This window comes from Phoxinus phoxinus (assembly GCF_949152265.1).
Source record: "Phoxinus phoxinus genome assembly, chromosome: 1".
Lineage (NCBI taxonomy): Eukaryota > Metazoa > Chordata > Actinopteri > Cypriniformes > Leuciscidae > Phoxinus > Phoxinus phoxinus.
This window is the reverse complement of record NC_136876.1, coordinates 43816532-43883196: the sequence shown is the minus strand read 5'-3', so window position 1 is coordinate 43883196 and position 66665 is coordinate 43816532. Positions and strand designations below refer to the sequence as shown.

At 45.3% G+C, this 66665-nt stretch overlaps 10 protein-coding genes across 36 annotated transcripts; all 10 read left to right on the top strand.

Moving 5' to 3' along the window:
- Positions 1 to 6949: 6949 nt before the first annotated feature.
- LOC307004447 (uncharacterized protein) lies at positions 6950 to 10974 on the top strand. 8 transcript variants are annotated; one of them, XM_079623716.1, is made up of 7 exons: positions 6950 to 7005; positions 7093 to 7322; positions 8085 to 8216; positions 8492 to 8629; positions 8888 to 9175; positions 9539 to 9992; positions 10257 to 10867. In XM_079623716.1, the coding sequence occupies exons 2-7, from the start codon at positions 7232 to 7234 to the stop codon at positions 10768 to 10770; spliced, it is 1617 nt and encodes a 538-aa protein (XP_079479842.1). In that variant the 5' UTR covers positions 6950 to 7005; positions 7093 to 7231; the 3' UTR covers positions 10771 to 10867. The 8 variants fall into 8 exon arrangements, with proteins under 8 accessions (XP_079479842.1, XP_079479843.1, XP_079479841.1 ...); XM_079623717.1 differs by having other exon boundaries at positions 6968 to 7005; positions 7194 to 7322; XM_079623715.1 differs by having other exon boundaries at positions 6994 to 7322; positions 10257 to 10974.
- A 1749-nt stretch (positions 10975 to 12723) lies between these two features.
- Positions 12724 to 16088, top strand: LOC307004438 (uncharacterized protein). 2 transcript variants are annotated; one of them, XM_079623681.1, is made up of 5 exons: positions 12724 to 12781; positions 12972 to 13100; positions 13868 to 13999; positions 14275 to 14412; positions 14641 to 16088. In XM_079623681.1, exons 2-5 carry the CDS (start codon positions 13010 to 13012, stop codon positions 15990 to 15992), a joined length of 1713 nt encoding a protein of 570 aa, XP_079479807.1. In that variant the 5' UTR covers positions 12724 to 12781; positions 12972 to 13009; the 3' UTR covers positions 15993 to 16088. The 2 variants fall into 2 exon arrangements, with proteins under 2 accessions (XP_079479807.1, XP_079479806.1); XM_079623680.1 differs by having other exon boundaries at positions 12726 to 12781; positions 12871 to 13100.
- A 4864-nt stretch (positions 16089 to 20952) lies between these two features.
- LOC306999398 (uncharacterized protein) lies at positions 20953 to 24527 on the top strand. 5 transcript variants are annotated; one of them, XM_079614046.1, is made up of 6 exons: positions 20953 to 21010; positions 21099 to 21328; positions 22098 to 22229; positions 22505 to 22642; positions 22871 to 23906; positions 24039 to 24447. In XM_079614046.1, exons 2-6 carry the CDS (start codon positions 21238 to 21240, stop codon positions 24187 to 24189), a joined length of 1548 nt encoding a protein of 515 aa, XP_079470172.1. In that variant the 5' UTR covers positions 20953 to 21010; positions 21099 to 21237; the 3' UTR covers positions 24190 to 24447. The 5 variants fall into 5 exon arrangements, with proteins under 5 accessions (XP_079470172.1, XP_079470169.1, XP_079470171.1 ...); XM_079614043.1 differs by having other exon boundaries at positions 20955 to 21010; positions 22871 to 24286; XM_079614045.1 differs by having other exon boundaries at positions 21006 to 21328.
- A 1658-nt stretch (positions 24528 to 26185) lies between these two features.
- LOC307001445 (uncharacterized protein) lies at positions 26186 to 29915 on the top strand. Its single transcript, XM_079617941.1, has 4 exons — positions 26186 to 26515; positions 27286 to 27417; positions 27693 to 27830; positions 28059 to 29915. The coding sequence occupies exons 1-4, from the start codon at positions 26425 to 26427 to the stop codon at positions 29711 to 29713; spliced, it is 2016 nt and encodes a 671-aa protein (XP_079474067.1). The 5' UTR covers positions 26186 to 26424; the 3' UTR covers positions 29714 to 29915.
- A 1776-nt stretch (positions 29916 to 31691) lies between these two features.
- LOC307010214 (uncharacterized protein) lies at positions 31692 to 36163 on the top strand (the record flags this gene model as incomplete). Its single annotated transcript, XM_079634710.1, has 5 exons — positions 31692 to 32020; positions 32791 to 32922; positions 33198 to 33335; positions 33564 to 33921; positions 35336 to 36163. Exon 5 carries the CDS (start codon positions 35348 to 35350, stop codon positions 36161 to 36163), a length of 816 nt encoding a protein of 271 aa, XP_079490836.1. The 5' UTR covers positions 31692 to 32020; positions 32791 to 32922; positions 33198 to 33335; positions 33564 to 33921; positions 35336 to 35347.
- Positions 36164 to 38142: 1979 nt separating this feature from the next.
- LOC307006466 (uncharacterized protein) lies at positions 38143 to 41795 on the top strand. The gene is made up of 4 exons (XM_079627493.1): positions 38143 to 38489; positions 39259 to 39390; positions 39666 to 39803; positions 40032 to 41795. The coding sequence occupies exons 1-4, from the start codon at positions 38399 to 38401 to the stop codon at positions 41453 to 41455; spliced, it is 1785 nt and encodes a 594-aa protein (XP_079483619.1). The 5' UTR covers positions 38143 to 38398; the 3' UTR covers positions 41456 to 41795.
- Positions 41796 to 43392: 1597 nt separating this feature from the next.
- Positions 43393 to 46820, top strand: LOC307006460 (uncharacterized protein). Of its 2 annotated transcripts, none has more exons than XM_079627470.1 (5): positions 43393 to 43446; positions 43536 to 43765; positions 44533 to 44664; positions 44940 to 45077; positions 45306 to 46820. In XM_079627470.1, exons 2-5 carry the CDS (start codon positions 43675 to 43677, stop codon positions 46721 to 46723), a joined length of 1779 nt encoding a protein of 592 aa, XP_079483596.1. In that variant the 5' UTR covers positions 43393 to 43446; positions 43536 to 43674; the 3' UTR covers positions 46724 to 46820. The 2 variants fall into 2 exon arrangements, with proteins under 2 accessions (XP_079483596.1, XP_079483597.1); XM_079627471.1 differs by having other exon boundaries at positions 43445 to 43765; positions 45306 to 46440; positions 46507 to 46820.
- A 4864-nt stretch (positions 46821 to 51684) lies between these two features.
- LOC307010994 (uncharacterized protein) lies at positions 51685 to 55424 on the top strand. 13 transcript variants are annotated; one of them, XM_079636207.1, is made up of 6 exons: positions 51685 to 51742; positions 51830 to 52059; positions 52829 to 52960; positions 53236 to 53373; positions 53602 to 54637; positions 54935 to 55343. In XM_079636207.1, exons 2-6 carry the CDS (start codon positions 51969 to 51971, stop codon positions 55083 to 55085), a joined length of 1548 nt encoding a protein of 515 aa, XP_079492333.1. In that variant the 5' UTR covers positions 51685 to 51742; positions 51830 to 51968; the 3' UTR covers positions 55086 to 55343. The 13 variants fall into 13 exon arrangements, with proteins under 13 accessions (XP_079492333.1, XP_079492328.1, XP_079492326.1 ...); XM_079636202.1 differs by having other exon boundaries at positions 53602 to 54505; positions 54935 to 55187; XM_079636200.1 differs by having other exon boundaries at positions 51687 to 51742; positions 53602 to 54538; positions 54935 to 55182.
- Positions 55425 to 57086: 1662 nt separating this feature from the next.
- On the top strand, positions 57087 to 61000 carry LOC307004933 (uncharacterized protein). Its single transcript, XM_079624561.1, has 4 exons — positions 57087 to 57411; positions 58182 to 58313; positions 58589 to 58726; positions 58955 to 61000. The coding sequence occupies exons 1-4, from the start codon at positions 57321 to 57323 to the stop codon at positions 60607 to 60609; spliced, it is 2016 nt and encodes a 671-aa protein (XP_079480687.1). The 5' UTR covers positions 57087 to 57320; the 3' UTR covers positions 60610 to 61000.
- A 1561-nt stretch (positions 61001 to 62561) lies between these two features.
- Positions 62562 to 65779, top strand: LOC307004937 (uncharacterized protein). 2 transcript variants are annotated; one of them, XM_079624571.1, is made up of 5 exons: positions 62562 to 62600; positions 62688 to 62917; positions 63687 to 63808; positions 64084 to 64221; positions 64450 to 65702. In XM_079624571.1, the coding sequence occupies exons 4-5, from the start codon at positions 64125 to 64127 to the stop codon at positions 65601 to 65603; spliced, it is 1251 nt and encodes a 416-aa protein (XP_079480697.1). In that variant the 5' UTR covers positions 62562 to 62600; positions 62688 to 62917; positions 63687 to 63808; positions 64084 to 64124; the 3' UTR covers positions 65604 to 65702. The 2 variants fall into 2 exon arrangements, with proteins under 2 accessions (XP_079480697.1, XP_079480696.1); XM_079624570.1 differs by having other exon boundaries at positions 62596 to 62917; positions 64450 to 65779.
- The last annotated feature ends 886 nt before the right edge of the window (positions 65780 to 66665 follow it).

Here is a 66665-nt window from a genome sequence, read left to right as displayed (position 1 = left end):
ACCAAGGTCAGATAAATCCCATCACATAGAGCCTCTTTCACCTAGATATCTTCATATAGAGACTGTGTCTGTTCCCCGAACTTGGAAATCCAAAATACGTTCAAACCCATCTAAGGTTAAAAATTTAATTGATCTTCAACAAATGAAAAACAGATATAATACAAATGAGCAAATGATAAAGCTTGGGTTGCTGAATATTCGATCTCTTACTTCAAAAGCGCTAATAGTTAATGATATGATTACAGATTATAACCTAGATGTGCTGTGTTTAACAGAAACCTGGCTAAAACCAAACGATTACATTGCTTTAAATGAGTCAACCCCACAAGATTACGGTTATAAACATGAACCTCGTCTGAAACGCAAAGGAGGAGGTGTTGCTGTAATTTATAGTAATATTTTCAAAACCACTAAGAAATCTAGCTGTAAATATAATTATTTTGAAGTGTTGGTGCTTAATGTAAAAATATATAGTGTAAACGATAAATCACGTTCGAAAATTCTGCTGGCTACTGTATACAGGCCACCAGGGCACCATACAGACTTTATAAAAGAATTTGCGGACTTTCTATCAGAATTAGTATTGGCTGCAGATAAAGTACTAATTGTTGGTGACTTTAATATACACATAGATAATGAAAAAGATGCATTGGGATTGGCATTTAAAGACATTATAAACTCAATTGGAGTTAGACAACACGTGTCAGGACCGACTCATTGTCGTAATCATACTCTAGATCTAATACTATCACATGGAATAGATGTTGATGCCGTTGAAATACTGCAACAGAGCAATGACATCTCAGATCACTATCTAGTCTCGTGTAAATTACATTTAGCCAAGGCTGCAAAGCCGACTCCGTGTTATAAATATGTTAGACCGATCACTTCTGCCACTAAAGATTGCTTTATCAATAATCTTCCTAATCAGTTTCATCATCTCAGCATCCCGGATAGCTTAGAAGAACTTGATATTGCAACAGAAACTTTTAACTCTCTCTTTTCCAGCACTTTAGACACAGTTGCTCCGCTGCGCTTAAAGAAGATTAAAGAACATAGTCCAACGCCGTGGCACAACGAGCACACTCAGGCCCTTAAGAGAGCAGACAGAAAAATGGAGCGCAACTGGAAGAAAACAAAACTAGAGGTGTTTCGGATTTCATGGAAGGAGAGCTCGATTGCTTACAGAGAGGCTTTAAAAGCTGCTAGATCTGCTTATTTTTCAACCCTATTAGAAGAAAATAAACATAATCCTAGGTATTTATTTGAAACAGTGGCTAAACTAACGAATAAGAAAGCTTCAAGCCCAGAAGTTTCCAAGCAACACAGCAGTAATGACTTTATGAACTTCTTCACTTGTAAGATCGATAATATCAGGGACAAAATTATAACTATGCAACCGTCTAATACAGTATCGCATCAGGAAGTGCAGTGTAGTCTCCCTGAGGGAAAATTTGATTCATTCATTGCTATAGGAGAGGAAGAATTTTGCAAACTCGTCAAATCATCTAAATCGACAACGTGCATGTTAGACCCTATACCGACTAGGCTACTGAAAGAGATGCTTCCAGATGTCATAGATCCTCTTCTTAATATCATTAATTCATCTTTGTCTCTAGGATACGTACCAAAAACCTTTAAGCTAGCTATGATTAAGCCGCTTGTTAAAAAACAGCAACTTGATCCTACAAAACTAGTCAATTACAGGCCGATCTCTAATCTGCCATTTCTGTCAAAGATATTAGAAAAAGCAGTATCCTCACAACTGTGTTCTTTTCTTGAAAGAAATGATATCTGCGAGGATTTTCAGTCCGGATTTAGACCGTACCATAGTACCGAGACAGCTCTCGTTAGAGTCACAAATGATTTGCTCTTATCATCCGATCGTGGTTGTATCTCTCTATTAGTATTACTTGATCTTAGTGCTGCATTTGACACCATTGACCACAACATCCTTTTAAATAGACTCGAACATTATGTTGGCATTAGTGGAATTGCACTAGCATGGTTTAAATCATACTTATCTGACCGTTATCAGTTTGTAGCAGTAAATGAAGAGATGTCTTATCGATCACAAGTTCAGTATGGCGTACCACAAGGCTCAGTACTAGGACCGCTGCTGTTCACTCTGTATATGCTACCATTAGGAGATATCATTAGGAAACATGGAATTAGCTTTCACTGTTATGCCGACGATACTCAGCTGTATATTTCTTCAAAACCTAACGAAACCTACCAATTCACAAAATTAACGGACTGCATAGCTGATATAAAAAATTGGATGACTAGTAATTTCCTACTACTAAATTCAGAAAAAACAGAGATTCTAATTATTGGACAAAAAACTTCCACACGTAATAACCTAGAGTACTGTCTAACACTTGATGGCTGCTCTGTTAAGTCTTCGTCGTCGGTTAGGAACCTGGGTGTGCTCTTTGATACCAATCTTTCATTTGAAAGTCATGTGTCTAGTATCTGTAAAACCGCTTTCTTCCATCTTAAAAATATATCTAAATTACGTCATATGCTCTCAATGAATAATGCAGAACAATTAGTTCATGCGTTTATGACCTCAAGGCTAGATTATTGTAATGCTCTACTGGGTGGTTGCCCTGCACGCTTAATAAACAAACTACAGCTAGTTCAAAACGCAGCAGCTCGAGTTCTTACCAGAACCAGGAAGTATGACCATATTAGCCCTGTTCTGTCAACACTGCATTGGCTGCCTATTAAACATCGTATAAATTTTAAAATATTGCTGATCACTTACAAAGCACTAAATGGTTTAGCTCCGCAGTACTTGAGCGAGCTCTTAACTTATTATAGTCCTTCACGTCTACTGCGATCTCAAAATTCCGGCCAGTTAATAATACCTAGAATATCAAAATCGACTGCTGGCGGTAGATCCTTTTCCTACTTAGCACCAAAACTTTGGAACAGTCTTCCTACCATTGTCCGGGAAGCAGACACACTCTGTCAGTTCAAATCTAGACTAAAAACACATCTCTTCGGCCTAGCATACACATAACACATTATAGACTTATATAATTAGGCTGCATAGTTTAGAACAGCCGGGACCGGGAACACTTCCCGTAATCCTGATGTACCTGGTACATCATAAGAAGGATGGCGTCTACGCTAATATTAGTCTCTCTGTCTATCCCGAGGTTTACCGCTGTCCACCGGAACCAGGCCGTATCCAGATCTGATGAAGGACCAGCGCCAGGACACGACGACGACGCCGCTGACCTGAAGTGTCAACCAGTCTCTCCTCCTCTCCACCCCAACTTCAACCAACCGGAACTGGACAAATACTCTGATTCATTCTGAACTTCATACACTGTTCACTCATTGGCCAGAGGAGAACTGGCCCCCGACTGAGCCTGGGTTCTCCCAAGGTTTTTTTCTCCTTTCTGTCACCTGATGGAGTTTTGGTTCCTTGCCGCTGTTGCCTTACCTTCTGGCTTGCTTAGTTGGGGACATTTAATATTCAACAATATTATAGATCTGCCTTAAAGGTGGATGATGATGAAATTATTTTTTGTATTATTTTCATGTTATCACTGTGAAGCTGCTTTGATACAATCTGTATTGTAAAAAGCGCTATATAAATAAAGATGACTTGACTTGACTTGACTTAATGTCTTTGAATGTAATGCCATTGAATGTAAATAAAGCATTGTCAATATACTGAAGTTGTAAGTTATTTATTTACATGGCAATAATAGTATAATAATAAAATAATAATACTAGGTTGGTTAAAGCATAATTTTGGCCAAATAACCCAACAAATTAGTTTTTTGTAACCCAATTTATTGGGTAAAACTAGTTACCTAATTTATTGGGTTAAAATAACCCAACATTAGGTCGGTGCTATATCAACCCACCATTGGGTTAGTTGTTGGGTCGTTTTTAACCCAACTTTTTTAAGTGAGTAGGCATGACACAAAGCGGAGTTACCACACGATGCAAAAATGAAAGCTAAAAAAAATATATCAATGCAACTTTCACGAAGTAAAATCACAAAGGCTTCTAGGTTTCCACTGTGAAGCCCATGCTTGACGCTTTGTTCACCCTCTTCATCTCAATCCACATCAATAAATCCATATCAATACTCTTGATAGAAACAAAAACATCAGCACAGGAATATTACAGAAAATAAAAATGATTAATTAACGACAAAAAAGGGAAGAAAGAAAGGTCAAAAAACTTTGAGGCTCCACTCTCTGCTTGCCTGACTGTTCACTCAGAAAACTTAACAATTCTCGCGAGAGTATACCCCCCAAATAAAGGTGAATGCGATAACAGTCCTCTAATCCCCAAATATCACCAATGTAATATAAATGCACTCTAAATTATTCACACACATTTTAGATAATTACACAATTAACTACTTGCATTACTGTAAATATGAACTGCATTAACCTGTAAATACTATATAATAATACTCCCTTCAATTTCCCCCACATAAATGAATCATGTAAATTACTAAACGCATAAATTAAAATTATTTATCAATTAACTGCATTTAGGCTCCTACAGCTTCCTTCAGCTGGAAAGAATAGTCCCTGACCGTGAACACCAACAGAAGTTACATTATTTCGCCATGAGATGGTGGCAAAGATTGTCTTTATGAGTGAGTCAGTCAGTAGAGAATACATTTATATTGAAAGGACTGAAACTTGTGAACACGGAGAAGCAATATGCAACCAGAGCCCGTCTACGGAGAGCCTGGCCACTTCCTATTAAGTCCTATTGTACCGAATTTTGGTTGTAGACCACCAGAGTGCAAAATTAATGGGAGTCTATGGAGCTAGATGGCTAAATTTGTCTCTTTCACCCGATTGCCGTTGAGAAATCTCAGATTTGATTGTAGGTTTTGCAAGTTCAACATGGGTTATAGTTCGAAAGTTGAATGAACGAGTACTTATGTCCTTTCGATTTCTTACAGGTTGAGTTGTTGTTGCCCATAACACGCTAGCATTCTGCTTATGAACGCTGATTGGTCAGTGAAGGACTGATTACGACCAGAGATACCGCTTGATGTTATCGTGGCATCCGAAGCGGGACCAGAATGTCTTCTAGCAAAAACTCTTCTAGCACGTGTATTTACCTGTGTCAGCTGTGTTGTCGATGCCTTGAGAGAAAAGAAATTGCAGAGCGCGAAAGCACCACAGTGACTGAAAGATTGCCGTAAAGCAGTATCTCTGGTCGTACGAGGTGTATGACGTCATTGACATTTTAAAATACTTTTTAAAGCAAATAAGTGACTCTAAAAAATCCAACACCCAGCAATGTGTAATTTCTTTGCATCTCCTTTCGAAAAAAACATTCAAATTACTAGACAAAAAATGATATCCTGAGAAAAGTGGATTTTGAGGGGTATAGCTCCATAGGCCTAGCCTGGGAAAACCCAGACCACTTCCGGCAAATTTAGATTTGCTCTGCAAGTGGGTCTGGCAAAGAGCCCATTGAAACCCATTTCCAATCCGCCGAAATCGCGGCACCAATCAGAAACGTTTTACACGATGACGACAGAGCAGAGACGGTGACGCAGATTTTGTACATTACAGAGATGGATGCCGCCGTGGAACATCACAACATCACTCGTTCGAATCAGCTATCGCGTCTGTTTCAAGCGATTTAAAATGGTCATTTTCGTTAACACAAACAGAGAATTGCTGAGAGTCTCGAGATGTTTCTCCGTCGCTCTGCATACGTCATGTCATTCATCGCTCTGATTGGTTTTAGATCTTTCCGACGTCCGTTGGTGACGCCCCTGTGGAAATGAATTGTCTATGGAGCTTTGCCAGACCCTTACTCAGTTACAACTGAGAGGGTCTGGGTTTTCCCAGGCTACCATAGGCCTCCATTCATTCTGCACTTGTCCTGTGAGCGCCCTCATATGGAACCAGAGTGGAACTGTAACCAGTTCAGAAGCCGGAAGTTTACTGAGAGTGGCAGTTCTCCCCATATTAGACATTCCCCATATTAGACATTCTCTGATGCAACTGAAAAATGACTAGTGCGTCAGGGCACTGGAGGATATCGCAGTGGACATTCAAACTGATTTTTTATTACGGTTAAATCTTTTGGTACTACTCCGACTTGTACCACTTGACCGCTGTAGCACCTGACCACTACAGATTCTTTTGGCAAACGCTCAATCATCTCCTAATTACTGTAATTATTACGACATCGGCCCTGTCCCAAATGGCACACTCCGGACTTGTGGACTTCCTCAGAGTCCACACTTTGGTGACGTCATGTAGTGCAGACCTATAGGGCCCTTGGCACGAGTCCACGAGGGCGCATTGAGAGGTATTTTTGGGACAGACTCGATCGTCACGCCGGAAATAGGAAGACGGTCCGGTTGTTGTTTAAATATTATATTTCTACATTTATATATGACTCAGTAAAGCCCTGACATTCGGTTATATTTATTTAATGAATCATAATGCGATCGTAGCCTATTATTCGGCAAGCTATTTATGTTTATAAAATATAAATATATATTTATATTTATGTTTGAGATATCAACCACTGGTTGATGACCATAATGTTTGTATAAACTGTAGGTAATAACTGGTCAAATGTACACATAGGTCATAAAAACCATAATGATATTTACACTTAAATATTTTCTTCTCATCCATGTTAACGTGAGCGAAAGCTCCTCCCATTCGTTGTCTGATTGGCCTTTCGCAAATTCGCAAGGATTCCTGGGTAGTTAAAGTGCGTGAAGCCTGCATCTATGCGGGCTTCGCGGAAGACCGCTTTAAGGGTACAAAGGGGGCGCTGCTGAGCACACTTCAGAGCGTTAAAGTGATGAATGGGACGGCCTACGGACTCGTAGACTCAGCGAGCACGCGCAATTTAAGTCCACGAGACCGAAAGTCCACATCAAGTGCGCCATTTGGGACAGGGCCATCCAACCCCAATCAAACACACCTGAACAAGCTAATCAAGGTCTTCAAGATTAGGCTACTAGAAAGCTACAGGCAGGTGAGATTCATCAGGGTTGGAGTTACCTAGACCTCCTTGGATCTTTAAAAACTTGTTTTCAAGAAGCTCTTTAAACCTTTTTTACAGTGTTTGTTGTGGGATTCAGCGGATGTTTTGAAGCAGCGACACAGTTTTTCATTGTAGTTTTGTGTTCCTTCCTGTTCGCCCGTCCTGACTCACTAATTCAGCACATCTTATAGCAGAGTTGATTGTGAGATCGCAGGTCATGAGGATGACAGCTCGAGTGTACTGCTTGTTTAGTGCTGTTTTATTGTGTCTGTCTGCATGTTTGAGCACAACAGACGCTGGAGTCGCAGGTGAGAAGATCTTTTAGCTTCATTACACAGCCCGAAGAAAGTGCCTTACAAAATATGACTTGGACCCATCTCAGCACATTGGTTTACAAAAGTACAGACGTCCAGCGGAAGTTTAACTTTGGATGGTGGTTTAGTTTCAATAATAAGCAAGCTATAAATATGCAAAACTGTCATAAGTTTATGCATTTATTTCATTGTTCAAGTAAAACCCATACAATCACTAATTTTAGTTTACTGTAAATCAAGAACACTAATGCTATATGGTTACACAATTGTTACCACATAGACATCAATCCTGAGTTTAAACTTCTGCTTCATGTTTTGTTTTCCCTATTTGAACAACTATTTAGGCCTTCAATAGCCTCTAACATGGGGAGCTATAACTTTTCTTGTGTTGTGTAGCCTAATAAAATGCTTGAAATGAGGGAGGTCTTGGGGATGGCATAACAATTTTTGAAGACCTACACTTAGTTACACACCAGTAGATTTATAAACAACATATTTACTGGTGTGCATGTTTTCTATCAGCATTGCACTATTACTCGCCCAACTATAGGTTGTCTCTCAGTCTTCGAAACTAATTGACACAGTTTAGTGATAAATGGTAGATGTCTAAGCTACTTTGATTTGAAGCTGATAAATGTGAATATTATATTAAAGTTTGTGGCACGTATTGCAAAACCCCTGACTTGCAAATGCTGAAACAAGCTATACAGCACTTCCTGGTCTCCCCTAACTATCCTCTTGAATCCTCTTCTGTAGTGTCCGGTCAGTGTCCGGCGATGCTGACCGTTGTGCCGTCCCGTCGAGGATGTCTTCGTGATAGAGACTGCTCTGGAGGACACAAATGCTGTCAATTTCCCTGTGGGACTGCGTGTGTGCCGCCCGTTTTCAGTGAGTTTAATTATTGATGGATGCTATAGATACTCCAAAAGAAACACTGAAAAAATGGTGTATAAACAAGTGTTCACTCAGAAATTACTAGTAAATTTCACAATTGCAAAGAAACCGCAAGTAACACTTTGAACTAAACGTCAAACTACGAAGTAGAAAGACTGAATATTCCTGTCAAAACTAATCTGATCATCTTTGACAACTTAAATTTAAGCGGTGAATGAGACATTCAGTATTCAGTGATGTGGTTTCTCTGTCATGTGTCTGTATAATAGCAAAGCCAGGAGTGTGTCCAAGCACAAAGTCTGGAGCAGGAATGTGTGCCGAGTTGTGTTTCTATGACAGTGACTGTCCGAACAATGAGAAATGCTGCAGCAATGGATGTGGACATCAGTGTATGGCTCCATATACAGGTATTTGATATGTTAATATATTAGTGTTTGGGTCGGCTTTATTTCAGTTTCTTGTTTGATTTTATTACTTTACCGTTCTATGTGTCAAAAGTATTCAGCCGAACCAGCAACGGATGGTTTTACGATATTAATAGATTACGATTAATACTTAAAATAAGAAACTTGCAATTTGTGTTTTATGCTATATATCTGAGACTGGATTAAAGTGGATTATCTGTATCCATACAGTGAAGCCTACAGCCGAACCGCAGACGCCAGCAGCCGAGCTGCCGAATCCTCCAGTGACGCCAGCAGCCGAGCTGCCGAATCCTCCAGTGACGCCAGCAGCCGAGCTGCCGACGCCTCCAGCCGAGCTGCCGAATCCTCCAGTGACGCCTCCAGCCGAGCTGCCGAATCCTCCAGTGACGCCTGCAGCTGAACTGCCGAATCCTCCAGTGACGCCTGCAGCTGAACTGCCCAATCCTCCAGTGACGCCTGCAGCTGAACTGCCGAATCCTCCAGTGACGCCTGCAGCTGAACTGCCGAATCCTCCAGTGACGCCTGCCAGTGAACTGCCGAATCCTCCAGTGACGCCTGCAGCTGAACTGCCGAATCCTCCAGTGACGCCTGCAGCTGAACTGCCCAATCCTCCAGTGACGCCTGCAGCTGAACTGCCCAATCCTCCAGTGACGCCTGCAGCTGAACTGCCGAATCCTCCAGTGACGCCTGCAGCTGAACTGCCGAATCCTCCAGTGACGCCTGCAGCTGAACTGCCGAATCCTCCAGTGACGCCTGCAGCTGAACTGCCGAATCCTCCAGTGACGCCTGCAGCTGAACTGCCGAATCCTCCAGTGACGCCTGCAGCTGAACTGCCGAATCCTCCAGTGACGCCTGCAGCTGAACTGCCGAATCCTCCAGTGACGCCTGCAGCTGAAACTCTGAACCCTACAGTGAAGCCTGCCGGCGAGCATCCCAAGCCTCCAGTGAAGCCTGCCGGCGAACAGCCCAAGCCTCCAGTGAAGCCTGCCAGTGAACAGCCCAAGCCTCCAGTAAAGCCTGCGTCTGAACAGCCCAAGCCTCCAATGAGGCCTGTCGGCGAACAGCCCAAGCCTCCAATGATGCCTCTCGGCGAACAGCCCAAGCCTCCAATGAGGCCTCTCGGCGAACAGCCCAAGCCTCCAATGAGGCCTCTCGGCGAACAGCCAAAGCCTCCAATGAGGCCTCTCGGCGAACAGCCCAAGCCTCCAATGAGGCCTCTCGGCGAACAGCCCAAGCCTCCAATGAGGCCTCTCGGCGAACAGCCCAAGCCTCCAATGAGGCCTCTCGGAGAACAGCCCAAGCCTCCAATGAGGCCTCTCGGCGAACAGCCCAAGCCTCCAATGAGGCCTCTCGGACAACAGCCCAAGCCTCCAATGAGGCCTCTCGGCGAACAGCCCAAGCCTCCAATGAGGCCTCTCGGCGAACAGCCCAAGCCTCCAATGAGGCCTCTCGGCGAACAGCCCAAGCCTCCAATGAGGCCTCTCGGCGAACAGCCCAAGCCTCCAATGAGGCCTCTCGGCGAACAGCCCATGCCTCCAATGAGGCCTCTCGGTGAACAGCCCAAGCCTCCAATGAGGCCTCTCGGCGAACACCCCAAGCCTCCAATGAGGCCTCTCGGCGAACAGCCCAAGCCTCCAATGAGGCCTCTCGGCGAACAGCCCAAGCCTCCAATGAGGCCTCTCGGCGAACAGCCCAAGCCTCCAATGAGGCCTCTCGGCGAACAGCCCAAGCCTCCAATGAGGCCTCTCGGCGAACAGCCCAAGCCTCCAATGAGGCCTCTCGGCGAACAGCCCAAGCCTCCAATGAGGCCTGTCGGCGAACACCCCAAGCCTCCAATGAGGCCTCTCGGCGAACACCCCAAGCCTCCAATGAGGCCTCTCGGCGAACACCCCAAGCCTCCAATGAGGCCTCTCGGCGAACACCCCAAGCCTCCAATGAGGCCTCTCGGCGAACACCCCAAGCCTCCAATGAGGCCTTTCGGCGAACACCCCAAGCCACCAGTGAAGCCTCCCGTCGAAACGCCCAAGTCTCCAGAGTGTGCTGAAAACTGTCACCAAACTCACCCTGATGGCAAATGTTCTAGCCATATGGGGGGATCCTCATCACCTTATGGGGGGTCATAAGGAATGTGGCCATGCATAAAGTGTGCTGATTTAACCATTGAATGTATGGGATCTCTTCCCTGTTTTTCACCAAATAAATCTCACATTTTAAGACTTCTCTCTTTGTTTCTGTGGAAAAACAAAGAAAATTGCTTGATTGTAGTGTTGGTGTTTTTGGTATTCCAGTGTTCATTTGGCTGTTCTCACCTAATGGCTCAGTGGCATTAGTGCTTTAGGCAGGTAAAAAATCACCTCACCAAGACCCAAACACGTCTTGTAACGAAAGACCTCTGTTTTCATCTTCGCACAAAACGGGCACTGAAATATGCATGCACATATTGGGATGTAGGAATACTTTCCGCAGACTATGCTTACACACTTATTTATTCTTAGCAATGCTAAAACGCATATCAACCAATCACTTGTTTAGCGTTCATGTAAACACTACATTCAGATTCACCAATCGGAATTAATTCAGTCCGAATGAAACAAAAGGTGTGCATTTAAACATAATGAATGGCGACAGCAGAAACCAAAAGCCGAATCCCGGACATCCCGAAATCTGCACGAGCCGCAACACAGCGAGCAACAGCCGCGGACGATGGAGGAACGAGGCAGCTGCTGCAGCAGAGGAGCGAGACCCGCCCGGCGTTAAGGAGGACGAGCCCGGGCAGACTCGTAACGGAAATTTACGATAAAATGGCGTCTTTTCAGTTTCGAGTCAACTAGTAACCTTTTTGTATCAATTCTTCCGATACTGGCCTCTGTAACTGGTAGGCGTGGCCTCGTAGGGTAGTGAAGAAAGTGTATTCCCGGGAGTTGTCTTTCATCCACATGAGCCAAAAATACTTTTTCTGGCTTTTCTCAGTCTAGAAGGCACCAACTTCTAAAATAATTTCACATTTCTACTACAGGCTAATAATAATTTCACATTTCTACTACTCTCCTCTGCGGAGAGCCTGGCCACTTCCTATTAAGTCCTATTGTACCGAATTTTGGTTGTAGACCACCAGAGTGCAAAATTAATGGGAGTCTATGGAGCTAGATGGCTAAATTTGTCTCTTTCACCCGATTTCCGTTGAGAAATCTCAGATTTGATTGTAGGTTTTGCAAGTTCAACATGGGTTATAGTTCGAAAGTTGAATGAACGAGTACTTATGTCCTTTCGATTTCTTACAGGTTGAGGTGTTGTTGCCCATAACACGCTAGCATTCTGCTTATGAACGCTGATTGGTCAGTGAAGGACTGATTACGACCAGAGATACCGCTTGATGTTATCGTGACATCCGAAGCGGGACCAGAATGTCTTCTAGCAAAAACTCTTCTAGCACGTGTATTTACCTGTGTCAGCTGTGTTGTCGATGCCTTGAGAGAAAAGAAATTGCAGAGCGCGAAAGCACCAGAGTGACTGAAAGATTGCCGTAAAGCTGTATCTCTGGTCGTACGAGGTGTATGACGTCATTGACATTTTAAAATACTTTTTAAAGCAAATAGGTGACTCTAAAAAATCCAACACCCAGCAATGTGTAATTTCTTTGCATCTCCTTTCGAAAAAAACATTCAAATTACTAGACAAAAAATGATATCCTGAGAAAAGTGGATTTTGAGGGGTATAGCTCCATAGGCCTCCATTCATTCTGCACTTGTCCTGTGAGCGCCCTCATATGGAACCAGAGTGGAACTGTAACCAGTTCAGAAGCCGGAAGTTTACTGAGAGTGGCAGTTCTCCCCATATTAGACATTCCCCATATTAGACATTCTCTGATGCAACTGAAAAATGACTAGTGCGCCAGGGCACTGGAGGATATCGCAGTGGACATTCAAACTGATTTTTTATTACGGTTAAATCTTTTGGTACTACTCCGACTTGTACCACTTGACCGCTGTACCACCTGACCACTACAGATTCTTTTGGCAAACGCTCAATCATCTCCTAATTACTGTAATTATTACGACATCCAACCCCAATCAAACACACCTGAACAAGCTAATCAAGGTCTTCAAGATTAGGCTACTAGAAAGCTACAGGCAGGTGAGATTCATCAGGGTTGGAGTTACCTAGACCTCCTTGGATCTTTAAAAACTTGTTTTCAAGAAGCTCTTTAAACCTTTTTTTTACAGTGTTTGTTGTGGGATTCAGCGGATGTTTTGATGCAGCGACACAGTTTTTCATTGTAGTTTTGTGTTCCTTCATGTTCGCCCGTCCTGACTCACTAATTCAGCACATCTTCTAGCAGAGTTGATTGTGAGATCGCAGGTCATGAGGATGACAGCTCGAGTGTACTGCTTGTTTAGTGCTGTTTTATTGTGTCTGTCTGCATGTTTGAGCACAACAGACGCTGGAGTCGCAGGTGAGAAGATCTTTTAGCTTCATTACACAGCCCGAAGAAAGTGTCTTACAAAATATGACTTGGACCCATCTCAGCACATTGGTTTACAAAAGTAAAGATGTCCAGCGGAAGTTTAACTTTGGATGGTGGTTTAGTTTCAATAATAAGCAAGCTATAAATATGCAAAACTGTCATAAGTTTATGCATTTATTTCATTGTTCAAGTAAAACCCATACAATCACTAATTTTAGTTTACTGTAAATCAAGAACACTAATGCTATATGGTTACACAATTGTTACCACATAGACATCAATCCTGAGTTTAAACTTCTGCTTCATGTTTTGTTTTCCCTATTTGAACAACTATTTAGGCCTTCAATAGCCTCTAACATGGGGAGCTATAACTTTTCTTGTGTTGTGTAGCCTAATAAAATGCTTGAAATGAGGGAGGTCTTGGGGATGGCATAACAATTTTTGAAGACGTACACTTAGTTACACCAGTAGATTTATAAACAACATATTTACTGGTGTGCATGTTTTCTATCAGCATTGCACTATTACTCGCCCAACTATAGGTTGTAACGGCACTCTCAGTCTTCGAAACTAATTGACACAGTTTAGTGATAAATGGTAGATGTCTAAGCTACTTTGATTTGAAGCTGATAAATGTGAATATTATATTAAAGTTTGTGGCACGTATTGCAAAACCCCTGACTTGCAAATGCTGAAACAAGCTATACAGCACTTCCTGGTGTCCCCTAACTATCCTCTTGAATCCTCTTCTGTAGTGTCCGGTCAGTGTCCGGCGATGCTGACCGTTGTGCCGTCCCGTCGAGGATGTCTTCGTGATAGAGACTGCTCTGGAGGACACAAATGCTGTCAATTTCCCTGTGGGACTGCGTGTGTGCCGCCCGTTTTCAGTGAGTTTAATTATTGATGGATGCTATAGATACTCCAAAAGAAACACTGAAAAAATGGTGTATAAACAAGTGTTCACTCAGAAATTACTAGTAAATTTCACAATTGCAAAGAAACCGCAAGTAACACTTTGAACTAAACGTCAAACTCCGAAGTAGAAAGACTGAATATTCCTGTCAAAACTAATCTGATCATCTTTGACAACTTAAATTTAAGCGGTGAATGAGACATTCAGTATTCAGTGATGTGGTTTCTCTGTCATGTGTCTGTATAATAGCAAAGCCAGGAGTGTGTCCAAGCACAAAGTCTGGAGCAGGAATGTGTGCCGAGTTGTGTTTCTATGACAGTGACTGTCCGAACAATGAGAAATGCTGCAGCAATGGATGTGGACATCAGTGTATGGCTCCATATACAGGTATTTGATATGTTACTATATTAGTGTTTGGGTCGGCTTTATTTCAGTTTCTTGTTTGATTTTATTACTTTACCGTTCTATGTGTCAAAAGTATTCAGCCGAACCAGCAACGGATGGTTTTACGATATTAATAGATTACGATTAATACTTAAAATAAGAAACTTGCAATTTGTGTGGTATGCTATATATCTGAGACTGGATTAAAGTGGATTATCTGTATCCATACAGTGAAGCCTACAGCCGAACCGCAGACGCCAGCAGCCGAGCTGCCGAATCCTCCAGTGACGCCAGCAGCCGAGCTGCCGACGCCTCCAGCCGAGCTGCCGAATCCTCCAGTGACGCCTCCAGCTGAGCTGCCGAATCCTCCGGTGACGCCTGCAGCTGAACTGCCGAATCCTCCAGTGACGCCTGCAGCTGAACTGCCGAATCCTCCAGTGACGCCTGGATCTGAAACTCTGAACCCTACAGTGACTCCTGCCGGCGAGCATCCCAAGCCTCCAGTGAAGCCTGCCGGCGAACATCCCAAGCCTCCAGTGAAGCCTGCCAGTGAACAGCCCAAGCCTCCAGTAAAGCCTGCGTCTGAACAGCCCAAGCCTCCAGTAAAGCCTGCGTCTGAACAGCCCAAGCCTCCAATGAGGCCTCTCGGCGAACAGCCCAAGCCTCCAATGAGGCCTCTCGGCGAACAGCCCAAGCCTCCAATGAGGCCTCTCGGCGAACAGCCCAAGCCTCCAATGAGGCCTCTCGGCGAACAGCCCAAGCCTCCAATGAGGCCTCTCGGCGAACAGCCCAAGCCTCCAATGAGGCCTCTCGGCGAACAGCCCAAGCCTCCAATGAGGCCTCTCGGCGAACAGCCCAAGCCTCCAATGAGGCCTCTCGGCGAACAGCCCAAGCCTCCAATGAGGCCTCTCGGCGAACAGCCCAAGCCTCCAATGAGGCCTCTCGGCGAACAGCCCAAGCCTCCAATGAGGCCTCTCGGCGAACAGCCCAAGCCTCCAATGAGGCCTCTCGGCGAACAGCCCAAGCCTCCAATGAGGCCTCTCGGCGAACAGCCCAAGCCTCCAATGAGGCCTCTCGGCGAACAGCCCAAGCCTCCAATGAGGCCTCTCGGCGAACAGCCCAAGCCTCCAATGAGGCCTCTCGGCGAACAGCCCAAGCCTCCAATGAGGCCTCTCGGCGAACAGCCCAAGCCTCCAATGAGGCCTCTCGGCGAACAGCCCAAGCCTCCAATGAGGCCTCTCGGCGAACACCCCAAGCCTCCAATGAGGCCTCTCGGCGAACACCCCAAGCCTCCAATGAGGCCTCTCGGCGAACACCCCAAGCCTCCAATGAGGCCTCTCGGCGAACACCCCAAGCCTCCAATGAGGCCTCTCGGCGAACACCCCAAGCCTCCAATGAGGCCTCTCGGCGAACAGCCCAAGCCTCCAATGAGGCCTTTCGGCGAACACCCCAAGCCGCCAGTGAAGCCTCCCGGCGAAACGCCCAAGTCTCCAGTGTGTGCAGAAAACTGTCTCCAAACTCACCCTGATGGCAAATGTTCTAGCCATATGGGGGGATCCTCATCACCTTATGGGGGGTCATAAGGAATGTGGCCATGCATAAAGTGTGCTGATTTAACCATTGAATGTATGGGATCTCTTCCCTGTTTTTCACCAAATAAATCTCACATTTTAAGACTTCTCTCTTTGTTTCTGTGGAAAAACAAAGAAAATTGCTTGATTGTAGTGTTGGTGTTTTGGGTATTCCAGTGTTCATTTGGCTGTTCTCACCTAATGGATCAGTGGCATTAGTGCTTTAGGCAGGTAAAAAATCACCTCACCAAGACCCAAACACGTCTTGTAACGAAAGACCTCTGTTTTCATCTTCGCACAAAACAGGCACTGAAATATGCATGCACATATTGGGATGTAGGAATACTTTCCGCAGACTGCTTACACACTTATTTATTCTTAGCAATGCTAAAACGCATATCAACTAGGCGATGTGATTCGATTTTATCCATAATGATTTCTAATCGGGTTTCTGATCATGATCTACTCTCATCTGCTTTGCTATACAGAATGACAAACGGAGACTTTAAAGTGTCTTTTTCACATTTATTAAGTTCAATTCTCAGGGAAGTGCCTTTTATCAAAAACATGTCTGGTTCTCAATTGCTACTCATTAGTATCTAGCTATAAAATAAGTTGGAACAAAACAAAAGTGCTTCTTCATAATACAAAATGGTTGAAAATAGATGCAGTTTACCACAAATATCATGTAGAACACAACCGGTGAAGACAAAAAAACATCTATATTTCTCAGTCAGACACAGTAACTTAAAGAATAACAAGTTATGAAAATAAAGAGCTTCTTTCAAAATGAATAATAGTCCTACCCCTAAGCTACCTGGCGATGAAGCAGCGATAGACCGAGTTTTTTTTTTTTTTTTGCCCTCTCGGAGTTGGCAGGGAGTTTCGTGAAGCACTGCAGTGTGCGTTGGTCTGCAGCTGGCGGCTGACTGTACGTTCACACCGCCGCCGACTTGAGCTGCAAAAAAGCTATGGCCGCCCTGTCAAGGACGCTTGTCAAAAAGTACGGGGAATCTTGTTGACGCTTTGGCCGCTCTGACGTAGCAGCATTCACAATGAAATGTAAACAGAAAAAACAAGAAATGCATTCGGCAGTTTAGGATATCGCACAAGATTTGTCAACACAGAAACCATTTCATCACTGGAGAGTTTTTTTCCGACACCATCGTATTAAATGATTTTGATTCATATGCGCGAGGGAGAGAGAGAGAGCAGACAGCGCTCGGTTGAGTGCGCGCGCGCGGCCGGGGCTCTCTCTCTCTCTCTGCTCGTTCTTATGCCCTGTTAAACTGACAGGACTTAAAACACATGCAAATGGTAGGAACGAAAGATCTCCCTCTCATCCATTTGCTTCCTTTTTGTTTTAGTGATTTGCCGCTCACGTCCCGTATAGGCTAGTTACAAAAATGGAGGCGAACAGCCAGCTGATTTTATTTATTTATTAAATCGATTCTTGGACATTTCAGATCGATTCTGAATCGTTGCCAATGAGAATCTAGATTCTTCTGTGAATCGATTTTTTTGGCACACCCCTAATATCAACCAATCACTTGTTTAGCGTTCATGTAAACACTACATTCAGATTCACCAATCGGAATTAATTCAGTCCGAATGAAACAAAAGGTGTGCATTTAAACATAATGAATGGCGACCGCAGAAACCAAAAGCCGAATCCCGGACATCCCGAAATCCGCACGAGCCGCAACACGGCGAGGAACAGCTGCGGACGATGGAGGAACGAGGCAGCTGCTGCAGCAGAGGAGCGAGACCCGCCCGGCGGTAAGGAGGACGAGCCCGGGCAGACTCATAACGGAATTTTACGATAAAACGGCGTCTTTTCAGTTTAGAGTTAACTAGTAACCTTTTTGTATCAATTCTTCCGATACTGGCCTCTGTAACTGGTAGGCGTGGCCTCGTAGGGTAGTGAAGAAAGTGTATTCTGGGAGTTGTCTTTCATCCACATGAGTCAAAAATACTTTTTCTGGCTTTTCTCAGTCTAGAAGGCACCAACTTCTAAAATAATTTCACATTTCTACTACAGGCTAATAATAATTTCACATTTCTACTACTCTCCTCTGCGGAGAGCCTGGCCACTTCCTATTAAGTCCTATTGTACCGAATTTTGGTTGTAGACCACCAGAGTGCAAAATTAATGGGAGTCTATGGAGCTAGATGGCTAAATTTGTCTCTTTCACCCGATTGCCGTTGAGAAATCTCAGATTTGATTGTAGGTTTTGCAAGTTCAACATGGGTTATAGTTCGAAAGTTGAATGAACGAGTACTTATGTCCTTTCGATTTCTTACAGGTTGAGTTGTTGTTGCCCATAACACGCTAGCATTCTGCTTATGAACGCTGATTGGTCAGTGAAGGACTGATTACGACCAGAGATACCGCTTGATGTTATCGTGGCATCCGAAGCGGGACCAGAATGTCTTCTAGCAAAAACTCTTCTAGCACGTGTATTTACCTGTGTCAGCTTTGTTGTCGATGCCTTGAGAGAAAAGAAATTGCAGAGCGCGAAAGTCAAGTCAAGTCAAGTCAAGTCATCTTTATTTATATAGCGCTTTTTACAATACAGATTGTATCAAAGCAGCTTCACAGTGATAACATGAAAATAATACAAAAAAAACAATTTCATCATCATCCACCTTTAAGGCAGATCTATAATATTGTTGAATATTAAATGTCCCCAACTAAGCAAGCCAGAAGGTAAGGCAACAGCGGCAAGGAACCAAAACTCCATCAGGTGACAGAATGGAGAAAAAAACCTTGGGAGAACCCAGGCTCAGTCGGGGGCCAGTTCTCCTCTGGCCAATGAGTGAACAGTGTATGAAGTTCAGAATGAATCAGAGTATTTGTCCAGTTCCGGTTGGTTGAAGTCGGAGTGGAGAGGAGGAGAGACTGGTTGACACTTCAGGTCAGCGGCGTCGTCGTCGTGTTCTGTCGCTGGTCCTTCATCAGATCTGGATACGGCCTGGTTCCGGTGGACAGCAGTAAACCTCGGGATAGACAGAGAGACTAATATTAGCGTAGACGCCATCCTGCTTATGATGTACCAAGTACATCAGGATTTACGGGAAGTGTTCCCGGTCCCGGCTGTTCTAAACTATGCAGCCTAATTATATAAGTCTATAATGTGTTATGTGTATGCTAGGCCGAAGAGATGTGTTTTTAGTCTAGATTTGAACTGACAGAGTGTGTCTGCTTCCCGGACAATGGTAGGAAGACTGTTCCAAAGTTTTGGTGCTAAGTAGGAAAAGGATCTACCGCCAGCAGTCGATTTTGATATTCTAGGTATTATTAACTGGCCGGAATTTTGAGATCGCAGTAGACGTGAAGGACTATAATAAGTTAAGAGCTCGCTCAAGTACTGCGGAGCTAAACCATTTAGTGCTTTGTAAGTGATCAGCAATATTTTAAAATTTATACGATGTTTAATAGGCAGCCAATGCAGTGTTGACAGAACGGGGCTAATATGGTCATACTTCCTGGTTCTAGTAAGAACTCGAGCTGCTGCGTTTTGAACTAGCTGTAGTTTGTTTATTAAGCGTGCAGGGCAGCCACCCAGTAGAGCATTACAATAATCTAGCCTTGAGGTCATAAACGTATGAACTAATTGTTCTGCATTATTCATTGAGAGCATATGACGTAATTTAGATATATTTTTAAGATGGAAGAAAGCGGTTTTACAGATACTAGACACATGACTTTCAAATGAAAGATTGGTATCAAAGAGCACACCCAGGTTCCTAACCGACGACGAAGACTTAACAGAGCAGCCATCAAGTGTTAGACAGTACTCTAGGTTATTACGTGTGGAAGTTTTTTGTCCAATAATTAGAATCTCTGTTTTTTCTGAATTTAGTAGTAGGAAATTACTAGTCATCCAATTTTTTATATCAGCTATGCATTCCGTTAATTTTGTGAATTGGTAGGTTTCGTTAGGTTTTGAAGAAATATACAGCTGAGTATCGTCGGCATAACAGTGAAAGCTAATTCCATGTTTCCTAATGATATCTCCTAATGGTAGCATATACAGAGTGAACAGCAGCGGTCCTAGTACTGAGCCTTGTGGTACGCCATACTGAACTTGTGATTGATAAGACATCTCTTCATTTACTGCTACAAACTGATAACGGTCAGATAAGTATGATTTAAACCATGCTAGTGCAATTCCACTAATGCCAACATAATGTTCGAGTCTATTTAAAAGGATGTTGTGGTCAATGGTGTCAAATGCAGCACTAAGATCCAGTAATACTAATAGAGAGATACAACCACGATCGGATGATAAGAGCAAATCATTTGTGACTCTAACGAGAGCTGTCTCGGTACTATGGTACGGTCTAAATCCGGACTGAAAATCCTCGCAGATATCATTTCTTTCAAGAAAGGAACACAGTGACTGAAAGATTGCCGTAAAGCAGTATCTCTGGTCGTACGAGGTGTATGACGTCATTGACATTTTAAAATACTTTTTAAAGCAAATAAGTGACTCTAAAAAATCCAACACCCAGCAATGTGTAATTTCTTTGCATCTCCTTTCGAAAAAAACATTCAAATTACTAGACAAAAAATGATATCCTGAGAAAAGTGGATTTTGATGGGTATAGCTCCATAGGCCTCCATTCATTCTGCACTTGTCCTGTGAGCGCCCTCATATGGAACCAGAGTGGAACTGTAACCAGTTCAGAAGCCGGAAGTTTACTGAGAGTGGCAGTTCTCCCCATATTAGACATTCCCCATATTAGACATTCTCTGATGCAACTGAAAAATGACTAGTGCGTCAGGGCACTGGAGGATATCGCAGTGGACATTCAAACTGATTTTTTATTACGGTTAAATCGTTTGGTACTACTCCGACTTGTACCACTTGACCGCTGTACCACCTGACCACTACAGATTCTTTTGGCAAACGCTCAATCATCTCCTAATTACTGTAATTATTACGACATCCAACCCCAATCAAACACACCTGAACAAGCTAATCAAGGTCTTCAAGATTAGGCTACTAGAAAGCTACAGGCAGGTGAGATTCATCAGGGTTGGAGTTACCTAGACCTCCTTGGATCTTTAAAAACTTGTTTTCAAGAAGCTCTTTAAACCTTTTTTTACAGTGTTTGTTGTGGGATTCAGCGGATGTTTTGATGCAGCGACACAGTTTTTCATTGTAGTTTTGTGTTCCTTCCTGTTCGCCCGTCCTGACTCACTAATTCAGCACATCTTATAGCAGAGTTGATTGTGAGATCGCAGGTCATGAGGATGACAGCTCGAGTGTACTGCTTGTTTAGTGCTGTTTTATTGTGTCTGTCTGCATGTTTGAGCACAACAGACGCTGGAGTCGCAGGTGAGAAGATCTTTTAGCTTCATTACACAGCCCGAAGAAAGTGCCTTACAAAATATGACTTGGACCCATCTCAGCACATTGGTTTACAAAAGTACAGACGTCCAGCGGAAGTTTAACTTTGGATGGTGGTTTAGTTTCAATAATAAGCAAGCTATAAATATGCAAAACTGTCATAAGTTTATGCATTTATTTCATTGTTCAAGTAAAACCCATACAATCACTAATTTTAGTTTACTGTAAATCAAGAACACTAATGCTATATGGTTACACAATTGTTACCACATAGACATCAATCCTGAGTTTAAACTTCTGCTTCATGTTTTGTTTTCCCTATTTTAACAACTATTTAGGCCTTCAATAGCCTCTAACATGGGGAGCTATAACTTTTCTTGTGTTGTGTAGCCTAATAAAATGCTTGAAATGAGGGAGGTCTTGGGGATGGCATAACAATTTTTGAAGACGTACACTTAGTTACACACCAGTAGATTTATAAACAACATATTTACTGGTGTGCATGTTTTCTATCAGCATTGCACTATTACTCGCCCAACTATAGGTTGTAACGGCACTCTCAGTCTTCGAAACTAATTGACACAGTTTAGTGATAAATGGTAGATGTCTAAGCTACTTTGATTTGAAGCTGATAAATGTGAATATTATATTAAAGTTTGTGGCACGTATTGCAAAACCCCTGACTTGCAAATGCTGAAACAAGCTATACAGTACTTCCTGGTCTCCCCTAACTATCCTCTTGAATCCTCTTCTGTAGTGTCCGGTCAGTGTCCGGCGATGCTGACCGTTGTGCCGTCCCGTCGAGGATGTCTTTGTGATAGAGACTGCTCTGGAGGACACAAATGCTGTCAATTTCCCTGTGGGACTGCGTGTGTGCCGCCCGTTTTCAGTGAGTTTAATTATTGATGGATGCTATAGATACTCCAAAAGAAACACTGAAAAAATGGTGTATAAACAAGTGTTCACTCAGAAATTACTAGTAAATTTCACAATTGCAAAGAAACCGCAAGTAACACTTTGAACTAAACGTCAAACTACGAAGTAGAAAGACTGAATATTCCTGTCAAAACTAATCTGATCATCTTTGACAACTTAAATTTAAGCGGTGAATGAGACATTCAGTATTCAGTGATGTGGTTTCTCTGTCATGTGTCTGTATAATAGCAAAGCCAGGAGTGTGTCCAAGCACAAAGTCTGGAGCAGGAATGTGTGCCGAGTTGTGTTTCTATGACAGTGACTGTCCGAACAATGAGAAATGCTGCAGCAATGGATGTGGACATCAGTGTATGGCTCCATATACAGGTATTTGATATGTTACTATATTAGTGTTTGGGTCGGCTTTATTTCAGTTTCTTGTTTGATTTTATTACTTTACCGTTCTATGTGTCAAAAGTATTCAGCCGAACCAGCAACGGATGGTTTTACGATATTAATAGATTACGATTAATACTTAAAATAAGAAACTTGCAATTTGTGTTTTATGCTATATATCTGAGACTGGATTAAAGTGGATTATCTGTATCCATACAGTGAAGCCTACAGCCGAACCGCAGACGCCAGCAGCCGAGCTGCCGAATCCTCCAGTGACGCCAGCAGCCGAGCTGCCGACGCCTCCAGCCGAGCTGCCGAATCCTCCAGTGACGCCTCCAGCCGAGCTGCCGAATCCTCCAGTGACGCCTCCAGCTGAACTGCCGAATCCTCCAGTGACGCCTGCAGCTGAACTGCCGAATCCTCCAGTGACGCCTGCAGCTGAACTGCCGAATCCTCCAGTGACGCCTGGATCTGAAACTCTGAACCCTACAGTGACTCCTGCCGGCGAGCATCCCAAGCCTCCAGTGAAGCCTGCCGGCGAACATCCCAAGCCTCCAGTGAAGCCTGCCAGTGAACAGCCCAAGCCTCCAATGAAGCCTGTCGGCGAACAGCCCAAGCCTCCAATGAGGCCTCTCGGCGAACAGCCCAAGCCTCCAATGAGGCCTCTCGGCGAACAGCCCAAGCCTCCAATGAGGCCTCTCGGCGAACAGCCCAAGCCTCCAATGAGGCCTCTCGGCGAACAGCCCAAGCCTCCAATGAGGCCTCTCGGCGAACAGCCCAAGCCTCCAATGAGGCCTCTCGGCGAACAGCCCAAGCCTCCAATGAGGCCTCTCGGCGAACAGCCCAAGCCTCCAATGAGGCCTCTCGGCGAACAGCCCAAGCCTCCAATGAGGCCTCTCGGCGAACAGCCCAAGCCTCCAATGAGGCCTCTCGGCGAACACCCCAAGCCTCCAATGAGGCCTGTCGGCGAACACCCCAAGCCTCCAATGAGGCCTCTCGGCGAACACCCCAAGCCTCCAATGAGGCCTCTCGGCGAACACCCCAAGCCTCCAATGAGGCCTCTCGGCGAACAGCCCAAGCCTCCAATGAGGCCTGTCGGCGAACAGCCCAAGCCTCCAATGAGGCCTGTCGGCGAACAGCCCAAGCCTCCAATGAGGCCTGTCGGCGAACAGCCCAAGCCTCCAATGAGGCCTCTCGGCGAACAGCCCAAGCCTCCAATGAGGCCTCTCGGCGAACAGCCCAAGCCTCCAATGAGGCCTCTCGGCGAACAGCCCAAGCCTCCAATGAGGCCTTTCGGCGAACAGCCCAAGCCTCCAATGAAGCCTGTCGGCGAACACCCCAAGCCTCCAATGAGGCCTCTCGGCGAACACCCCAAGCCTCCAATGAGGCCTTTCGGCGAACACCCCAAGCCGCCAGTGAAGCCTCCCGGCGAAACGCCCAAGTCTCCAGTGTGTGCAGAAAACTGTCTCCAAACTCACCCTGATGGCAAATGTTCTAGCCATATGGGGGGATCCTCATCACCTTATGGGGGGTCATAAGGAATGTGGCCATGCATAAAGTGTGCTGATTTAACCATTGAATGTATGGGATCTCTTCCCTGTTTTTCACCAAATAAATCTCACATTTTAAGACTTCTCTCTTTGTTTCTGTGGAAAAACAAAGAAAATTGCTTGATTGTAGTGTTGGTGTTTTTGGTATTCCAGTGTTCATTTGGCTGTTCTCACCTAATGGCTCAGTGGCATTAGTGCTTTAGGCAGGTAAAAAATCACCTCACCAAGACCCAAACACGTCTTGTAACGAAAGACCTCTGTTTTCATCTTCGCACAAAACGGGCACTGAAATATGCATGCACATATTGGGATGTAGGAATACTTTCCGCAGACTATGCTTACACACTTATTTATTCTTAGCAATGCTAAAACGCATATCAACCAATCACTTGTTTAGCGTTCATGTAAACACTACATTCAGATTCACCAATCGGAATTAATTCAGTCCGAATGAAACAAAAGGTGTGCATTTAAACATAATGAATGGCGACCGCAGAAACCAAAAGCCGAATCCCGGACATCCCGAAATCCGCACGAGCCGCAACACGGCGAGGAACAGCTGCGAACGATGGAGGAACGAGGCAGCTGCTGCAGCAGAGGAGCGAGACCCGCCCGGCGGTAAGGAGGACGAGCCCGGGCAGACTCGTAACGGAAATTTACGATAAAACGGCGTCTTTTCAGTTTAGAGTTAACTAGTAACCTTTTTGTATCAATTCTTTCGATACTGGCCTCTGTAACTGGTAGGCGTGGCCTCGTAGGGTAGTGAAGAAAGTGTATTCTGGGAGTTGTCTTTCATCCACATGAGCCAAAAATACTTTTTCTGGCTTTTCTCAGTCTAGAAGGCACCAACTTCTAAAATAATTTCACATTTCTACTACAGGCTAATAATAATTTCACATTTCTACTACTCTCCTCTGCGGAGAGCCTGGCCACTTCCTATTAAGTCCTATTGTACCGAATTTGGTTGTAGACCACCAGAGTGCAAAATTAATGGGAATCTATGGAGCTAGATGGCTAAATTTGTCTCTTTCACCCGATTGCCGTTGAGAAATCTCAGATTTGATTGTAGGTTTTGCAAGTTCAACATGGGTTATAGTTCGAAAGTTGAATGAACGAGTACTTATGTCCTTTCGATTTCTTACAGGTTGAGTTGTTGTTGCCCATAACACGCTAGCATTCTGCTTATGAACGCTGATTGGTCAGTGAAGGACTGATTACGACCAGAGATACCGCTTGATGTTATCGTGGCATCCGAAGCGGGACCAGAATGTCTTCTAGCAAAAACTCTTCTAGCACGTGTATTTACCTGTGTCAGCTGTGTTGTCGATGCCTTGAGAGAAAAGAAATTGCAGAGCGCGAAAGCACCACAGTGACTGAAAGATTGCCGTAAAGCAGTATCTCTGGTCGTACGAGGTGTATGACGTCATTGACATTTTAAAATACTTTTTAAAGCAAATAAGTGACTCTAAAAAATCCAACACCCAGCAATGTGTAATTTCTTTGCATCTCCTTTCGAAAAAAACATTCAAATTACTAGACAAAAAATGATATCCTGAGAAAAGTGGATTTTGAGGGGTATAGCTCCATAGGCCTCCATTCATTCTGCACTTGTCCTGTGAGCGCCCTCATATGGAACCAGAGTGGAACTGTAACCAGTTCAGAAGCCGGAAGTTTACTGAGAGTGGCAGTTCTCCCCATATTAGACATTCCCCATATTAGACATTCTCTGATGCAACTGAAAAATGACTAGTGCGTCAGGGCACTGGAGGATATCGCAGTGGACATTCAAACTGATTTTTTATTACGGTTAAATCTTTTGGTACTACTCCGACTTGTACCACTTGACCGCTGTACCACCTGACCACTACAGATTCTTTTGGCAAACGCTCAATCATCTCCTAATTACTGTAATTATTACGACATCCAACCCCAATCAAACACACCTGAACAAGCTAATCAAGGTCTTCAAGATTAGGCTACTAGAAAGCTACAGGCAGGTGAGATTCATCAGGGTTGGAGTTACCTAGACCTCCTTGGATCTTTAAAAACTTGTTTTCAAGAAGCTCTTTAAACCTTTTTTACAGTGTTTGTTGTGGGATTCAGCGGATGTTTTGATGCAGCGACACAGTTTTTCATTGTAGTTTTGTGTTCCTTCCTGTTCGCCCGTCCTGACTCACTAATTCAGCACATCTTCTAGCAGAGTTGATTGTGAGATCGCAGGTCATGAGGATGACAGCTCGAGTGTACTGCTTGTTTAGTGCTGTTTTATTGTGTCTGTCTGCATGTTTGAGCACAACAGACGCTGGAGTCGCAGGTGAGAAGATCTTTTAGCTTCATTACACAGCCCGAAGAAAGTGCCTTACAAAATATGTCTTGGACCCATCTCAGCACATTGGTTTACAAAAGTACAGACGTCCAGCGGAAGTTTAACTTTGGATGGTGGTTTAGTTTCAATAATAAGCAAGCTATAAATATGCAAAAATGTCATAAGTTTATGCATTTATTTCATTGTTCAAGTAAAACCCATACAATCACTAATTTTAGTTTACTGTAAATCAAGAACACTAATGCTATATGGTTACACAATTGTTACCATATAGACATCAATCCTGAGTTTAAACTTCTGCTTCATGTTTTGTTTTCCCTATTTGAACAACTATTTAGGCCTTCAATAGCCTCTAACATGGGGAGCTATAACTTTTCTTGTGTTGTGTAGCCTAATAAAATGCTTGAAATGAGGGAGGTCTTGGGGATGGCATAACAATTTTTGAAGACGTACACTTAGTTTTACACCAGTAGATTTATAAACAACATATTTACTGGTGTGCATGTTTTCTATCAGCATTGCACTATTACTCGCCCAACTATAGGTTGTAACGGCACTCTCAGTCTTCGAAAACTAATTGACACAGTTTAGTGATAAATGGTAGATGTCTAAGCTACTTTGATTTGAAGCTGATAAATGTGAATATTATATTAAAGTTTGTGGCACGTATTGCAAAACCCCTGACTTGCAAATGCTGAAACAAGCTATACAGCACTTCCTGGTCTCCCCTAACTATCCTCTTGAATCCTCTTCTGTAGTGTCCGGTCAGTGTCCGGCGATGCTGACCGTTGTGCCGTCCCGTCGAGGATGTCTTCGTGATAGAGACTGCTCTGGAGGACACAAATGCTGTCAATTTCCCTGTGGGACTGCGTGTGTGCCGCCCGTTTTCAGTGAGTTTAATTATTGATGGATGCTATAGATACTCCAAAAGAAACACTGAAAAAATGGTGTATAAACAAGTGTTCACTCAGAAATTACTAGTAAATTTCACAATTGCAAAGAAACCGCAAGTAACACTTTGAACTAAACGTCAAACTACGAAGTAGAAAGACTGAATATTCCTGTCAAAACTAATCTGATCATCTTTGACAACTTAAATTTAAGCGGTGAATGAGACATTCAGTATTCAGTGATGTGGTTTCTCTGTCATGTGTCTGTATAATAGCAAAGCCAGGAGTGTGTCCAAGCACAAAGTCTGGAGCAGGAATGTGTGCCGAGTTGTGTTTCTATGACAGTGACTGTCCGAACAATGAGAAATGCTGCAGCAATGGATGTGGACATCAGTGTATGGCTCCATATACAGGTATTTGATATGTTACTATATTAGTGTTTGGGTCGGCTTTATTTCAGTTTCTTGTTTGATTTTATTACTTTACCGTTCTATGTGTCAAAAGTATTCAGCCGAACCAGCAACGGATGGCTTTACGATATTAATAGATTCCGATTAATACTTAAAATAAGAAACTTGCAATTTGTGTTTTATGCTATATATCTGAGACTGGATTAAAGTGGATTATCTGTATCCATACAGTGAAGCCTAAAGCCGAACCGCAGACGCCAGCAGCCGAGCTGCCGAATCCTCCAGTGACGCCAGCAGCCGAGCTGCCGATGCCTCCAGCCGAGCTGCCGAATCCTCCAGTGACGCCTCCAGCTGAGCTGCCGAATCCTCCAGTGATGCCTCCAGCTGAACTGCCGAATCCTCCAGTGACGCCAGCAGCCGAGCTGCCGATGCCTCCAGCCGAGCTGCCGAATCCTCCAGTGACGCCTCCAGCCGAGCTGCCGAATCCTCCAGTGACGCCTCCAGCCGAGCTGCCGAATCCTCCAGTGATGCCTCCAGCTGAACTGCCGAATCCTCCAGTGACGCCTGCAGCTGAACTGCCGAATCCTCCAGTGACGGCTGCAGCTGAACTGCCGAATCCTCCAGTGACGCCTGCAGCTGAACTGCCGAATCCTCCAGTGACGCCTGCAGCTGAACTGCCGAATCCTCCAGTGACGCCCGGAGCTGAACTGCCGAATCCTCCAGTGACGCCTGGATCTGAAACTCTGAACCCTACAGTGACTCCTGCCGGTGAACATCCCAAGCCTCCAGTGAGGCCTGTCGGCGAACAGCCCAAGCCTCCAGTAAAGCCTGCGTCTGAACAGCCCAAGCCTCCAATGAGGCCTGTCGGCGAACAGCCCAAGCCTCCAATGAGGCCTGTCGGCGAACAGCCCAAGCCTCCAATGAGGCCTCTCGGCGAACAGCCCAAGCCTCTAATGAGGCCTCTCGGCGAACAGCCCAAGCCTCCAATGAGGCCTCTCGGCGAACAGCCCAAGCCTCCAATGAGGCCTCTCGGCGAACAGCCCAAGCCTCCAATGAGGCCTCTCGGCGAACAGCCCAAGCCTCCAATGAGGCCTCTCGGCGAACACCCCAAGCCTCCAATGAGGCCTCTCGGCGAACACCCCAAGCCTCCAATGAGGCCTCTCGGCGAACAGCCAAAGCCTCCAATGAGGCCTGTCGGCGAACAGCCCAAGCCTCCAATGAGGCCTGTCGGCGAACAGCCCAAGCCTCCAATGAGGCCTGTCGGCGAACACCCCAAGCCTCCAATGAGGCCTTTCGGCGAACACCCCAAGCCTCCAATGAGGCCTTTCGGCGAACACCCCAAGCCTCCAATGAGGCCTCTCGGCGAACACCCCAAGCCTCCAATGAGGCCTCTCGGCGAACAGCCCAAGCCTCCAATGAGGCCTTTCGGCGAACAGCCCAAGCCTCCAATGAGGCCTGTCGGCGAACACCCCAAGCCTCCAATGAGGCCTTTCGGCGAACACCCCAAGCCTCCAATGAGGCCTCTCGGCGAACACCCCAAGCCTCCAATGAGGCCTCTCGGCGAACACCCCAAGCCTCCAATGAGGCCTCTCGGCGAACACCCCAAGCCTCCAATGAGGCCTCTCGGCGAACAGCCCAAGCCTCCAATGAGGCCTTTCGGCGAACAGCCCAAGCCTCCAATGAAGCCGGTCGGCGAACAGCCCAAGCCTCCAATGAGTCCTTTCGGCGAACACCCCAAGCCGCCAGTGAAGCCTCCCGGCGAAACGCCCAAGTCTCCAGTGTGTGCTGAAAACTGTCACCAAACTTACCCTGATGGCAAATGTTCTAGCCATATGGGGGGATCCTCATCACCTTATGGGGGTCATAAGGAATGTGGCCATGCATAAAGTGTGCTGATTTAACCATTGAATGTATGGGATCTCTTCCCTGTTTTTCACCAAATAAATCTCACATTTTAAGACTTCTCTCTTTGTTTCTGTGGAAAAACAAAGAAAATTGCTTGATTGTAGTGTTGGTGTTTTTGGTATTCCAGTGTTCATTTGTCTGTTCTCACCTAATGGCTCAGTGGCATTAGTGCTTTAGGAAGGTAAAAAATCACCTCACCAAGACCCAAACACGTCTTGTAACGAAAGACCTCTGTTTTCATCTTCGCACAAAACGGGCACTGAAATATGCATGCACATATTGGGATGTAGGAATACTTTCCGCAGACTATGCTTACACACTTATTTATTCTTAGCAATGCTAAAACGCATATCAACCGATCACTTGTTTAGCGTTCATGTAAACACTACATTCAGATTCACCAATCGGAATTAATTCAGTCCGAATGAAACAAAAGGTGTGCATTTAAACATAATGAATGGCGACCGCAGAAACCAAAAGCCGAATCCCGGACATCCCGAAATCCGCACGAGCCGCAACACGGTGAGGAATGGCCGCGGACGATGGAGGAATGAGGCAGCTGCTGCAGCAGAGGAGCGAGACCCGCCCGGCGGTAAGGAGGACGAGCCCGGGCAGACTCGTAACGGAAATTTACGATAAAACGGCGTCTTTTCAGTTTCGAGTCAACTAGTAACCTTTTTGTATCAATTCTTCCGATACTGGCCTCTGTAACTGGTAGGCGTGGCCTCGTAGGGTAGTGAAGAAAGTGTATACTGGGAGTTGTCTTTCATCCACATGAGCCAAAAATACTTTTTCTGGCTTTTCTCAGTCTAGAAGGCACCAACTTCTAAAATAATTTCACATTTCTACTACAGGCTAATAATAATTTCACATTTCTACTACTCTCCTCTGCGGAGAGCCTGGCCACTTCCTATTAAGTCCTATTGTACTGAATTTTGGTTGTAGACCACCAGAGTGCAAAATTAATGGGAGTCTATGGAGCTAGATGGCTAAATTTGTCTCTTTCACCCGATTGCCGTTGAGAAATCTCAGATTTGATTGTAGGTTTTGCAAGTTCAACATGGGTTATAGTTCGAAAGTTGAATGAACGAGTACTTATGTCCTTTCGATTTCTTACAGGTTGAGTTGTTGTTGCCCATAACACGCTAGCATTCTGCTTTGAACGCTGATTGGTCAGTGAAGGACTGATTACGACCAGAGATACCGCTTGATGTTATCGTGGCATCCGAAGTGGGACCAGAATGTCTTCTAGCAAAAACTCTTCTAGCACGTGTATTTACCTGTGTCAGCTGTGTTGTCGATGCCTTGAGAGAAAAGAAATTGCAGAGCGCGAAAGCACCACAGTGACTGAAAGATTGCCGTAAAGCAGTATCTCTGGTCGTACGAGGTGTATGACGTCATTGACATTTTAAAATACTTTTTAAAGCAAATAAGTGACTCTAAAAAATCCAACACCCAGCAATGTGTAATTTCTTTGCATCTCCTTTCGAAAAAAACATTCAAATTACTAGACAAAAAATGATATCCTGAGAAAAGTGGATTTTGAGGGGTATAGCTCCATAGGCCTCCATTCATTCTGCACTTGTCCTGTGAGCGCCCTCATATGGAACCAGAGTGGAACTGTAACCAGTTCAGAAGCCGGAAGTTTACTGAGAGTGGCAGTTCTCCCCATATTAGACATTCCCCATATTAGACATTCTCTGATGCAACTGAAAAATGACTAGTGCGTCAGGGCACTGGAGGATATCGCAGTGGACATTCAAACTGATTTTTTATTACGGTTAAATCTTTTGGTACTACTCCGACTTGTACCACTTGACCGCTGTACCACCTGACCACTACAGATTCTTTTGGCAAACGCTCAATCATCTCCTAATTACTGTAATTATTACGACATCCAACCCTAATCAAACACACCTGAACAAGCTAATCAAGGTCTTCAAGATTAGGCTACTAGAAAGCTACAGGCAGGTGAGATTCATCAGGGTTGGAGTTACCTAGACCTCCTTGGATCTTTAAAAACTTGTTTTCAAGAAGCTCTTTAAACCTTTTTTACAGTGTTTGTTGTGGGATTCAGCGGATGTTTTGATGCAGCGACACAGTTTTTCATTGTAGTTTTGTGTTCCTTCCTGTTCGCCCGTCCTGACTCACTAATTCAGCACATCTTCTAGCAGAGTTGATTGTGAGATCGCAGGTCATGAGGATGACAGCTCGAGTGTACTGCTTGTTTAGTGCTGTTTTATTGTGTCTGTCTGCATGTTTGAGCACAACAGACGCTGGAGTCGCAGGTGAGAAGATCTTTTAGCTTCATTACACAGCCCGAAGAAAGTGCCTTACAAAATATGACTTGGACCCATCTCAGCACATTGGTTTACAAAAAGTACAGACGTCCAGCGGAAGTTTAACTTTGGATGGTGGTTTAGTTTCAATAATAAGCAAGCTATAAATATGCAAAACTGTCATAAGTTTATGCATTTATTTCATTGTTCAAGTAAAACCCATACAATCACTAATTTTAGTTTACTGTAAATCAAGAACACTAATGCTATATGGTTACACAATTGTTACCACATAGACATCAATCCTGAGTTTAAACTTCTGCTTCATGTTTTGTTTTCCCTATTTTAACAACTATTTAGGCCTTCAATAGCCTCTAACATGGGGAGCTATAACTTTTCTTGTGTTGTGTAGCCTAATAAAATGCTTGAAATGAGGGAGGTCTTGGGGATGGCATAACAATTTTTGAAGACGTACACTTAGTTAAACACCAGTAGATTTATAAACAACATATTTACTGGTGTGCATGTTTTCTATCAGCATTGCACTATTACTCGCCCAACTATAGGTTGTAACGGCACTCTCAGTCTTCGAAACTAATTGACACAGTTTAGTGATAAATGGTAGATGTCTAAGCTACTTTGATTTGAAGCTGATAAATGTGAATATTATATTAAAGTTTGTGGCACGTATTGCAAAACCCCTGACTTGCAAATGCTGAAACAAGCTATACAGCACTTCCTGGTGTCCCCTAACTATCCTCTTGAATCCTCTTCTGTAGTGTCCGGTCAGTGTCCGGCGATGCTGACCGTTGTGCCGTCCCGTCGAGGATGTCTTTGTGATAGAGACTGCTCTGGAGGACACAAATGCTGTCAATTTCCCTGTGGGACTGCGTGTGTGCCGCCCGTTTTCAGTGAGTTTAATTATTGATGGATGCTATAGATACTCCAAAAGAAACACTGAAAAAATGGTGTATAAACAAGTGTTCACTCAGAAATTACTAGTAAATTTCACAATTGCAAAGAAACCGCAAGTAACACTTTGAACTAAACGTCAAACTACGAAGTAGAAAGACTGAATATTCCTGTCAAAACTAATCTGATCATCTTTGACAACTTAAATTTAAGCGGTGAATGAGACATTCAGTATTCAGTGATGTGGTTTCTCTGTCATGTGTCTGTATAATAGCAAAGCCAGGAGTGTGTCCAAGCACAAAGTCTGGAGCAGGAATGTGTGCCGAGTTGTGTTTCTATGACAGTGACTGTCCGAACAATGAGAAATGCTGCAGCAATGGATGTGGACATCAGTGTATGGCTCCATATACAGGTATTTGATATGTTACTATATTAGTGTTTGGGTCGGCTTTATTTCAGTTTCTTGTTTGATTTTATTACTTTACCGTTCTATGTGTCAAAAGTATTCAGCCGAACCAGCAACGGATGGTTTTACGATATTAATAGATTACGATTAATACTTAAAATAAGAAACTTGCAATTTGTGTTTTATGCTATATATCTGAGACTGGATTAAAGTGGATTATCTGTATCCATACAGTGAAGCCTACAGCCGAACCGCAGACGCCAGCAGCCGAGCTGCCGAATCCTCCAGTGACGCCAGCAGCCGAGCTGCCGACGCCTCCAGCCGAGCTGCCGAATCCTCCAGTGACGCCTCCAGCCGAGCTGCCGAATCCTCCAGTGACGCCTCCAGCTGAACTGCCGAATCCTCCAGTGACGCCTGCAGCTGAACTGCCGAATCCTCCAGTGACGCCTGCAGCTGAACTGCCGAATCCTCCAGTGACGCCTGGATCTGAAACTCTGAACCCTACAGTGACTCCTGCCGGCGAGCATCCCAAGCCTCCAGTGAAGCCTGCCGGCGAACATCCCAAGCCTCCAGTGAAGCCTGCCAGTGAACAGCCCAAGCTAGAGACCTGCGCGGGACACAATTTTCAGTCCCGCTCCCGCCCGCTCCCGCAGTGTTCAGTCCCGCTCCCGCCCGCTCCCGCAAAGATTTGTCATTTTTAGTCCCGCTCCCGCCCGCATCTGTGATATTATGTCCCGCTCCCGCCCGCAAATTCCCGCAAGATGGCCGGCAGGATGGATGTTCACTTTCTGTCTCACGAAAGGTCTTGGGAAAAAAATGCGTGCGCACAATTCCTTACCAATACTTGGTAACATATTAATTGCTAAGCCATAGGTTCAACCATACATTAGCTACAAAACAAGAAATAGGCCTCCGTAACAATAAAGATAAACATAAATCGGCCCAAATTCCAATAGGCTTAATTCACGTGTAACACAAAAACAGCCTAAATTAAATTAAATAAATAAAAAAAATAACAGCCTTAGGTATGGCTACACATAGGAACATTTGTAAAACGGATCATTCTTATCTAGCCTAGACTATCGACTATATCACAGGCCAGTTAAACATTTAAAATGTGATCACAAAACACGAAACGGTCCCATATTACGAATAGCATAATATTCACAATAGGCTAACAGTAACCAAAAACAAAAAATATAAAATCAATTCGATTAGGTAATATTATTATCTATCTAATATATATATATAGGGTAATTATAAATTAGATAATGTTCTGGTCACATTATAGGCTAAATAAAATTAAAACGATTTGGGCTTTGAGCCTCAGTGCAGGTGTTAAACTGAAAATAGCCTGGGCCTACCTTTTAATAATAATAATAATAATATTAATAAAAAACAAAAAAAAACTCAGCAGGTCGCTACCAGTATGTCTAAATGAAAATTATCAAAATAAAGGTAAAACAAGCAGCTGCTCCTTAGGCTATCGGGTTCTTTGAAGGCTAACCATGAAGGAAAAGTAGGTCGTTTACTGATGAGGGCTTCAGCACACTGCGTCTTTGCTCCAGTATGCGACCACAAATGCTGAAAGCCCGTCCGGATGGTGCGCTGGAGGCTGGAACACATCGTCCATACTGTCTATTTTGAACTTGACGCTTGCCGGGAAGGAATTGTCTCTAAACAAGTGTGCGTGAGATTAGGCCCCGCCCTACCCCAAACGACAACATCCACAAGTTTAGGCTGTTTAAAACGTTATTGCTGCCAAACAGAATCTCCCTCACAACTACAAATTATGTACGCTACTTTAATCATTTATATATTTTACTTTACACTCATATTTAATTTGCGGGAGTGCAGCGTATCATCCCTCCCGCCCGCACCCGCAAGTGCACCTCCATCATCCCGCCCGCTCCCGCAATGACCTTTCAAAATTTGTCCCGCGCCGCACTGTTTTGCGTCGCGACCCGCGGGTCCCGCGGGACTCCCGCGGGAGTGCAGACCTCTAGCCCAAGCCTCCAATGAAGCCTGTCGGCGAACAGCCCAAGCCTCCAATGAGGCCTCTCGGCGAACAGCCCAAGCCTCCAATGAGGCCTCTCGGCGAACAGCCCAAGCCTCCAATGAGGCCTCTCGGCGAACAGCCCAAGCCTCCAATGAGGCCTCTCGGCGAACAGCCCAAGCCTCCAATGAGGCCTCTCGGCGAACAGCCCAAGCCTCCAATGAGGCCTCTCGGCGAACAGCCCAAGCCTCCAATGAGGCCTCTCGGCGAACAGCCCAAGCCTCCAATGAGGCCTCTCGGCGAACACCCCAAGCCTCCAATGAGGCCTGTCGGCGAACACCCCAAGCCTCCAATGAGGCCTCTCGGCGAACACCCCAAGCCTCCAATGAGGCCTCTCGGCGAACACCCCAAGCCTCCAATGAGGCCTGTCGGCGAACAGCCCAAGCCTCCAATGAGGCCTCTCGGCGAACAGCCCAAGCCTCCAATGAGGCCTCTCGGCGAACAGCCCAAGCCTCCAATGAGGCCTCTCGGCGAACAGCCCAAGCCTCCAATGAGGCCTCTCGGCGAACAGCCCAAGCCTCCAATGAGGCCTCTCGGCGAACAGCCCAAGCCTCCAATGAAGCCTGTCGGCGAACACCCCAAGCCTCCAATGAGGCCTCTCGGCGAACACCCCAAGCCTCCAATGAGGCCTTTCGGCGAACACCCCAAGCCGCCAGTGAAGCCTCCCGGCGAAACGCCCAAGTCTCCAGTGTGTGCAGAAAACTGTCTCCAAACTCACCCTGATGGCAAATGTTCTAGCCATATGGGGGGATCCTCATCACCTTATGGGGGGTCATAAGGAATGTGGCCATGCATAAAGTGTGCTGATTTAACCATTGAATGTATGGGATCTCTTCCCTGTTTTTCACCAAATAAATCTCACATTTTAAGACTTCTCTCTTTGTTTCTGTGGAAAAACAAAGAAAATTGCTTGATTGTAGTGTTGGTGTTTTTGGTATTCCAGTGTTCATTTGGCTGTTCTCACCTAATGGCTCAGTGGCATTAGTGCTTTAGGCAGGTAAAAAATCACCTCACCAAGACCCAAACACGGCTTGTAACGAAAGACCTCTGTTTTCATCTTCGCACAAAACGGGCACTGAAATATGCATGCACATATTGGGATGTAGGAATACTTTCCGCAGACTATGCTTACACACTTATTTATTCTTAGCAATGCTAAAACGCATATCAACCAATCACTTGTTTAGCGTTCATGTAAACACTACATTCAGATTCACCAATCGGAATTAATTCAGTCCGAATGAAACAAAAGGTGTGCATTTAAACATAATGAATGGCGACCGCAGAAACCAAAAGCCGAATCCCGGACATCCCGAAATCCGCACGAGCCGCAACACGGCGAGGAACAGCTGCGAACGATGGAGGAACGAGGCAGCTGCTGCAGCAGAGGAGCGAGACCCGCCCGGCGGTAAGGAGGACGAGCCCGGGCAGACTCGTAACGGAAATTTACGATAAAACGGCGTCTTTTCAGTTTAGAGTTAACTAGTAACCTTTTTGTATCAATTCTTTCGATACTGGCCTCTGTAACTGGTAGGCGTGGCCTCGTAGGGTAGTGAAGAAAGTGTATTCTGGGAGTTGTCTTTCATCCACATGAGCCAAAAATACTTTTTCTGGCTTTTCTCAGTCTAGAAGGCACCAACTTCTAAAATAATTTCACATTTCTACTACAGGCTAATAATAATTTCACATTTCTACTACTCTCCTCTGCGGAGAGCCTGGCCACTTCCTATTAAGTCCTATTGTACCGAATTTGGTTGTAGACCACCAGAGTGCAAAATTAATGGGAATCTATGGAGCTAGATGGCTAAATTTGTCTCTTTCACCCGATTGCCGTTGAGAAATCTCAGATTTGATTGTAGGTTTTGCAAGTTCAACATGGGTTATAGTTCGAAAGTTGAATGAACGAGTACTTATGTCCTTTCGATTTCTTACAGGTTGAGTTGTTGTTGCCCATAACACGCTAGCATTCTGCTTATGAACGCTGATTGGTCAGTGAAGGACTGATTACGACCAGAGATACCGCTTGATGTTATCGTGGCATCCGAAGCGGGACCAGAATGTCTTCTAGCAAAAACTCTTCTAGCACGTGTATTTACCTGTGTCAGCTGTGTTGTCGATGCCTTGAGAGAAAAGAAATTGCAGAGCGCGAAAGCACCACAGTGACTGAAAGATTGCCGTAAAGCAGTATCTCTGGTCGTACGAGGTGTATGACGTCATTGACATTTTAAAATACTTTTTAAAGCAAATAAGTGACTCTAAAAAATCCAACACCCAGCAATGTGTAATTTCTTTGCATCTCCTTTCGAAAAAAACATTCAAATTACTAGACAAAAAATGATATCCTGAGAAAAGTGGATTTTGAGGGGTATAGCTCCATAGGCCTCCATTCATTCTGCACTTGTCCTGTGAGCGCCCTCATATGGAACCAGAGTGGAACTGTAACCAGTTCAGAAGCCGGAAGTTTACTGAGAGTGGCAGTTCTCCCCATATTAGACATTCCCCATATTAGACATTCTCTGATGCAACTGAAAAATGACTAGTGCGTCAGGGCACTGGAGGATATCGCAGTGGACATTCAAACTGATTTTTTATTACGGTTAAATCTTTTGGTACTACTCCGACTTGTACCACTTGACCGCTGTACCACCTGACCACTACAGATTCTTTTGGCAAACGCTCAATCATCTCCTAATTACTGTAATTATTACGACATCCAACCCCAATCAAACACACCTGAACAAGCTAATCAAGGTCTTCAAGATTAGGCTACTAGAAAGCTACAGGCAGGTGAGATTCATCAGGGTTGGAGTTACCTAGACCTCCTTGGATCTTTAAAAACTTGTTTTCAAGAAGCTCTTTAAACCTTTTTTACAGTGTTTGTTGTGGGATTCAGCGGATGTTTTGATGCAGCGACACAGTTTTTCATTGTAGTTTTGTGTTCCTTCCTGTTCGCCCGTCCTGACTCACTAATTCAGCACATCTTATAGCAGAGTTGATTGTGAGATCGCAGGTCATGAGGATGACAGCTCGAGTGTACTGCTTGTTTAGTGCTGTTTTATTGTGTCTGTCTGCATGTTTGAGCACAACAGACGCTGGAGTCGCAGGTGAGAAGATCTTTTAGCTTCATTACACAGCCCGAAGAAAGTGCCTTACAAAATATGTCTTGGACCCATCTCAGCACATTGGTTTACAAAAGTACAGACGTCCAGCGGAAGTTTAACTTTGGATGGTGGTTTAGTTTCAATAATAAGCAAGCTATAAATATGCAAAAATGTCATAAGTTTATGCATTTATTTCATTGTTCAAGTAAAACCCATACAATCACTAATTTTAGTTTACTGTAAATCAAGAACACTAATGCTATATGGTTACACAATTGTTACCATATAGACATCAATCCTGAGTTTAAACTTCTGCTTCATGTTTTGTTTTCCCTATTTGAACAACTATTTAGGCCTTCAATAGCCTCTAACATGGGGAGCTATAACTTTTCTTGTGTTGTGTAGCCTAATAAAATGCTTGAAATGAGGGAGGTCTTGGGGATGGCATAACAATTTTTGAAGACGTACACTTAGTTTTACACCAGTAGATTTATAAACAACATATTTACTGGTGTGCATGTTTTCTATCAGCATTGCACTATTACTCGCCCAACTATAGGTTGTAACGGCACTCTCAGTCTTCGAAACTAATTGACACAGTTTAGTGATAAATGGTAGATGTCTAAGCTACTTTGATTTGAAGCTGATAAATGTGAATATTATATTAAAGTTTGTGGCACGTATTGCAAAACCCCTGACTTGCAAATGCTGAAACAAGCTATACAGCACTTCCTGGTCTCCCCTAACTATCCTCTTGAATCCTCTTCTGTAGTGTCCGGTCAGTGTCCGGCGATGCTGACCGTTGTGCCGTCCCGTCGAGGATGTCTTCGTGATAGAGACTGCTCTGGAGGACACAAATGCTGTCAATTTCCCTGTGGGACTGCGTGTGTGCCGCCCGTTTTCAGTGAGTTTAATTATTGATGGATGCTATAGATACTCCAAAAGAAACACTGAAAAAATGGTGTATAAACAAGTGTTCACTCAGAAATTACTAGTAAATTTCACAATTGCAAAGAAACCGCAAGTAACACTTTGAACTAAACGTCAAACTACGAAGTAGAAAGACTGAATATTCCTGTCAAAACTAATCTGATCATCTTTGACAACTTAAATTTAAGCGGTGAATGAGACATTCAGTATTCAGTGATGTGGTTTCTCTGTCATGTGTCTGTATAATAGCAAAGCCAGGAGTGTGTCCAAGCACAAAGTCTGGAGCAGGAATGTGTGCCGAGTTGTGTTTCTATGACAGTGACTGTCCGAACAATGAGAAATGCTGCAGCAATGGATGTGGACATCAGTGTATGGCTCCATATACAGGTATTTGATATGTTACTATATTAGTGTTTGGGTCGGCTTTATTTCAGTTTCTTGTTTGATTTTATTACTTTACCGTTCTATGTGTCAAAAGTATTCAGCCGAACCAGCAACGGATGGCTTTACGATATTAATAGATTCCGATTAATACTTAAAATAAGAAACTTGCAATTTGTGTTTTATGCTATATATCTGAGACTGGATTAAAGTGGATTATCTGTATCCATACAGTGAAGCCTAAAGCCGAACCGCAGACGCCAGCAGCCGAGCTGCCGAATCCTCCAGTGACGCCAGCAGCCGAGCTGCCGATGCCTCCAGCCGAGCTGCTGAATCCTCCAGTGACGCCTCCAGCCGAGCTGCCGAATCCTCCAGTGACGCCTCCAGCTGAGCTGCCGAATCCTCCAGTGATGCCTCCAGCTGAACTGCCGAATCCTCCAGTGACGCCAGCAGCCGAGCTGCCGATGCCTCCAGCCGAGCTGCCGAATCCTCCAGTGACGCCTCCAGCCGAGCTGCCGAATCCTCCAGTGACGCCTCCAGCCGAGCTGCCGAATCCTCCAGTGACGCCTCCAGCCGAGCTGCCGAATCCTCCAGTGATGCCTCCAGCTGAACTGCCGAATCCTCCAGTGACGCCTGCAGCTGAACTGCCGAATCCTCCAGTGACGCCTGCAGCTGAACTGCCGAATCCTCCAGTGACGCCCGCAGCTGAACTGCCGAATCCTCCAGTGACGCCTGGATCTGAAACTCTGAACCCTACAGTGACTCCTGCCGGTGAACATCCCAAGCCTCCAGTGAGGCCTGTCGGCGAACAGCCCAAGCCTCCAGTAAAGCCTGCGTCTGAACAGCCCAAGCCTCCAATGAGGCCTGTCGGCGAACAGCCCAAGCCTCCAATGAGGCCTGTCGGCGAACAGCCCAAGCCTCCAATGAGGCCTGTCGGCGAACAGCCCAAGCCTCCAATGAGGCCTCTCGGCGAACAGCCCAAGCCTCTAATGAGGCCTCTCGGCGAACAGCCCAAGCCTCCAATGAGGCCTCTCGGCGAACAGCCCAAGCCTCCAATGAGGCCTCTCGGCGAACAGCCCAAGCCTCCAATGAGGCCTGTCGGCGAACAGCCCAAGCCTCCAATGAGGCCTCTCGGCGAACACCCCAAGCCTCCAATGAGGCCTGTCGGCGAACACCCCAAGCCTCCAATGAGGCCTTTCGGCGAACACCCCAAGCCTCCAATGAGGCCTTTCGGCGAACACCCCAAGCCTCCAATGAGGCCTCTCGGCGAACACCCCAAGCCTCCAATGAGGCCTCTCGGCGAACAGCCCAAGCCTCCAATGAGGCCTTTCGGCGAACAGCCCAAGCCTCCAATGAGGCCTCTCGGCGAACACCCCAAGCCTCCAATGAGGCCTCTCGGCGAACAGCCCAAGCCTCCAATGAGGCCTTTCGGCGAACAGCCCAAGCCTCCAATGAAGCCGGTCGGCGAACAGCCCAAGCCTCCAATGAGTCCTTTCGGCGAACACCCCAAGCCGCCAGTGAAGCCTCCCGGCGAAACGCCCAAGTCTCCAGTGTGTGCTGAAAACTGTCACCAAACTTACCCTGATGGCAAATGTTCTAGCCATATGGGGGGATCCTCATCACCTTATGGGGGTCATAAGGAATGTGGCCATGCATAAAGTGTGCTGATTTAACCATTGAATGTATGGGATCTCTTCCCTGTTTTTCACCAAATAAATCTCACATTTTAAGACTTCTCTCTTTGTTTCTGTGGAAAAACAAAGAAAATTGCTTGATTGTAGTGTTGGTGTTTTTGGTATTCCAGTGTTCATTTGTCTGTTCTCACCTAATGGCTCAGTGGCATTAGTGCTTTAGGAAGGTAAAAAATCACCTCACCAAGACCCAAACACTTCTTGTAACGAAAGACCTCTGTTTTCATCTTCGCACAAAACGGGCACTGAAATATGCATGCACATATTGGGATGTAGGAATACTTTCCGCAGACTATGCTTACACACTTATTTATTCTTAGCAATGCTAAAACGCATATCAACCGATCACTTGTTTAGCGTTCATGTGAACACTACATTCAGATTCACCAATCGGAATTAATTCAGTCCGAATGAAACAAAAGGTGTGCATTTAAACATAATGAATGGCGACCGCAGAAACCAAAAGCCGAATCCCGGACATCCCGAAATCCGCACGAGCCGCAACACGGCGAGGAATGGCCGCGGACGATGGAGGAATGAGGCAGCTGCTGCAGCAGAGGAGCGAGACCCGCCCGGCGGTAAGGAGGACGAGCCCGGGCAGACTCGTAACGGAAATATACGATAAAACGGCGTCTTTTCAGTTTCGAGTCAACTAGTAACCTTTTTGTATCAATTCTTCCGATACTGGCCTCTGTAACTGGTAGGCGTGGCCTCGTAGGGTAGTGAAGAAAGTGTATTCTGGGAGTTGTCTTTCATCCACATGAGCCAAAAATACTTTTTCTGGCTTTTCTCAGTCTAGAAGGCACCAACTTCTAAAATAATTTCACATTTCTACTACAGGCTAATAATAATTTCACATTTCTACTACTCTCCTCTGCGGAGAGCCTGGCCACTTCCTATTAAGTCCTATTGTACTGAATTTTGGTTGTAGACCACCAGAGTGCAAAATTAATGGGAGTCTATGGAGCTAGATGGCTAAATTTGTCTCTTTCACCCGATTGCCGTTGAGAAATCTCAGATTTGATTGTAGGTTTTGCAAGTTCAACATGGGTTATAGTTCGAAAGTTGAATGAACGAGTACTTATGTCCTTTCGATTTCTTACAGGTTGAGTTGTTGTTGCCCATAACACGCTAGCATTCTGCTTCTGAACGCTGATTGGTCAGTGAAGGACTGATTACGACCAGAGATACCGCTTGATGTTATCGTGGCATCCGAAGTGGGACCAGAATGTCTTCTAGCAAAAACTCTTCTAGCACGTGTATTTACCTGTGTCAGCTGTGTTGTCGATGCCTTGAGAGAAAAGAAATTGCAGAGCGCGAAAGCACCACAGTGACTGAAAGATTGCCGTAAAGCAGTATCTCTGGTCGTACGAGGTGTATGACGTCATTGACATTTTAAAATACTTTTTAAAGCAAATAAGTGACTCTAAAAAATCCAACACCCAGCAATGTGTAATTTCTTTGCATCTCCTTTCGAAAAAAACATTCAAATTACTAGACAAAAAATGATATCCTGAGAAAAGTGGATTTTGAGGGGTATAGCTCCATAGGCCTCCATTCATTCTGCACTTGTCCTGTGAGCGCCCTCATATGGAACCAGAGTGGAACTGTAACCAGTTCAGAAGCCGGAAGTTTACTGAGAGTGGCAGTTCTCCCCATATTAGACATTCCCCATATTAGACATTCTCTGATGCAACTGAAAAATGACTAGTGCATCAGGGCACTGGAGGATATCGCAGTGGACATTCAAACTGATTTTTTATTACGGTTAAATCTTTTGGTACTACTCCGACTTGTACCACTTGACCGCTGTAGCACCTGACCACTACAGATTCTTTTGGCAAACGCTCAATCATCTCCTAATTACTGTAATTATTACGACATCCAACCCCAATCAAACACACCTGAACAAGCTAATCAAGGTCTTCAAGATTAGGCTACTAGAAAGCTACAGGCAGGTGAGATTCATCAGGGTTGGAGTTACCTAGACCTCCTTGGATCTTTAAAAACTTGTTTTCAAGAAGCTCTTTAAACCTTTTTTTTACAGTGTTTGTTGTGGGATTCAGCGGATGTTTTGATGCAGCGACACAGTTTTTCATTGTAGTTTTGTGTTCCTTCATGTTCGCCCGTCCTGACTCACTAATTCAGCACATCTTCTAGCAGAGTTGATTGTGAGATCGCAGGTCATGAGGATGACAGCTCGAGTGTACTGCTTGTTTAGTGCTGTTTTATTGTGTCTGTCTGCATGTTTGAGCACAACAGACGCTGGAGTCGCAGGTGAGAAGATCTTTTAGCTTCATTACACAGCCCGAAGAAAGTGTCTTACAAAATATGACTTGGACCCATCTCAGCACATTGGTTTACAAAAGTAAAGATGTCCAGCGGAAGTTTAACTTTGGATGGTGGTTTAGTTTCAATAATAAGCAAGCTATAAATATGCAAAACTGTCATAAGTTTATGCATTTATTTCATTGTTCAAGTAAAACCCATACAATCACTAATTTTAGTTTACTGTAAATCAAGAACACTAATGCTATATGGTTACACAATTGTTACCACATAGACATCAATCCTGAGTTTAAACTTCTGCTTCATGTTTTGTTTTCCCTATTTGAACAACTATTTAGGCCTTCAATAGCCTCTAACATGGGGAGCTATAACTTTTCTTGTGTTGTGTAGCCTAATAAAATGCTTGAAATGAGGGAGGTCTTGGGGATGGCATAACAATTTTTGAAGACGTACACTTAGTTACACCAGTAGATTTATAAACAACATATTTACTGGTGTGCATGTTTTCTATCAGCATTGCACTATTACTCGCCCAACTATAGGTTGTAACGGCACTCTCAGTCTTCGAAACTAATTGACACAGTTTAGTGATAAATGGTAGATGTCTAAGCTACTTTGATTTGAAGCTGATAAATGTGAATATTATATTAAAGTTTGTGGCACGTATTGCAAAACCCCTGACTTGCAAATGCTGAAACAAGCTATACAGCACTTCCTGGTGTCCCCTAACTATCCTCTTGAATCCTCTTCTGTAGTGTCCGGTCAGTGTCCGGCGATGCTGACCGTTGTGCCGTCCCGTCGAGGATGTCTTCGTGATAGAGACTGCTCTGGAGGACACAAATGCTGTCAATTTCCCTGTGGGACTGCGTGTGTGCCGCCCGTTTTCAGTGAGTTTAATTATTGATGGATGCTATAGATACTCCAAAAGAAACACTGAAAAAATGGTGTATAAACAAGTGTTCACTCAGAAATTACTAGTAAATTTCACAATTGCAAAGAAACCGCAAGTAACACTTTGAACTAAACGTCAAACTCCGAAGTAGAAAGACTGAATATTCCTGTCAAAACTAATCTGATCATCTTTGACAACTTAAATTTAAGCGGGGAATGAGACATTCAGTATTCAGTGATGTGGTTTCTCTGTCATGTGTCTGTATAATAGCAAAGCCAGGAGTGTGTCCAAGCACAAAGTCTGGAGCAGGAATGTGTGCCGAGTTGTGTTTCTATGACAGTGACTGTCCGAACAATGAGAAATGCTGCAGCAATGGATGTGGACATCAGTGTATGGCTCCATATACAGGTATTTGATATGTTACTATATTAGTGTTTGGGTCGGCTTTATTTCAGTTTCTTGTTTGATTTTATTACTTTACCGTTCTATGTGTCAAAAGTATTCAGCCGAACCAGCAACGGATGGTTTTACGATATTAATAGATTACGATTAATACTTAAAATAAGAAACTTGCAATTTGTGTGGTATGCTATATATCTGAGACTGGATTAAAGTGGATTATCTGTATCCATACAGTGAAGCCTACAGCCGAACCGCAGACGCCAGCAGCCGAGCTGCCGAATCCTCCAGTGACGCCAGCAGCCGAGCTGCCGACGCCTCCAGCCGAGCTGCCGAATCCTCCAGTGACGCCTCCAGCTGAGCTGCCGAATCCTCCGGTGACGCCTGCAGCTGAACTGCCGAATCCTCCAGTGACGCCTGCAGCTGAACTGCCGAATCCTCCAGTGACGCCTGGATCTGAAACTCTGAACCCTACAGTGACTCCTGCCGGCGAGCATCCCAAGCCTCCAGTGAAGCCTGCCGGCGAACATCCCAAGCCTCCAGTGAAGCCTGCCAGTGAACAGCCCAAGCCTCCAGTAAAGCCTGCGTCTGAACAGCCCAAGCCTCCAGTAAAGCCTGCGTCTGAACAGCCCAAGCCTCCAATGAGGCCTCTCGGCGAACAGCCCAAGCCTCCAATGAGGCCTCTCGGCGAACAGCCCAAGCCTCCAATGAGGCCTCTCGGCGAACAGCCCAAGCCTCCAATGAGGCCTCTCGGCGAACAGCCCAAGCCTCCAATGAGGCCTCTCGGCGAACAGCCCAAGCCTCCAATGAGGCCTCTCGGCGAACAGCCCAAGCCTCCAATGAGGCCTCTCGGCGAACAGCCCAAGCCTCCAATGAGGCCTCTCGGCGAACAGCCCAAGCCTCCAATGAGGCCTCTCGGCGAACAGCCCAAGCCTCCAATGAGGCCTCTCGGCGAACAGCCCAAGCCTCCAATGAGGCCTCTCGGCGAACAGCCCAAGCCTCCAATGAGGCCTCTCGGCGAACAGCCCAAGCCTCCAATGAGGCCTCTCGGCGAACAGCCCAAGCCTCCAATGAGGCCTCTCGGCGAACAGCCCAAGCCTCCAATGAGGCCTCTCGGCGAACAGCCCAAGCCTCCAATGAGGCCTCTCGGCGAACAGCCCAAGCCTCCAATGAGGCCTCTCGGCGAACAGCCCAAGCCTCCAATGAGGCCTCTCGGCGAACAGCCCAAGCCTCCAATGAGGCCTCTCGGCGAACAGCCCAAGCCTCCAATGAGGCCTCTCGGCGAACACCCCAAGCCTCCAATGAGGCCTCTCGGCGAACACCCCAAGCCTCCAATGAGGCCTCTCGGCGAACACCCCAAGCCTCCAATGAGGCCTCTCGGCGAACAGCCCAAGCCTCCAATGAAGCCTCTCGGCGAACACCCCAAGCCTCCAATGAGGCCTCTCGGCGAACACCCCAAGCCTCCAATGAGGCCTCTCGGCGAACAGCCCAAGCCTCCAATGAGGCCTTTCGGCGAACACCCCAAGCCGCCAGTGAAGCCTCCCGGCGAAACGCCCAAGTCTCCAGTGTGTGCAGAAAACTGTCTCCAAACTCACCCTGATGGCAAATGTTCTAGCCATATGGGGGGATCCTCATCACCTTATGGGGGGTCATAAGGAATGTGGCCATGCATAAAGTGTGCTGATTTAACCATTGAATGTATGGGATCTCTTCCCTGTTTTTCACCAAATAAATCTCACATTTTAAGACTTCTCTCTTTGTTTCTGTGGAAAAACAAAGAAAATTGCTTGATTGTAGTGTTGGTGTTTTGGGTATTCCAGTGTTCATTTGGCTGTTCTCACCTAATGGATCAGTGGCATTAGTGCTTTAGGCAGGTAAAAAATCACCTCACCAAGACCCAAACACGTCTTGTAACGAAAGACCTCTGTTTTCATCTTCGCACAAAACAGGCACTGAAATATGCATGCACATATTGGGATGTAGGAATACTTTCCGCAGACTGCTTACACACTTATTTATTCTTAGCAATGCTAAAACGCATATCAACTAGGCGATGTGATTCGATTTTATCCATAATGATTTCTAATCGGGTTTCTGATCATGATCTACTCTCATCTGCTTTGCTATACAGAATGACAAACGGAGACTTTAAAGTGTCTTTTTCACATTTATTAAGTTCAATTCTCAGGGAAGTGCCTTTTATCAAAAACATGTCTGGTTCTCAATTGCTACTCATTAGTATCTAGCTATAAAATAAGTTGGAACAAAACAAAAGTGCTTTCTTCATAATACAAAATGGTTGAAAATAGATGCAGTTTACCACAAATATCATGTAGAACACAACCGGTGAAGACAAAAAAACATCTATATTTCTCAGTCAGACACAGTAACTTAAAGAATAACAAGTTATGAAAATAAAGAGCTTCTTTCAAAATGAATAATAGTCCTACCCCTAAGCTACCTGGCGATGAAGCAGCGATAGACCGAGTTTTTTTTTTTTTTTTGCCCTCTCGGAGTTGGCAGGGAGTTTCGTGAAGCACTGCAGTGTGCGTTGGTCTGCAGCTGGCGGCTGACTGTACGTTCACACCGCCGCCGACTTGAGCTGCAAAAAAGCTATGGCCGCCCTGTCAAGGACGCTTGTCAAAAAGTACGGGGAATCTTGTTGACGCTTTGGCCGCTCTGACGTAGCAGCATTCACAATGAAATGTAAACAGAAAAAACAAGAAATGCATTCGGCAGTTTAGGATATCGCACAAGATTTGTCAACACAGAAACCATTTCATCACTGGAGAGTTTTTTTCCGACACCATCGTATTAAATGATTTTGATTCATATGCGCGAGGGAGAGAGAGAGAGCAGACAGCGCTCGGTTGAGTGCGCGCGCGCGGCCGGGGCTCTCTCTCTCTCTCTGCTCGTTCTTATGCCCTGTTAAACTGACAGGACTTAAAACACATGCAAATGGTAGGAACGAAAGATCTCCCTCTCATCCATTTGCTTCCTTTTTGTTTTAGTGATTTGCCGCTCACGTCCCGTATAGGCTAGTTACAAAAATGGAGGCGAACAGCCAGCTGATTTTATTTATTTATTAAATCGATTCTTGGACATTTCAGATCGATTCTGAATCGTTGCCAATGAGAATCTAGATTCTTCTGTGAATCGATTTTTTTGGCACACCCCTAATATCAACCAATCACTTGTTTAGCGTTCATGTAAACACTACATTCAGATTCACCAATCGGAATTAATTCAGTCCGAATGAAACAAAAGGTGTGCATTTAAACATAATGAATGGCGACCGCAGAAACCAAAAGCCGAATCCCGGACATCCCGAAATCCGCACGAGCCGCAACACGGCGAGGAACAGCTGCGGACGATGGAGGAACGAGGCAGCTGCTGCAGCAGAGGAGCGAGACCCGCCCGGCGGTAAGGAGGACGAGCCCGGGCAGACTCATAACGGAATTTTACGATAAAACGGCGTCTTTTCAGTTTAGAGTTAACTAGTAACCTTTTTGTATCAATTCTTCCGATACTGGCCTCTGTAACTGGTAGGCGTGGCCTCGTAGGGTAGTGAAGAAAGTGTATTCTGGGAGTTGTCTTTCATCCACATGAGTCAAAAATACTTTTTCTGGCTTTTCTCAGTCTAGAAGGCACCAACTTCTAAAATAATTTCACATTTCTACTACAGGCTAATAATAATTTCACATTTCTACTACTCTCCTCTGCGGAGAGCCTGGCCACTTCCTATTAAGTCCTATTGTACCGAATTTTGGTTGTAGACCACCAGAGTGCAAAATTAATGGGAGTCTATGGAGCTAGATGGCTAAATTTGTCTCTTTCACCCGATTGCCGTTGAGAAATCTCAGATTTGATTGTAGGTTTTGCAAGTTCAACATGGGTTATAGTTCGAAAGTTGAATGAACGAGTACTTATGTCCTTTCGATTTCTTACAGGTTGAGTTGTTGTTGCCCATAACACGCTAGCATTCTGCTTATGAACGCTGATTGGTCAGTGAAGGACTGATTACGACCAGAGATACCGCTTGATGTTATCGTGGCATCCGAAGCGGGACCAGAATGTCTTCTAGCAAAAACTCTTCTAGCACGTGTATTTACCTGTGTCAGCTTTGTTGTCGATGCCTTGAGAGAAAAGAAATTGCAGAGCGCGAAAGTCAAGTCAAGTCAAGTCAAGTCATCTTTATTTATATAGCGCTTTTTACAATACAGATTGTATCAAAGCAGCTTCACAGTGATAACATGAAAATAATACAAAAAAAACAATTTCATCATCATCCACCTTTAAGGCAGATCTATAATATTGTTGAATATTAAATGTCCCCAACTAAGCAAGCCAGAAGGTAAGGCAACAGCGGCAAGGAACCAAAACTCCATCAGGTGACAGAATGGAGAAAAAAACCTTGGGAGAACCCAGGCTCAGTCGGGGGCCAGTTCTCCTCTGGCCAATGAGTGAACAGTGTATGAAGTTCAGAATGAATCAGAGTATTTGTCCAGTTCCGGTTGGTTGAAGTCGGAGTGGAGAGGAGGAGAGACTGGTTGACACTTCAGGTCAGCGGCGTCGTCGTCGTGTTCTGTCGCTGGTCCTTCATCAGATCTGGATACGGCCTGGTTCCGGTGGACAGCAGTAAACCTCGGGATAGACAGAGAGACTAATATTAGCGTAGACGCCATCCTGCTTATGATGTACCAAGTACATCAGGATTTACGGGAAGTGTTCCCGGTCCCGGCTGTTCTAAACTATGCAGCCTAATTATATAAGTCTATAATGTGTTATGTGTATGCTAGGCCGAAGAGATGTGTTTTTAGTCTAGATTTGAACTGACAGAGTGTGTCTGCTTCCCGGACAATGGTAGGAAGACTGTTCCAAAGTTTTGGTGCTAAGTAGGAAAAGGATCTACCGCCAGCAGTCGATTTTGATATTCTAGGTATTATTAACTGGCCGGAATTTTGAGATCGCAGTAGACGTGAAGGACTATAATAAGTTAAGAGCTCGCTCAAGTACTGCGGAGCTAAACCATTTAGTGCTTTGTAAGTGATCAGCAATATTTTAAAATTTATACGATGTTTAATAGGCAGCCAATGCAGTGTTGACAGAACGGGGCTAATATGGTCATACTTCCTGGTTCTAGTAAGAACTCGAGCTGCTGCGTTTTGAACTAGCTGTAGTTTGTTTATTAAGCGTGCAGGGCAGCCACCCAGTAGAGCATTACAATAATCTAGCCTTGAGGTCATAAACGCATGAACTAATTGTTCTGCATTATTCATTGAGAGCATATGACGTAATTTAGATATATTTTTAAGATGGAAGAAAGCGGTTTTACAGATACTAGACACATGACTTTCAAATGAAAGATTGGTATCAAAGAGCACACCCAGGTTCCTAACCGACGACGAAGACTTAACAGAGCAGCCATCAAGTGTTAGACAGTACTCTAGGTTATTACGTGTGGAAGTTTTTTGTCCAATAATTAGAATCTCTGTTTTTTCTGAATTTAGTAGTAGGAAATTACTAGTCATCCAATTTTTTATATCAGCTATGCATTCCGTTAATTTTGTGAATTGGTAGGTTTCGTTAGGTTTTGAAGAAATATACAGCTGAGTATCGTCGGCATAACAGTGAAAGCTAATTCCATGTTTCCTAATGATATCTCCTAATGGTAGCATATACAGAGTGAACAGCAGCGGTCCTAGTACTGAGCCTTGTGGTACGCCATACTGAACTTGTGATTGATAAGACATCTCTTCATTTACTGCTACAAACTGATAACGGTCAGATAAGTATGATTTAAACCATGCTAGTGCAATTCCACTAATGCCAACATAATGTTCGAGTCTATTTAAAAGGATGTTGTGGTCAATGGTGTCAAATGCAGCACTAAGATCCAGTAATACTAATAGAGAGATACAACCACGATCGGATGATAAGAGCAAATCATTTGTGACTCTAACGAGAGCTGTCTCGGTACTATGGTACGGTCTAAATCCGGACTGAAAATCCTCGCAGATATCATTTCTTTCAAGAAAGGAACACAGTGACTGAAAGATTGCCGTAAAGCAGTATCTCTGGTCGTACGAGGTGTATGACGTCATTGACATTTTAAAATACTTTTTAAAGCAAATAAGTGACTCTAAAAAATCCAACACCCAGCAATGTGTAATTTCTTTGCATCTCCTTTCGAAAAAAACATTCAAATTACTAGACAAAAAATGATATCCTGAGAAAAGTGGATTTTGATGGGTATAGCTCCATAGGCCTCCATTCATTCTGCACTTGTCCTGTGAGCGCCCTCATATGGAACCAGAGTGGAACTGTAACCAGTTCAGAAGCCGGAAGTTTACTGAGAGTGGCAGTTCTCCCCATATTAGACATTCCCCATATTAGACATTCTCTGATGCAACTGAAAAATGACTAGTGCATCAGGGCACTGGAGGATATCGCAGTGGACATTCAAACTGATTTTTTATTACGGTTAAATCTTTTGGTACTACTCCGACTTGTACCACTTGACCGCTGTACCACCTGACCACTACAGATTCTTTTGGCAAACGCTCAATCATCTCCTAATTACTGTAATTATTACGACATCCAACCCTAATCAAACACACCTGAACAAGCTAATCAAGGTCTTCAAGATTAGGCTACTAGAAAGCTACAGGCAGGTGAGATTCATCAGGGTTGGAGTTACCTAGACCTCCTTGGATCTTTAAAAACTTGTTTTCAAGAAGCGCTTTAAACCTTTTTTACAGTGTTTGTTGTGGGATTCAGCGGATGTTTTGATGCAGCGACACAGTTTTTCATTGTAGTTTTGTGTTCCTTCCTGTTCGCCCGTCCTGACTCACTAATTCAGCACATCTTCTAGCAGAGTTGATTGTGAGATCGCAGGTCATGAGGATGACAGCTCGAGTGTACTGCTTGTTTAGTGCTGTTTTATTGTGTCTGTCTGCATGTTTGAGCACAACAGACGCTGGAGTCGCAGGTGAGAAGATCTTTTAGCTTCATTACACAGCCCGAAGAAAGTGCCTTACAAAATATGACTTGGACCCATCTCAGCACATTGGTTTACAAAAGTACAGACGTCCAGCGGAAGTTTAACTTTGGATGGTGGTTTAGTTTCAATAATAAGCAAGCTATAAATATGCAAAACTGTCATAAGTTTATGCATTTATTTCATTGTTCAAGTAAAACCCATACAATCACTAATTTTAGTTTACTGTAAATCAAGAACACTAATGCTATATGGTTACACAATTGTTACCACATAGACATCAATCCTGAGTTTAAACTTCTGCTTCATGTTTTGTTTTCCCTATTTGAACAACTATTTAGGCCTTCAATAGCCTCTAACATGGGGAGCTATAACTTTTCTTGTGTTGTGTAGCCTAATAAAATGCTTGAAATGAGGGAGGTCTTGGGGATGGCATAACAATTTTTGAAGACGTACACTTAGTTAAACACCAGTAGATTTATAAACAACATATTTACTGGTGTGCATGTTTTCTATCAGCATTGCACTATTACTCGCCCAACTATAGGTTGTAACGGCACTCTCAGTCTTCGAAACTAATTGACACAGTTTAGTGATAAATGGTAGATGTCTAAGCTACTTTGATTTGAAGCTGATAAATGTGAATATTATATTAAAGTTTGTGGCACGTATTGCAAAACCCCTGACTTGCAAATGCTGAAACAAGCTATACAGCACTTCCTGGTCTCCCCTAACTATCCTCTTGAATCCTCTTCTGTAGTGTCCGGTCAGTGTCCGGCGATGCTGACCGTTGTGCCGTCCCGTCGAGGATGTCTTTGTGATAGAGACTGCTCTGGAGGACACAAATGCTGTCAATTTCCCTGTGGGACTGCGTGTGTGCCGCCCGTTTTCAGTGAGTTTAATTATTGATGGATGCTATAGATACTCCAAAAGAAACACTGAAAAAATGGTGTATAAACAAGTGTTCACTCAGAAATTACTAGTAAATTTCACAATTGCAAAGAAACCGCAAGTAACACTTTGAACTAAACGTCAAACTACGAAGTAGAAAGACTGAATATTCCTGTCAAAACTAATCTGATCATCTTTGACAACTTAAATTTAAGCGGTGAATGAGACATTCAGTATTCAGTGATGTGGTTTCTCTGTCATGTGTCTGTATAATAGCAAAGCCAGGAGTGTGTCCAAGCACAAAGTCTGGAGCAGGAATGTGTGCCGAGTTGTGTTTCTATGACAGTGACTGTCCGAACAATGAGAAATGCTGCAGCAATGGATGTGGACATCAGTGTATGGCTCCATATACAGGTATTTGATATGTTACTATATTAGTGTTTGGGTCGGCTTTATTTCAGTTTCTTGTTTGATTTTATTACTTTACCGTTCTATGTGTCAAAAGTATTCAGCCGAACCAGCAACGGATGGTTTTACGATATTAATAGATTACGATTAATACTTAAAATAAGAAACTTGCAATTTGTGTTTTATGCTATATATCTGAGACTGGATTAAAGTGGATTATCTGTATCCATACAGTGAAGCCTACAGCCGAACCGCAGACGCCAGCAGCCGAGCTGCCGAATCCTCCAGTGACGCCAGCAGCCGAGCTGCCGACGCCTCCAGCCGAGCTGCCGAATCCTCCAGTGACGCCTCCAGCCGAGCTGCCGAATCCTCCAGTGACGCCTCCAGCTGAACTGCCGAATCCTCCAGTGACGCCTGCAGCTGAACTGCCGAATCCTCCAGTGACGCCTGCAGCTGAACTGCCGAATCCTCCAGTGACGCCTGGATCTGAAACTCTGAACCCTACAGTGACTCCTGCCGGCGAGCATCCCAAGCCTCCAGTGAAGCCTGCCGGCGAACATCCCAAGCCTCCAGTGAAGCCTGCCAGTGAACAGCCCAAGCCTCCAATGAGGCCTCTCGGCGAACAGCCCAAGCCTCCAATGAGGCCTCTCGGCGAACAGCCCAAGCCTCCAATGAGGCCTCTCGGCGAACAGCCCAAGCCTCCAATGAGGCCTCTCGGCGAACAGCCCAAGCCTCCAATGAGGCCTCTCGGCGAACAGCCCAAGCCTCCAATGAGGCCTCTCGGCGAACAGCCCAAGCCTCCAATGAGGCCTCTCGGCGAACAGCCCAAGCCTCCAATGAGGCCTCTCGGCGAACAGCCCAAGCCTCCAATGAGGCCTCTCGGCGAACAGCCCAAGCCTCCAATGAGGCCTCTCGGCGAACAGCCCAAGCCTCCAATGAGGCCTCTCGGCGAACAGCCCAAGCCTCCAATGAGGCCTCTCGGCGAACAGCCCAAGCCTCCAATGAGGCCTCTCGGCGAACAGCCCAAGCCTCCAATGAGGCCTCTCGGCGAACAGCCCAAGCCTCCAATGAGGCCTCTCGGCGAACAGCCCAAGCCTCCAATGAGGCCTCTCGGCGAACAGCCCAAGCCTCCAATGAGGCCTCTCGGCGAACAGCCCAAGCCTCCAATGAGGCCTCTCGGCGAACACCCCAAGCCTCCAATGAGGCCTGTCGGCGAACACCCCAAGCCTCCAATGAGGCCTCTCGGCGAACACCCCAAGCCTCCAATGAGGCCTCTCGGCGAACACCCCAAGCCTCCAATGAGGCCTGTCGGCGAACAGCCCAAGCCTCCAATGAGGCCTCTCGGCGAACACCCCAAGCCTCCAATGAGGCCTCTCGGCGAACAGCCCAAGCCTCCAATGAGGCCTCTCGGCGAACAGCCCAAGCCTCCAATGAGGCCTCTCGGCGAACAGCCCAAGCCTCCAATGAGGCCTTTCGGCGAACAGCCCAAGCCTCCAATGAAGCCTGTCGGCGAACACCCCAAGCCTCCAATGAGGCCTCTCGGCGAACACCCCAAGCCTCCAATGAGGCCTTTCGGCGAACACCCCAAGCCGCCAGTGAAGCCTCCCGGCGAAACGCCCAAGTCTCCAGTGTGTGCAGAAAACTGTCTCCAAACTCACCCTGATGGCAAATGTTCTAGCCATATGGGGGGATCCTCATCACCTTATGGGGGGTCATAAGGAATGTGGCCATGCATAAAGTGTGCTGATTTAACCATTGAATGTATGGGATCTCTTCCCTGTTTTTCACCAAATAAATCTCACATTTTAAGACTTCTCTCTTTGTTTCTGTGGAAAAACAAAGAAAATTGCTTGATTGTAGTGTTGGTGTTTTTGGTATTCCAGTGTTCATTTGGCTGTTCTCACCTAATGGCTCAGTGGCATTAGTGCTTTAGGCAGGTAAAAAATCACCTCACCAAGACCCAAACACGTCTTGTAACGAAAGACCTCTGTTTTCATCTTCGCACAAAACGGGCACTGAAATATGCATGCACATATTGGGATGTAGGAATACTTTCCGCAGACTATGCTTACACACTTATTTATTCTTAGCAATGCTAAAACGCATATCAACCAATCACTTGTTTAGCGTTCATGTAAACACTACATTCAGATTCACCAATCGGAATTAATTCAGTCCGAATGAAACAAAAGGTGTGCATTTAAACATAATGAATGGCGACCGCAGAAACCAAAAGCCGAATCCCGGACATCCCGAAATCCGCACGAGCCGCAACACGGCGAGGAACAGCTGCGAACGATGGAGGAACGAGGCAGCTGCTGCAGCAGAGGAGCGAGACCCGCCCGGCGGTAAGGAGGACGAGCCCGGGCAGACTCGTAACGGAAATTTACGATAAAACGGCGTCTTTTCAGTTTAGAGTTAACTAGTAACCTTTTTGTATCAATTCTTTCGATACTGGCCTCTGTAACTGGTAGGCGTGGCCTCGTAGGGTAGTGAAGAAAGTGTATTCTGGGAGTTGTCTTTCATCCACATGAGCCAAAAATACTTTTTCTGGCTTTTCTCAGTCTAGAAGGCACCAACTTCTAAAATAATTTCACATTTCTACTACAGGCTAATAATAATTTCACATTTCTACTACTCTCCTCTGCGGAGAGCCTGGCCACTTCCTATTAAGTCCTATTGTACCGAATTTGGTTGTAGACCACCAGAGTGCAAAATTAATGGGAATCTATGGAGCTAGATGGCTAAATTTGTCTCTTTCACCCGATTGCCGTTGAGAAATCTCAGATTTGATTGTAGGTTTTGCAAGTTCAACATGGGTTATAGTTCGAAAGTTGAATGAACGAGTACTTATGTCCTTTCGATTTCTTACAGGTTGAGTTGTTGTTGCCCATAACACGCTAGCATTCTGCTTATGAACGCTGATTGGTCAGTGAAGGACTGATTACGACCAGAGATACCGCTTGATGTTATCGTGGCATCCGAAGCGGGACCAGAATGTCTTCTAGCAAAAACTCTTCTAGCACGTGTATTTACCTGTGTCAGCTGTGTTGTCGATGCCTTGAGAGAAAAGAAATTGCAGAGCGCGAAAGCACCACAGTGACTGAAAGATTGCCGTAAAGCAGTATCTCTGGTCGTACGAGGTGTATGACGTCATTGACATTTTAAAATACTTTTTAAAGCAAATAAGTGACTCTAAAAAATCCAACACCCAGCAATGTGTAATTTCTTTGCATCTCCTTTCGAAAAAAACATTCAAATTACTAGACAAAAAATGATATCCTGAGAAAAGTGGATTTTGAGGGGTATAGCTCCATAGGCCTCCATTCATTCTGCACTTGTCCTGTGAGCGCCCTCATATGGAACCAGAGTGGAACTGTAACCAGTTCAGAAGCCGGAAGTTTACTGAGAGTGGCAGTTCTCCCCATATTAGACATTCCCCATATTAGACATTCTCTGATGCAACTGAAAAATGACTAGTGCGTCAGGGCACTGGAGGATATCGCAGTGGACATTCAAACTGATTTTTTATTACGGTTAAATCTTTTGGTACTACTCCGACTTGTACCACTTGACCGCTGTACCACCTGACCACTACAGATTCTTTTGGCAAACGCTCAATCATCTCCTAATTACTGTAATTATTACGACATCCAACCCCAATCAAACACACCTGAACAAGCTAATCAAGGTCTTCAAGATTAGGCTACTAGAAAGCTACAGGCAGGTGAGATTCATCAGGGTTGGAGTTACCTAGACCTCCTTGGATCTTTAAAAACTTGTTTTCAAGAAGCTCTTTAAACCTTTTTTACAGTGTTTGTTGTGGGATTCAGCGGATGTTTTGATGCAGCGACACAGTTTTTCATTGTAGTTTTGTGTTCCTTCCTGTTCGCCCGTCCTGACTCACTAATTCAGCACATCTTATAGCAGAGTTGATTGTGAGATCGCAGGTCATGAGGATGACAGCTCGAGTGTACTGCTTGTTTAGTGCTGTTTTATTGTGTCTGTCTGCATGTTTGAGCACAACAGACGCTGGAGTCGCAGGTGAGAAGATCTTTTAGCTTCATTACACAGCCCGAAGAAAGTGCCTTACAAAATATGTCTTGGACCCATCTCAGCACATTGGTTTACAAAAGTACAGACGTCCAGCGGAAGTTTAACTTTGGATGGTGGTTTAGTTTCAATAATAAGCAAGCTATAAATATGCAAAAATGTCATAAGTTTATGCATTTATTTCATTGTTCAAGTAAAACCCATACAATCACTAATTTTAGTTTACTGTAAATCAAGAACACTAATGCTATATGGTTACACAATTGTTACCATATAGACATCAATCCTGAGTTTAAACTTCTGCTTCATGTTTTGTTTTCCCTATTTGAACAACTATTTAGGCCTTCAATAGCCTCTAACATGGGGAGCTATAACTTTTCTTGTGTTGTGTAGCCTAATAAAATGCTTGAAATGAGGGAGGTCTTGGGGATGGCATAACAATTTTTGAAGACGTACACTTAGTTTTACACCAGTAGATTTATAAACAACATATTTACTGGTGTGCATGTTTTCTATCAGCATTGCACTATTACTCGCCCAACTATAGGTTGTAACGGCACTCTCAGTCTTCGAAAACTAATTGACACAGTTTAGTGATAAATGGTAGATGTCTAAGCTACTTTGATTTGAAGCTGATAAATGTGAATATTATATTAAAGTTTGTGGCACGTATTGCAAAACCCCTGACTTGCAAATGCTGAAACAAGCTATACAGCACTTCCTGGTCTCCCCTAACTATCCTCTTGAATCCTCTTCTGTAGTGTCCGGTCAGTGTCCGGCGATGCTGACCGTTGTGCCGTCCCGTCGAGGATGTCTTCGTGATAGAGACTGCTCTGGAGGACACAAATGCTGTCAATTTCCCTGTGGGACTGCGTGTGTGCCGCCCGTTTTCAGTGAGTTTAATTATTGATGGATGCTATAGATACTCCAAAAGAAACACTGAAAAAATGGTGTATAAACAAGTGTTCACTCAGAAATTACTAGTAAATTTCACAATTGCAAAGAAACCGCAAGTAACACTTTGAACTAAACGTCAAACTACGAAGTAGAAAGACTGAATATTCCTGTCAAAACTAATCTGATCATCTTTGACAACTTAAATTTAAGCGGTGAATGAGACATTCAGTATTCAGTGATGTGGTTTCTCTGTCATGTGTCTGTATAATAGCAAAGCCAGGAGTGTGTCCAAGCACAAAGTCTGGAGCAGGAATGTGTGCCGAGTTGTGTTTCTATGACAGTGACTGTCCGAACAATGAGAAATGCTGCAGCAATGGATGTGGACATCAGTGTATGGCTCCATATACAGGTATTTGATATGTTACTATATTAGTGTTTGGGTCGGCTTTATTTCAGTTTCTTGTTTGATTTTATTACTTTACCGTTCTATGTGTCAAAAGTATTCAGCCGAACCAGCAACGGATGGCTTTACGATATTAATAGATTCCGATTAATACTTAAAATAAGAAACTTGCAATTTGTGTTTTATGCTATATATCTGAGACTGGATTAAAGTGGATTATCTGTATCCATACAGTGAAGCCTAAAGCCGAACCGCAGACGCCAGCAGCCGAGCTGCCGAATCCTCCAGTGACGCCAGCAGCCGAGCTGCCGATGCCTCCAGCCGAGCTGCCGAATCCTCCAGTGACGCCTCCAGCTGAGCTGCCGAATCCTCCAGTGATGCCTCCAGCTGAACTGCCGAATCCTCCAGTGACGCCAGCAGCCGAGCTGCCGATGCCTCCAGCCGAGCTGCCGAATCCTCCAGTGACGCCTCCAGCCGAGCTGCCGAATCCTCCAGTGACGCCTCCAGCCGAGCTGCCGAATCCTCCAGTGATGCCTCCAGCTGAACTGCCGAATCCTCCAGTGACGCCTGCAGCTGAACTGCCGAATCCTCCAGTGACGGCTGCAGCTGAACTGCCGAATCCTCCAGTGACGCCTGCAGCTGAACTGCCGAATCCTCCAGTGACGCCTGCAGCTGAACTGCCGAATCCTCCAGTGACGCCCGCAGCTGAACTGCCGAATCCTCCAGTGACGCCTGGATCTGAAACTCTGAACCCTACAGTGACTCCTGCCGGTGAACATCCCAAGCCTCCAGTGAGGCCTGTCGGCGAACAGCCCAAGCCTCCAGTAAAGCCTGCGTCTGAACAGCCCAAGCCTCCAATGAGGCCTGTCGGCGAACAGCCCAAGCCTCCAATGAGGCCTGTCGGCGAACAGCCCAAGCCTCCAATGAGGCCTCTCGGCGAACAGCCCAAGCCTCTAATGAGGCCTCTCGGCGAACAGCCCAAGCCTCCAATGAGGCCTCTCGGCGAACAGCCCAAGCCTCCAATGAGGCCTCTCGGCGAACAGCCCAAGCCTCCAATGAGGCCTCTCGGCGAACAGCCCAAGCCTCCAATGAGGCCTCTCGGCGAACAGCCCAAGCCTCCAATGAGGCCTCTCGGCGAACACCCCAAGCCTCCAATGAGGCCTCTCGGCGAACACCCCAAGCCTCCAATGAGGCCTCTCGGCGAACAGCCAAAGCCTCCAATGAGGCCTGTCGGCGAACAGCCCAAGCCTCCAATGAGGCCTGTCGGCGAACAGCCCAAGCCTCCAATGAGGCCTGTCGGCGAACACCCCAAGCCTCCAATGAGGCCTTTCGGCGAACACCCCAAGCCTCCAATGAGGCCTTTCGGCGAACACCCCAAGCCTCCAATGAGGCCTCTCGGCGAACACCCCAAGCCTCCAATGAGGCCTCTCGGCGAACAGCCCAAGCCTCCAATGAGGCCTTTCGGCGAACAGCCCAAGCCTCCAATGAGGCCTGTCGGCGAACACCCCAAGCCTCCAATGAGGCCTTTCGGCGAACACCCCAAGCCTCCAATGAGGCCTTTCGGCGAACACCCCAAGCCTCCAATGAGGCCTCTCGGCGAACACCCCAAGCCTCCAATGAGGCCTCTCGGCGAACAGCCCAAGCCTCCAATGAGGCCTTTCGGCGAACAGCCCAAGCCTCCAATGAAGCCGGTCGGCGAACAGCCCAAGCCTCCAATGAGTCCTTTCGGCGAACACCCCAAGCCGCCAGTGAAGCCTCCCGGCGAAACGCCCAAGTCTCCAGTGTGTGCTGAAAACTGTCACCAAACTTACCCTGATGGCAAATGTTCTAGCCATATGGGGGGATCCTCATCACCTTATGGGGGTCATAAGGAATGTGGCCATGCATAAAGTGTGCTGATTTAACCATTGAATGTATGGGATCTCTTCCCTGTTTTTCACCAAATAAATCTCACATTTTAAGACTTCTCTCTTTGTTTCTGTGGAAAAACAAAGAAAATTGCTTGATTGTAGTGTTGGTGTTTTTGGTATTCCAGTGTTCATTTGTCTGTTCTCACCTAATGGCTCAGTGGCATTAGTGCTTTAGGAAGGTAAAAAATCACCTCACCAAGACCCAAACACTTCTTGTAACGAAAGACCTCTGTTTTCATCTTCGCACAAAACGGGCACTGAAATATGCATGCACATATTGGGATGTAGGAATACTTTCCGCAGACTATGCTTACACACTTATTTATTCTTAGCAATGCTAAAACGCATATCAACCGATCACTTGTTTAGCGTTCATGTAAACACTACATTCAGATTCACCAATCGGAATTAATTCAGTCCGAATGAAACAAAAGGTGTGCATTTAAACATAATGAATGGCGACCGCAGAAACCAAAAGCCGAATCCCGGACATCCCGAAATCCGCACGAGCCGCAACACGGCGAGGAATGGCCGCGGACGATGGAGGAATGAGGCAGCTGCTGCAGCAGAGGAGCGAGACCCGCCCGGCGGTAAGGAGGACGAGCCCGGGCAGACTCGTAACGGAAATTTACGATAAAACGGCGTCTTTTCAGTTTCGAGTCAACTAGTAACCTTTTTGTATCAATTCTTCCGATACTGGCCTCTGTAACTGGTAGGCGTGGCCTCGTAGGGTAGTGAAGAAAGTGTATTCTGGGAGTTGTCTTTCATCCACATGAGCCAAAAATACTTTTTCTGGCTTTTCTCAGTCTAGAAGGCACCAACTTCTAAAATAATTTCACATTTCTACTACAGGCTAATAATAATTTCACATTTCTACTACTCTCCTCTGCGGAGAGCCTGGCCACTTCCTATTAAGTCCTATTGTACTGAATTTTGGTTGTAGACCACCAGAGTGCAAAATTAATGGGAGTCTATGGAGCTAGATGGCTAAATTTGTCTCTTTCACCCGATTGCCGTTGAGAAATCTCAGATTTGATTGTAGGTTTTGCAAGTTCAACATGGGTTATAGTTCGAAAGTTGAATGAACGAGTACTTATGTCCTTTCGATTTCTTACAGGTTGAGTTGTTGTTGCCCATAACACGCTAGCATTCTGCTTCTGAACGCTGATTGGTCAGTGAAGGACTGATTACGACCAGAGATACCGCTTGATGTTATCGTGGCATCCGAAGTGGGACCAGAATGTCTTCTAGCAAAAACTCTTCTAGCACGTGTATTTACCTGTGTCAGCTGTGTTGTCGATGCCTTGAGAGAAAAGAAATTGCAGAGCGCGAAAGCACCACAGTGACTGAAAGATTGCCGTAAAGCAGTATCTCTGGTCGTACGAGGTGTATGACGTCATTGACATTTTAAAATACTTTTTAAAGCAAATAAGTGACTCTAAAAAATCCAACACCCAGCAATGTGTAATTTCTTTGCATCTCCTTTCGAAAAAAACATTCAAATTACTAGACAAAAAATGATATCCTGAGAAAAGTGGATTTTGAGGGGTATAGCTCCATAGGCCTCCATTCATTCTGCACTTGTCCTGTGAGCGCCCTCATATGGAACCAGAGTGGAACTGTAACCAGTTCAGAAGCCGGAAGTTTACTGAGAGTGGCAGTTCTCCCCATATTAGACATTCCCCATATTAGACATTCTCTGATGCAACTGAAAAATGACTAGTGCGTCAGGGCACTGGAGGATATCGCAGTGGACATTCAAACTGATTTTTTATTACGGTTAAATCTTTTGGTACTACTCCGACTTGTACCACTTGACCGCTGTACCACCTGACCACTACAGATTCTTTTGGCAAACGCTCAATCATCTCCTAATTACTGTAATTATTACGACATCCAACCCTAATCAAACACACCTGAACAAGCTAATCAAGGTCTTCAAGATTAGGCTACTAGAAAGCTACAGGCAGGTGAGATTCATCAGGGTTGGAGTTACCTAGACCTCCTTGGATCTTTAAAAACTTGTTTTCAAGAAGCTCTTTAAACCTTTTTTACAGTGTTTGTTGTGGGATTCAGCGGATGTTTTGATGCAGCGACACAGTTTTTCATTGTAGTTTTGTGTTCCTTCCTGTTCGCCCGTCCTGACTCACTAATTCAGCACATCTTCTAGCAGAGTTGATTGTGAGATCGCAGGTCATGAGGATGACAGCTCGAGTGTACTGCTTGTTTAGTGCTGTTTTATTGTGTCTGTCTGCATGTTTGAGCACAACAGACGCTGGAGTCGCAGGTGAGAAGATCTTTTAGCTTCATTACACAGCCCGAAGAAAGTGCCTTACAAAATATGACTTGGACCCATCTCAGCACATTGGTTTACAAAAGTACAGACGTCCAGCGGAAGTTTAACTTTGGATGGTGGTTTAGTTTCAATAATAAGCAAGCTATAAATATGCAAAACTGTCATAAGTTTATGCATTTATTTCATTGTTCAAGTAAAACCCATACAATCACTAATTTTAGTTTACTGTAAATCAAGAACACTAATGCTATATGGTTACACAATTGTTACCACATAGACATCAATCCTGAGTTTAAACTTCTGCTTCATGTTTTGTTTTCCCTATTTTAACAACTATTTAGGCCTTCAATAGCCTCTAACATGGGGAGCTATAACTTTTCTTGTGTTGTGTAGCCTAATAAAATGCTTGAAATGAGGGAGGTCTTGGGGATGGCATAACAATTTTTGAAGACGTACACTTAGTTTTACACCAGTAGATTTATAAACAACATATTTACTGGTGTGCATGTTTTCTATCAGCATTGCACTATTACTCGCCCAACTATAGGTTGTAACGGCACTCTCAGTCTTCGAAACTAATTGACACAGTTTAGTGATAAATGGTAGATGTCTAAGCTACTTTGATTTGAAGCTGATAAATGTGAATATTATATTAAAGTTTGTGGCACGTATTGCAAAACCCCTGACTTGCAAATGCTGAAACAAGCTATACAGCACTTCCTGGTCTCCCCTAACTATCCTCTTGAATCCTCTTCTGTAGTGTCCGGTCAGTGTCCGGCGATGCTGACCGTTGTGCCGTCCCGTCGAGGATGTCTTTGTGATAGAGAGGACACAAATGCTGTCAATTTCCCTGTGGGACTGCGTGTGTGCCGCCCGTTTTCAGTGAGTTTAATTATTGATGGATGCTATAGATACTCCAAAAGAAACACTGAAAAAATGGTGTATAAACAAGTGTTCACTCAGAAATTACTAGTAAATTTCACAATTGCAAAGAAACCGCAAGTAACACTTTGAACTAAACGTCAAACTACGAAGTAGAAAGACTGAATATTCCTGTCAAAACTAATCTGATCATCTTTGACAACTTAAATTTAAGCGGTGAATGAGACATTCAGTATTCAGTGATGTGGTTTCTCTGTCATGTGTCTGTATAATAGCAAAGCCAGGAGTGTGTCCAAGCACAAAGTCTGGAGCAGGAATGTGTGCCGAGTTGTGTTTCTATGACAGTGACTGTCCGAACAATGAGAAATGCTGCAGCAATGGATGTGGACATCAGTGTATGGCTCCATATACAGGTATTTGATATGTTACTATATTAGTGTTTGGGTCGGCTTTATTTCAGTTTCTTGTTTGATTTTATTACTTTACCGTTCTATGTGTCAAAAGTATTCAGCCGAACCAGCAACGGATGGTTTTACGATATTAATAGATTACGATTAATACTTAAAATAAGAAACTTGCAATTTGTGTTTTATGCTATATATCTGAGACTGGATTAAAGTGGATTATCTGTATCCATACAGTGAAGCCTACAGCCGAACCGCAGACGCCAGCAGCCGAGCTGCCGAATCCTCCAGTGACGCCAGCAGCCGAGCTGCCGACGCCTCCAGCCGAGCTGCCGAATCCTCCAGTGACGCCTCCAGCCGAGCTGCCGAATCCTCCAGTGACGCCTGCAGCTGAACTGCCGAATCCTCCAGTGACGCCTGGATCTGAAACTCTGAACCCTACAGTGACTCCTGCCGGCGAGCATCCCAAGCCTCCAGTGAAGCCTGCCGGCGAACATCCCAAGCCTCCAGTGAAGCCTGCCAGTGAACAGCCCAAGCCTCCAATGAAGCCTGTCGGCGAACAGCCCAAGCCTCCAATGAGGCCTCTCGGCGAACAGCCCAAGCCTCCAATGAGGCCTCTCGGCGAACAGCCCAAGCCTCCAATGAGGCCTCTCGGCGAACAGCCCAAGCCTCCAATGAGGCCTGTCGGCGAACACCCCAAGCCTCCAATGAGGCCTTTCGGCGAACAGCCCAAGCCTCCAATGAGGCCTCTCGGCGAACAGCCCAAGCCTCCAATGAGGCCTCTCGGCGAACAGCCCAAGCCTCCAATGAGGCCTGTCGGCGAACAGCCCAAGCCTCCAATGAGGCCTCTCGGCGAACACCCCAAGCCTCCAATGAAGCCTCTCGGCGAACACCCCAAGCCTCCAATGAGGCCTCTCGGCGAACACCCCAAGCCTCCAATGAGGCCTCTCGGCGAACAGCCCAAGCCTCCAATGAGGCCTCTCGGCGAACAGCCCAGGCCTCCAATGAGGCCTCTCGGCGAACAGCCCAAGCCTCCAATGAGGCCTCTCGGCGAACAGCCCAAGCCTCCAATGAGGCCTCTCGGCGAACAGCCCAAGCCTCCAATGAGGCCTCTCGGCGAACAGCCCAAGCCTCCAATGAAGCCTGTCGGCGAACACCCCAAGCCTCCAATGAGGCCTCTCGGCGAACAGCCCAAGCCTCCAATGAGGCCTCTCGGCGAACAGCCCAAGCCTCCAATGAGGTCTTTCGGCGAACACCCCAAGCCGCCAGTGAAGCCTCCCGGCGAAACGCCCAAGTCTCCAGTGTGTGCTGAAAACTGTCACCAAACTCACCCTGATGGCAAATGTTCTAGCCATATGGGGGGATCCTCATCACCTTATGGGGGGTCATAAGGAATGTGGCCATGCATAAAGTGTGCTGATTTAGCCATTGAATGTATGGGATCTCTTCCCTGTTTTTCACCAAATAAATCTCACATTTTAAGACTTCTCTCTTTGTTTCTGTGGAAAAACAAAGAAAATTGCTTGATTGTAGTGTTGGTGTTTTTGGTATTCCAGTGTTCATTTGGCTGTTCTCACCTAATGGCTCAGTGGCATTAGTGCTTTAGGCAGGTAAAAAATCACCTCACCAAGACCCAAACACGTCTTGTAACGAAAGACCTCTGTTTTCATCTTCGCACAAAACGGGCACTGAAATATGCATGCACATATTGGGATGTAGGAATACTTTCCGCAGACTATGCTTACACACTTATTTATTCTTAGCAATGCTAAAACGCACATCAACCGATTGTTACGTGGGAGTGTATTTGCTTTGTGTGTCGTTGGGGAAAACTGTGTATTGGTCCAGTTTTCCTTGTGTGCTTTCTCTCGTTTCAGCCGAGCTGCCGACGCCTCCAGCCGAGCTGCCGAATCCTCCAGTGACGCCTCCAGCCGAGCTGCCGAATCCTCCAGTGACGCCTCCAGCTGAACTGCCGAATCCTCCAGTGACGCCTGCAGCTGAACTGCCGAATCCTCCAGTGACGCCTGGATCTGAAACTCTGAACCCTACAGTGACTCCTGCCGGCGAGCATCCCAAGCCTCCAGTGAAGCCTGCCGGCGAACATCCCAAGCCTCCAGTGAAGCCTGCCAGTGAACAGCCCAAGCCTCCAATGAAGCCTGTCGGCGAACAGCCCAAGCCTCCAATGAGGCCTCTCGGCGAACAGCCCAAGCCTCCAATGAGGCCTCTCGGCGAACAGCCCAAGCCTCCAATGAGGCCTCTCGGCGAACAGCCCAAGCCTCCAATGAGGCCTCTCGGCGAACAGCCCAAGCCTCCAATGAGGCCTGTCGGCGAACACCCCAAGCCTCCAATGAGGCCTTTCGGCGAACAGCCCAAGCCTCCAATGAGGTCTTTCGGCGAACACCCCAAGCCGCCAGTGAAGCCTCCCGGCGAAACGCCCAAGTCTCCAGTGTGTG

Coding starts and splice junctions, on each gene's coding strand:
- LOC307004447 (XM_079623713.1), top strand. CDS start 7,232: ATGAGGATGACAGCTCGAGTGTACTGCTTGTTTAGTGCTGTTTTATTG. Junction 8,217..8,491: donor GTGTGTGCCGCCCGTTTTCA/GTGAGTTTAATT, acceptor TCTGTATAATAG/CAAAGCCAGGAGTGTGTCCA. Junction 8,630..8,857: donor GTGTATGGCTCCATATACAG/GTATTTGATATG, acceptor GTATCCATACAG/TGAAGCCTACAGCCGAACCG.
- LOC307004438 (XM_079623681.1), top strand. CDS start 13,010: ATGAGGATGACAGCTCGAGTGTACTGCTTGTTTAGTGCTGTTTTATTG. Junction 13,101..13,867: donor AACAGACGCTGGAGTCGCAG/GTGAGAAGATCT, acceptor CCTCTTCTGTAG/TGTCCGGTCAGTGTCCGGCG. Junction 14,000..14,274: donor GTGTGTGCCGCCCGTTTTCA/GTGAGTTTAATT, acceptor TCTGTATAATAG/CAAAGCCAGGAGTGTGTCCA.
- LOC306999398 (XM_079614042.1), top strand. CDS start 21,238: ATGAGGATGACAGCTCGAGTGTACTGCTTGTTTAGTGCTGTTTTATTG. Junction 21,329..22,097: donor AACAGACGCTGGAGTCGCAG/GTGAGAAGATCT, acceptor CCTCTTCTGTAG/TGTCCGGTCAGTGTCCGGCG. Junction 22,230..22,504: donor GTGTGTGCCGCCCGTTTTCA/GTGAGTTTAATT, acceptor TCTGTATAATAG/CAAAGCCAGGAGTGTGTCCA.
- LOC307001445 (XM_079617941.1), top strand. CDS start 26,425: ATGAGGATGACAGCTCGAGTGTACTGCTTGTTTAGTGCTGTTTTATTG. Junction 26,516..27,285: donor AACAGACGCTGGAGTCGCAG/GTGAGAAGATCT, acceptor CCTCTTCTGTAG/TGTCCGGTCAGTGTCCGGCG. Junction 27,418..27,692: donor GTGTGTGCCGCCCGTTTTCA/GTGAGTTTAATT, acceptor TCTGTATAATAG/CAAAGCCAGGAGTGTGTCCA.
- LOC307006466 (XM_079627493.1), top strand. CDS start 38,399: ATGAGGATGACAGCTCGAGTGTACTGCTTGTTTAGTGCTGTTTTATTG. Junction 39,391..39,665: donor GTGTGTGCCGCCCGTTTTCA/GTGAGTTTAATT, acceptor TCTGTATAATAG/CAAAGCCAGGAGTGTGTCCA. Junction 39,804..40,031: donor GTGTATGGCTCCATATACAG/GTATTTGATATG, acceptor GTATCCATACAG/TGAAGCCTAAAGCCGAACCG.
- LOC307006460 (XM_079627470.1), top strand. CDS start 43,675: ATGAGGATGACAGCTCGAGTGTACTGCTTGTTTAGTGCTGTTTTATTG. Junction 43,766..44,532: donor AACAGACGCTGGAGTCGCAG/GTGAGAAGATCT, acceptor CCTCTTCTGTAG/TGTCCGGTCAGTGTCCGGCG. Junction 44,665..44,939: donor GTGTGTGCCGCCCGTTTTCA/GTGAGTTTAATT, acceptor TCTGTATAATAG/CAAAGCCAGGAGTGTGTCCA.
- LOC307010994 (XM_079636199.1), top strand. CDS start 51,969: ATGAGGATGACAGCTCGAGTGTACTGCTTGTTTAGTGCTGTTTTATTG. Junction 52,060..52,828: donor AACAGACGCTGGAGTCGCAG/GTGAGAAGATCT, acceptor CCTCTTCTGTAG/TGTCCGGTCAGTGTCCGGCG. Junction 53,374..53,601: donor GTGTATGGCTCCATATACAG/GTATTTGATATG, acceptor GTATCCATACAG/TGAAGCCTACAGCCGAACCG.
- LOC307004933 (XM_079624561.1), top strand. CDS start 57,321: ATGAGGATGACAGCTCGAGTGTACTGCTTGTTTAGTGCTGTTTTATTG. Junction 57,412..58,181: donor AACAGACGCTGGAGTCGCAG/GTGAGAAGATCT, acceptor CCTCTTCTGTAG/TGTCCGGTCAGTGTCCGGCG. Junction 58,727..58,954: donor GTGTATGGCTCCATATACAG/GTATTTGATATG, acceptor GTATCCATACAG/TGAAGCCTAAAGCCGAACCG.
- LOC307004937 (XM_079624570.1), top strand. CDS start 64,125: ATGTGTGCCGAGTTGTGTTTCTATGACAGTGACTGTCCGAACAATGAG. Junction 64,222..64,449: donor GTGTATGGCTCCATATACAG/GTATTTGATATG, acceptor GTATCCATACAG/TGAAGCCTACAGCCGAACCG.